A 72,089-nucleotide genomic window follows, 5' to 3' on the forward strand; every position below is an offset into this window, starting at 1 on the left:
AACAAACGGATCTGAATTGGAATAAGGATAACTGTATTAATATAGTTAATTTATCGGACATGATAACTTTGTTGGAGAAGGGTCTTAATTTTTGTCACACTGATAGAGGAGATATTAATAAACTGAAAATAGATTTGTTTAAGTTTGTCAGAAAACTAAAGTTAAAAAAACACTTTTCTGTATATTATTCTGGAGATCAGACTCAAAAACACCCAGCACAGAATTTAAGCTTAAAAGATTTTTCAATAAAGGATATTCAAGATACCGAAACTTTATTATCTATTTCCAAACATGAAGAATTTCCAATTATTTTCTCACAAGTGCTTCATGATTTAAATATTACACATGATGCTACCATTACTAGTGGTCTGAAAAATAAATCGAGATGGGTTCCTAAGCACATTGGTAACAATAAACTCGATATTTTCTTAGACCTAGTATGTAGAGATCTGGACAAGGCTAAACCACACTTTACCTGACCTAACCTTAGCCAAGGAGAGAGGAAGGCCCTTGAAGAACTTCGATACAAAAATGAAATCATTATTAGACCTGCGGACAAAGGGGGAATCGTGGTAATAATGAACACACGTGATTATGAAGCAGAAATCATTTCGCAACTGCAGGATACATGTTGTTATGAGATACTAACGTATAATCCCATTCCCGGCCTGACCAATAGTTTACAGAAAAAATTGAAACAATGGCACGAACGAAAATTATTGGATAAAGATGAATATTGGTACTTCCTAGTGGCCACACCGAGATACCCATGCATTTACACTGTACCAAAAATACATAAGCAATTACCATTCCCTCCAGGGAGGCCGATCATCTTGGGAATCTCGGGCCCACAGAAAAAATATCTGAATACGTAGATGTTTTCCTTCAACCTATGGTCAATAATTTACCATCATTCATTAAAAACACCACACATATTTTGAGGTCTCTTTATACACGTGCATTGGACATGAGATGGGTTTAAAGGCAGTTGAGACCTTTCTCAACAAGAAATCAGTCACCCTTTGGGAGCACACGAGAATGATACTTGACATGATTGAACTTTGAACTTGGTTCACTCTACAATTTCGGAATATTATTTCATGTTATTCAATTACATTTGGATACGACTTTTGTTATGTTATTGAAGGACACAAATACTTATGTTATCTATTATTTGTATTCTCTTATTGTCATTACATATAATAAATGTACATCTAGAATACCTACCTAGAAGTACTTTGGAAAGTGTCCTTATAACAACTACACATAAAATCATTACAATTGGGTGATTTTGCAAGGATGAGTGCCTCTTATAGTCAATGGCATTTTGCCCCGGGGGTGGTGGTCCCTGGGGTGCAGGGGGCCACAGGCACACAGCATAATATTACCTCAATGCCCCGGGGAAGTGGTTGTCCCTGGGGCAGCGGGAGGGGGCCAAGGGCACCCCCGCATTTTACATGAAAGCCCTGGGGAAGTGGCGGGCCATAGGTTCCCCTACATTAAAAAAATAGACCTGGTAAGGTGGAGGTCTCTGGGACATTGGGAACCCACGGTACTTGTCCCATCAGGGGGCATTAAACTAATGAAGTGCGGTAGACTGCGCTTCGTCTTTTTTTTATTTTACGAGAGAGTCATGGATCCACTGCATCTCCGCTCATTAATTTACGAAAAATAAGGTCCCACAACCAGAGTTAGCGGGTCAGGGTGTTCATACCCTGTCCCCTTTTCTATATGTTTGACTTTTATTTTGGGACGTGGCTGAGGCCAAGTCCGAAGATGGCTGACAACACATCAACAGCTTCTCTTGTTGAAGTGTTATCAACTAGTCGGATCTCTGCACGAAATCGGCAGGGGTTGTAAATCCTTCACGTCCCTAGAAATAGAAAATTTGTTTTCCCATTAATTTCTCAAAAACTGCTGAACAGAATTACGCCCCCAAAAAAAAAAAACACACTCTTTCTGGTCCAGGACCTACCTTCCTGCCAAATTTAATGTAATTCCGTCTAGTAGGTTTTGTGCTATCGCTGTTCAAAATTCCCATGGAAAAATGAATGGGGAAAATGTGCTTTGGCCCCCCCCCCTTTTTTCGGTGCCCCCCATGACAGGGCTTGCAATTTGTTTTTGGAAAGTTTTGTGAAGATTCGTCAAGCTAAACCACAGAGATAGGCAAGTAAAAAAAATGCTTTTTAAACAGAGACTAGGTCCTAACTATAACCATCTACTAGCAACCATAGAAATTCACCTGTTATAGAGTTATCTAAGGAAACTATAACTCGTGTTTCCACCATGCACAGCTTTTTTGCCAAAACTGTTGCTGCAAATGTTACATTGATATTATCATTAATGTTTTCAAAGATGTCAAAAGTGCTATCATTTTTGGGTTATTAACAGTGCATGGAGAGGGCCAAAGGCCATGCATGGTGGGGATGGACACAGGGCCTCGCGTGTGAACAATTCCTGCGGCCAACTCCCCTAACCACCCAACCTTGAGAAACAGAAAGAGAGAGAGAGAAAGGGAGAGATTGAGACAAATATAGAGAGCAATATAGGCTCTGATGAGTGATACACTTAGAATGCGACATTTCTTGACAAATTGAAAAATGTTTTTGACAATTAAAAATTGTGAGATCACCTTTCCGTTTGAACCTTCAATTTTTCAAGTTTAAAAGAAATTAAAGAAGGAAAGTGACCACAGATAAAATTTGAGTCAAACCCTCAACTTTCAGTATGATTGTTTGTGATCCTATCCTTTAGGCTATGGGTGACTTCTTATTGTGATGCTTCCATGCATACTTATGACAGTAAACCCACATGTGATTGGAAAGAAATGTTAATGTTCCTACACTAGGAAGGCTTAAAAGTAAAACACTGGTAAATTAACAAGCAATAATAGGACTAGAACCTTCAGCCTACTTAGTGACAGCACAAGACTTTGAGCATTAGGCCAGAAGGGACACCCGTACCAAACATCTTTCTAGTCTAAATCTTTGAAGTAATTGTATGGTGAGACCATTGCAATGACAATCTCTCTCTTTCGTCCCTCTCTTTATGGTATGGAAGAGAGCAAAAGAGTGACAGGACCATGGGGGTAGCCGCAAGGTCCCAGTCGTCTTAGCTGTACCCTACATGCTGGGGTAGTGGGCATTGCTCCCACTAGCAGGGAGCTGCTGTAAATATCATATTCGTGTGTAGGGAAAAACACCCCCCAGACCATCTATGGCCCTCCTCCAATGATTCAATTAGCCCCGGGGAGATGCTAGTACCCAGGGCAGCTGAGGGGGACTGAGTGCCACTGTGCAGTGTATTTGTCATTAGTCCTAGGGAGGTGGCGGTTCCTGGGGCTGCAGGGAGAGTGCAGGCAGCCTCCCTACAGTGTATTTGTTATTAACCCCGGGATGGGTGTGGTCCTCGAAGCTGTGGGCAGGCTGGGTAGCCCCCTGCATTTGATGAGAAATAGTGCCCTAGGGAGGTGGTGGTCCCCAGGACTGCAGGGAGTAGGGCAGCCCCGCAGTAAATTTGTTATTAGCCCCAGGGAGGTGTCAGCCATTGAGGCTGTAGGAGGGCTGGCTGGCCCACCACATTTGATGAGAAATTGTGACCTAGGGTTGTGGTGGTCTCCCAGGCTGCAGCGGGGTCAGGCAGCTCCCCCATTCAATATCAAATATAGCCCTAGGAAGGTGGTGGTCCCCAGGGCTGTAGGGGGGCAAGGCAGCCCCCAAAAAACAAAATGTTAATGCCCCCGGATCTGGTGCCCCAGGAAGGTGCTGGTTCCCAGGGCTGCAGGGGGGGCAGGCAGCCCCCCATATTTAGAATGCCAATGCCCCCGGGTCCTGGCCCAAGGGCTTCTTAAAAACCTGCACTTGTTTTTATTTTTAATTTTTCCTGCAAATTTGTGATGTCATTGCAAATTCTCATCAAAAATGTTTTTAAAAAGTGATTTGTAGCCCAGGCGGGGTCCCTTTGGGACCCCAGCACCAGAGTTAAGGGGTCAGGGTGACTCTTATCTGGCCCCTTGTCTTATTTTTTTAACTTTTTTGAGGGACTCGGCTGAAGTCGATTCCCAAGATGGCTGCCAATTCCTCCTGGTTTGAAGTATAGGAGGCCAATCAGAGCTCTGCACTTCTGTCCACAAGTTCTAATTATTTGCAAAGTAATTGGGGAGGATCCCCGGCCCTAGATATACACATTTATTTTCCCTTTAATATCTCAAGAACTACTGAATGCTACCTTTCTGTCAAATTTGTTGTAATTCCATCCAACATTTGTGGCTGTAGTCGTGTTCAAATCTCCTATAGGAATTTACATGCTCGTCAAATGGTGCCAAAGATATAGGCAAGTCAAAAAACGTTTTTTCAATGCAAACATGGTTCTAACTATAACTACCTAGTGGCAATCACCACTAGGTAAGAGATACATAGGTGTGTATATATATATATATATATATATATATATATATATATATATATATATATACATGAATCCAGGTGGATCGCGGCATCTAAAACACCAACCAGCCCAATCCCACTGGGCAGAATGTACAATAAAGGGGAGGGACATGATGCAGCCCCCCTCCCAGAGCATTTATCAGGCCCGAAGAACCCCATCCCTTGTGATGGAATACTACAGAGAATGGAGGGGACATGCTGCACCCCTTCCCTTGCCTCTGCTATGCCCCAGGACACCTATGCCCTGGAGAAACCTCTATAAAAGAGGGCAAGTACCCCTTTCACTTACTGATATCTGCCCCAGGGACCCCCACCCCTAGGACATGATACTACACAGTGTCCCGGGGAGCCCACCCCTGGGACACTATGGTTCTCTGTCAGTAAAAGTGTAAGCATACCCTATCTGCACTCTCCTGAGCATGGATCTCCACTTTGGTCCTGCCTTGTGGGAGGAGTTAAACAATGTTGCTTCACTTGGAGAGGACCAAAGAAAATGTGTCAGCTCCGCCCAGCACCCTACGTAGTGGTTTGTAGGGGCCCTGGGTGTGCACTAGGGCACCCACCCGAGGCCCAATAGGATCCCTTGGGGCCATAAGGACTTGGGAAGGGGGAACTACTCACCTTAATTTAAAAAAAGGCTGTGGGAGATGGGGCCTTAGGGCTCCTAGTGGGTCAGAGAGGGTGGCACCTTGCTCCCCACCCTTATTTAAATAATACAGCCCTGAGGAATGGGGCCTCTGGGGCCTGAAAAGGCTTGAGGAGAGTGTTCTTTGTCCCAACTCCCCTTAATTAAAAAAACAACATTTGGGTGTCCCAGCTGTGAACCGGGACATCCACAATAGTTTTTAAAAATGTATTATTCACTTCTCCTAGGAAGGAGTACCCCATAATCTCCTAGAGCTTTTAATATACAATATTTGTATGCTTGTGGTACCCCTAGTAGAGGCAGGGGCACCGTCAAGCATTTATTTAATGTTCTGGGTATGTAGGAAGTGAAGCAGCAGCATTAAAAAAACAGTAAATCTCCAGATTCATAAATCCATGACCCATGAACAACTTACCGTATTTTTTCTTAAAGCTCTCCTAGCTGGAGCTATATTCTCTTCAGCTGGAGCGCAAGGCCCTCTTGTGGTTATTTATATGATTGTGTGTAGGGGTTTGAAAAATGTTAATATAAAGACTAAGCAACATCTTTTTTTTTGTTTTTTTTTTTAAGTCTGAATCTTTCTTTGAACATTTTTCAGCCCACAAAATAAAAGGCCTGATTAAGACTTTGGCGGAGAGCATTACTACATCCCAAATGTGACGGATGTTCTGCCTGCCTTATTACGAGCTCCATAGGATTTAATCGACTCGTAATTCGGTGGGTGGGATATCCGTCACATTTGAGACTGAGTGAACCCCTCGGCCAAAGTCGTAATCAGGCCCAAAATCATAAAAATAATGTTAAAAAAGAAAGACTTGCAGAAATGTTGATTTCTTTTTTTTATAACTCTAATAAACATTTGCATTTTGTGAATTACTGACATACATTTGATTTAAAAAATGTTGGAGAAAGATGATAGATTGGAGATATATATATGCATATATATATCTATATATATACATATATATATATATATATATATATAAAACACTCCACTTGTGGCGTTCCCTTTCGGCACCTGAACGTCAACGGTGCTATTCCTCATACGCACGCCATCGCGTATTATGTTACACACTTCTCTTCCATGGATATAGGAAAAAGGCAGCACTCCACATCCACAACGAATTCAATCAAGTTTATTCACCTACAGGGACGCGTTTCGGCGTTACCGCCTTCATCGACCTGTGGAGTGCTGCCTTTTTCCTATATCCATGGAAGAGAAGTGTGTAATATATATATATATATATATATATATATATATATATATATATATATATATATGTATATATACATATATATCCAAAGTCCAAATTCTGCTATTCATCCTGAGACTGCCATACGAAGCTGGTGCACCATTCTGGGCGCGGGACCCATAAATATTTTTCAAAAAGAATTGCAATTATTAACCGGCACTTCAAACAGCTACGATGTTCAATTAAGGCTTATATCATCTTTCTCAAAGTTGACTTGCACTGGCAACGCGTTTCAACCATAATGGTCTTCTTCATTGGCCCAAGTCATTACAGAGACCCCCCTCCCAGGAAACATACACCATTTACCATCATAGACATAGACAAAATCCTAAATGAACCCTATAATTAAATGTAAATGACCCCCAAATACATATATGTAAATGTACACATTTTAAACACACACATAAATAATTCCATTTTAAATTGGGCCATTTACATCCAAAAAGGAAAAAATTATTGTTATTAAAAATAAAAAATTATTACTTCCTAATCTCAAAACAGCATGCTTAGCAGTTTTACTATTCCACCAAACAAATGATCCACATCATAATGGAATATGATCGAAGGAGTACTGGACAGTGCTAAAAAGCAAATCAGATTAACAGATCCCAAATGGCTCAATCATAATTCACACTACTATCCATACAATGTCAAAATTACCCAATGTGCACAAAAGGTTCCTCATCCTGGTTTAAACGCCACAAGTGCTTACTAGATAATAGGATTATGTACTCCGTTTCCATCCTTCTGATCCTTCTTTGAACATTTTTCAGCCCACAAAATAAAAGGCCTGATTACGACTTTGTCGGAGGGGATTACTCTGTCTCAAATGTGACAGATAGTCGCCTGATGTATTACGAGTCCCATGGGATATAATGGACTCGTAATTTGGTGGGCGGGATATCCATCACATTTGGGACAAAGTGATCCCCTCTGCCAAAATCGTAATCAGGCCCAAAATCATATAAATAATGTTAAAAAAGAAAGACTTGCAGAAATTTTGATTTCTTTTTTGTTGAAACTCTAATAAACATTTGCATTTTGTGAATTACTGACATACATTTAATTTAAAAAATGTTGGAGAAAGATGATTGATCTGCGATATATATATATATAATATATATATATATATATATATATATTCATATATATACACACACACACATATATATATATATATATATATATACACACACACATATATATAGAGTAAACACACACACACACACACACACACATATATATATATATATATACACAATTCCGGTAAATGCCAAGGTCGTATCAAAGCGGTCTGGTTTGGGTCCCGGAAACCCAATATATTCATCACCAACACTCTCCCAAGAAAAGAGATTCCGGACACCGTAGTAAAGCAGCCATCATAAAATATTTAATGATGCGTTTCGGCCGTAGCCTTGTTCACAATGGCATACAATTTTTTTCAAAGCAACTAAATAGCCCAATGTAGTAGAAACAAACAACAGACCAAATCTGAGATGACATTGTGGAGTTACACCAACTTGGCGGCCATATTAGAAGAGTCAAACGTATTACTACCTGTCCCACAATAGCGATGTATCCCATCAGAAAGATTTTTATATACTTTCTTCATTATATTATTATTTTGTTTTATTTTATCTTGTTTTGTTATAAATAATAATTACCATTAATATCATCACAATTATAATCGCTATTCATAAATATGCCTATTTTTTTATTTTGGTGTTGTGACTCTTTGACAAAGTCAGTAAATATGCTTGCGAGACCAACTGCATGCTGCACATGCCAGAAGGCCATGTGTGGCTGCTCACAATGGGTTGGATGTGAGGCCTGTGACCCTGCGGCCAAACTCATGGTGCATACGGCATGTATGTATGTATAGCTTTACAATATTGTGGCAGTGGATATTCTCGCTATGATATGTTTACATTTTGTGGTATAGTAACTCACTAGTAATCAATCTGGGATATGAATTTGTGCCATCAACCAAAAGTCCAACTTATTTTCCCTTCTCACCCTGAACTGGGTTGACAAGGCAAATTGTCATTTTACTCCACACTTGTAGAGGGCAGGAATTGAAGATGTAATGGGTTATAGTTAGAAATGTGCTTTTTCCAAAGGACCTAAAAACTACCAGAAGGCATACAGCTTGTTTTCTTTTCACCACAGAAGAATGCATAAGGCTAAAAGTATAACTGAGGTAATGCAGAACAAATGTGTACCTTGTATGCATTGCTTTTCAATTTGTGGCTGATATTGAGTGATTTTCATTCTTGCCTACTTTTTCATGTAACCCTGTTGGACACGGCCCCATTCTGCAGGGTCATCCCCAAACCTTTTGTCTTTTTTGCCGTCCCCCTTCTCTTTTTCTGACCCTGTTTTTGTTGCTTTTAGGACTCAGGGCACTTTACCACTGATAAACAGTGGTGCAGTGCATGCATTCTCTCCTCTAAACAGGGTATAATTGGTTTACACCTGTCTGGCATATTTAAGTTACTTGTAAGTCCCTAGTAAAGTCCCTAGTAAAGTGCAGTATATGTGCCAGGGCCTGTCAAATAAATTCTACCGGTGGGCCTGCAGCACTGATTGTCTCAGGCTTGCCAATGAAGTGTGTGTGCAGTTTCACACTGCCATTTTGACCTGAGAAGTGTACCCATTTGCCAGGCACAAACCATCTTTTTGTTACATTTAAGCCACCCCTAAGGTAGGCCCTAGTTAGCCCCAAGGACAGTGTGCAGTTTAGTTAAAAAGTTGGTCATACACTTTTAAGTTTAACATGTCCAGATAGTGAAAAACTCTTAAATGTGTAACGGATAACATTGGGATTACTTAAGACATATTTCAAGGATAATTTCAAATTTGGAAATGATAGAAATATGGTGTTTGGTGCCCCTGGACTCACAATTTAAAATCACAACTTGTGGTGAATCAGATTTTAAATTATAAGTCTGAAAATGTCACTTTTAGAAAGTTGGCATTTTCTTACTTTAACCTTTCTGTTTCTCTGAATACACATCTGGGGTAGATGACAGCTGAACTTTGTGCATTCACACTAGACAGGCACACACAAATGTAGCTTGGGTGTGGCATATTCATAGTGATGGCCCATCACCAGGCTGATGTGTCTTCCTGAGCTAGATGGGAGGGAGGAGCTGACACTTACCCCTGAATAGGGCTGTGCCTTTCCTCACACAAAGTGCTGCATAACCCCCTGTAGTGTGTCTAGAACCAAGGAGGTCAGGACAGGGACCTTGTGGACTTCAAAGGAAGGCCTGGAATTTTCTCTCACTTTCCAGAACCAAGGCATAAAAAGTAAAAATAGTGGACCCTGATCACCATCAGATCCAGATTAGATCTCTACTGGAAGCAAGGACTCTGCCAGAAAGAAGGTCTTCTATGCTGCCAGGAGGTACAGTGACTCTGCAACTGCATTGCTGTGGTGACACACTGCTTGCTGTGCTGTAGAAGGGACTGTCACTTTGCTACTTGCTTTTCTGTGTTGGTCTGCTAGCTGCAGCTTCCTGCCATCAGTGAGAAGGATTGGAATTGCTCTCTACATCCTTGAAACCAAGAATCTCCAAGAGCTTGTTGGCGTGTCCCCTGTTCTTCTGCAGCCCCAGGGACATCAAAGACTGTCTGCAACTCACCTGCTACAGCACCTGGACTCTGCCATCTGTGAGTCTACTCAGCCCTTGTGAGTGGGCCTAAGATGCTCTGCTTCTGTAGTTTTCATCAGAACTGCACTGCAACACAAAGCCCCTCAAAGCCTTGCCACATGCCTGCTAGTTTCACCAAAATCAATGCTGGGCGATGCAAAGCCTTGCTGTGCAGGTGCCAACCCAGCAGAACTACCGCACAGTGATGCCAAGCCCTGCAAAGCCTTGCTGCACAACTCCCTGGGATTGACGCAAAGTGGCACCAAGCCCCACACGCCTCACTGCACAGCTCCCTGGGATGATGCAAAGTGAGGCCAAGCCCTTCAAAGCCTCACTAGTGAGCTTCTCGGAACCGACCCCAGAAGACGCAAAGCCGCGCAAAGCAATGCCTCAAAGACTGCGCACCAGGATTTAAGGTACAGTTTTCAGTGGGCCCAAGGCGGTCCCTGTAGCTGGTCTGCGCTCCATTGAGTTCGGCCTGAATTTATGACTCTGTCCTGGTCCAGTGTAACCAGGTAACCACTGTTGCACTATTTTCACCTAAATCTTTAAAATTGCATATCTCAGCAAATCAGAGAACCGGTGCAAACAACTGGAGAAAAGATGAGCACCAGCAAGAACCACGCAGTCCGAGCCACCTTCAAAACAGCCCTCAACAACTAGGACTACCAGATCAAAGCTGCAAAGAATAAGGCCCGGACCCGCCGGGTCGAGTACTACACCAACCAAACCAAGGAACTCTTCACCAGTGTCAGAGAGTTTACCTGCACACCAGCCATTGAAAATTCCACCCCCCTCACAAGATCTCTGCGATGCCCTTGCTGACCATTTCCACAACAAAATAGAAACCATCTACAGTAACTTGGATCCTCAAAGAAAGACCTCCCCAGCATCCCATCAACCTCCACCGCCAACCATTGGCATGAGGACGACTCAGCACACTGAACATGATCACACTTATGAGCTCCATCCTCTTGTGAACTCCAATCAACCCCTGCCCCCATAGGATCTTCACCCTCAGAATAAACTAGATTGGCTGCCAGCTCACCACCATCCTCAATGCCTTGTTAACCACAGCCACTTTTCCAGAAGCCTGGAAACACGCAGAGATCAGACTCCTCCTCAAGAAGCCCTCCGCAGACCCCAGTGAGCTCCAGAACAACTGCCCATTCTCTCAGCTCTCATCCCCTGCCAAAGTCCTGGAGAAGGCCATCAACCTCCAACTCACCAAACACCTGGAGAGAAACAACCTGCTAAACTCCTCCCAAAAAGGTTTCAGAGCTAATCACAGCACCAGTGTAGCTCCGATCGCCAAAACAGATGACATCCACACCCTGTACCATAGAGGAGAAGCAGCCACCCTGTTCCTGCTCGAACTCTCTGCCCCCTTCAACACCGTCTCCCCCCACATACCGATCAACCAACTATGCCAGTTTGCACATTTAGCTGGGTGGCATCATTCCTAGCGGGATACTCCCAAAGAGTCCACCTCCGCCCTTCATCTCACAGGTCAAGCTCACCATCTTCACCCCAGTCCCCCAAGGTTCCTCCCTAAACCTGACGCTCTTCAATGTCTACATGACACCACTAGCAGACATTGTGAGATCACACAGCATCAGTATTATCCCCTATGGTGATGACATGCAGCTCATCCTCTCATTCTCAGCAGAACCCACCAAGACCAGCATCCACAACTGTGTGAAGAACGTATTGGCCTGGATGGAGGACCACTGCCTGAAGCTCAACATGGACAAAGCTGAGGTTCTGATCTTCGGCAGACACTCAACCCTCTGGTATGACTCATGTTGGCCTGCAGAGCATGGACTCACACCAAAAGATCACGCACGCAACCTCGGCATCATTCTCGACAGCGAACTCTCCATAAAACGCCAGGTCAATGCCGTTTCCTCAGCCTGCTTCTACAAACTCCACATCTTCACAAGATCCCATTGGCCTGAGGAAGACAGTGACGCAGGCCCTCATCACCAGACAACTGGATTATGGCAATGCACTCTACGCAGACAACACCACCAAAGTCATGCAATGACTCCAGATGATCCAGAAAGCAGCTGCAAGACTGATCCTCAACCTGCCCAAGAGAACCCACATTACCCAGCACCTGAAGGATCCCCATTGGTTCCCGATCCAGAAAAGATGTCACTTCAAGCCCTGACCCATGCCTAAAAAACCCTTCATAACCAAGGACCTGCCTGAACCACCACGTTCACCTCCACCAACCATCCAGGAACCTCTGCTCAACACACATCGCCCTCACAAAGATGCCATGCATACGCTGCTGCCGTGCCGAAGGACTCTCCTTCTCCCACCTTGCCACCAAAGCCTGGAATGCCATCCCCCTCCACCTCTGAACAGCATCCTCACTGACCCACTTCATAAAGGGACTGAGAATCTGGCTTTTCGAAGAAACACCTGCAGCAAGCGCCTGGATACCCACTTGGGTGACAACCGTGCTATACAAATCATACTTCATTGATTGATTGATAAATATTATCAATTTTTCTAACCTGTTGAGTTTTTTGTGGTGTCTTTCACTTTGTTGCTGTGATTTAAGTGTTGCACAAATACTTTGCGCATTCACCCTTAAGTAAAGCCTGACTGCTCTGAGCCAAGCTACCGGGGGTGAGCACAGGTTAATTTAGGGTTTTAGTATCTCGCTTACCCTGACTAAGACTGTGGTCCCTACTTGGACAGGGTGCATACCTCTGCCAGCCAGAGACCCAATTTCTAATACACTCTAATTTTATTGTGTTTACATGTCAGTTAAATGTAGCAGTAGTTAAAATACACATGCCATTTGTGATTTTGGGGCAATTAATATGCCGCTGTGCAAACCCATATATTCACCTTAGCAATTGAAGCCTTTTCTGCTCTTGTTTGTGTAGGAAGAGTGAACGGGAGACTACGTGAATGTTTGTTGTAATCATGATGACACGGGTCAGCTAAAAAATGTCTATTAAACACCACCAGCCTCCGTGGTCACGTGAGTTCATGTTATATTGGGCAGCACAAGTAAAAAGTTCATCTGTATTATTCATTACATATTTTATTGCAGTAACAGGTCATTAGACCACGTTTTATGGAGCAATAAGGCAATTTGAAATCAGGAAACTGTACTGACTCAAGCCAGTACGGGCGGATTCCAGACTCCTGCCTCTTATCTAATCAGCAGAGGGAGTTTCTGCACTCTTCACCTCTGTAACACACATCACAACCTAATTAGGATGGGGCAGATTTAAGTGAGTAGACTGTTTTTAATTAATGTACATTCCATCCAAATCATTGGTCAGAGCATTTTCCGGTGGAAGCTTGATGAAGTTGATATAAAGCAACTTAATTATTCATCAGAGGAATATGTTGTGACCACTGTCAAATTGAACAAAGAAAACAATTAAGCCCATATATGTGTATATTTAATGACTTATTCATAAATGATGTGTAAAGATTCTACACTAAATAATTGTTCCATTCATTCACTCACTCATGCATATCAATTGCTCATGTGTGTATCAATTCATGGCCTTGATATGACCCTTGAAAAGTTCCTCAAAGCTATGTAACACTCCTCTACACTTTTTTTGCTCATCGCTTCTGCATGTGTCATACACTTTGAAATTATCTGTAAAAATGTGCACTTTTGAATGGGTGAGTGAAGTATTTAAAGAACGCAGCATTCACCATCAGGCATTGGGGAGCCAGAGCTTATCAGTCAAACAGTGGGTAAAACTAAAGGCATAATTAACAGAAAAAAATGAATTTTTGTAGCTGTTCAGAATGTGCACTGGCTCCTTATCTGGCAAATAGCTCAGGGTATTTTATTTCACACCAGAAGCACTTGGTTTGAAAAGGCGCAATCACCACACTGGCAATGACTACATTTAGGCATCTGGAATGAATTGACATAGTGAATAAGAATGAGGAGAATGTGTCTAGGAATGTAGTCAATCAATTTGCCTCATAAGATATTCAGTACAACACTTTAGAGGGCTATGCAAGCCTACTACAAGCACTTGAACTGGATTTTTCATGCCACTAGGGGAAAGTGAAGTACCCTTTAGAAGCCCCTGTCAAATTCTCCAAAATTGTGAACCAAGGCTAATGGCTATGTCTGGACTACTTGTAGATTTTGAATGAAGTACACCAGTAGGGCATGGTTCCTGAGATTTGGGCAGTCAAGTCTGGACCAAACTCTAGCCTTTGCCACCACCATTCTCAGTTGAGGATGATTTCTGAGGAGTTCCATTTGATGTTAACAAGAAGGTACAATCAAACTGATCTGACCCTTGAGATTAATGTCCTAATCCAGAAAGAAACACAGACCCTTCACTTTTGTAACTGGGAGAGGAGAGTATCACAGAGCAAAGCAGACTATGAACATTGTGACGGTGCTGAGCAAGGGGACCCCTTCCCTGCCATTGCTAATTCCATCGGCAGTGGAGTGGTCCCCTATGGCCCCCTGCACCTGTTCTCCACCAACCTTTTCATGCCGTGTTACTGCCATGAAAAGGCTGGCAGAGAATGAGGTCGTAATCAGCAGGGCAGTGATCTCTGCCACCATCAGACCGTTGGGATCCAAGATCCTAGTGGAGCTGGTGGTCGGACCGCCAGGGCTGTTATGTGGTGGTCAGACCGCTGCACAGGCAGCGGTCCAGACTGCCACGCGAGTGTGGCAGTCGTAAAACCGCCACACTCGTGATGAGGACATATGTATCATCAGCAGTCAACTCTATGTCCAATTCATAGGTTCAAATGATATCAGCAATGAGCATATGTAACTGCTGTTTAAATATAAATTGTTTACTAAGTCTTCTGTGAAGATCAATATTAGCTCTTCATTGATTCTACAATCAAATAGTTCAAATATCTCTTTTAAATATACCGAAAATAGTAAGAATAACAATTCATTATCCTATCCATCCACCGTCGATGTAGCATAAGTGTATCAATTTATCAAAATATTTACATGATTTTTTTACATGTTTGTAAATTCTACTTCTTAACCCTTAAATATTACACTAGTACAGCAGCACTTAGAGGACACTTTACACCTCTGAGAACTATCAGGTGCTTCAGAATAAGTTACATATTTTTATTAGATTTAGACTGTCATTCTAAGTTATGTGCAAATGACACATCAGTATTTATGCGCCCTAAATACAAGATAGAAAGGGAATCTTTAATCCCAAACTGCAGGAATAGCAATGCATTTCCACATTCTTACAGTGGGAAAATATCAGTGTTTCCTTACCCGATTCCTGCAATAATTTCTAATTTTGAACGGCTTTGCACCCGTATATTGCACCGGCTTTTTGCCAATTAAATTACTGCAGGGGAGTGCCATATGCCCTGTAGTTTTACCACATTTGGCCAGTAACTTCATATATTATCTGAAATGGGATTACCTACACAGGAAGAAAGAAAATCGTGGAGTGTTGTTTGATGTCAGGTGTAAATATCAGACATAAAACCTCCTGCACAAAAATACAACATGAAGCCCATGTTTTCCGAATCTTCCACCCAATTAAAACATTGTGACAAAAATGAGGACTAATGGCCAGAAATGGTACTAGTGACGTTTTTAGATTTCCACTTGCAGTGAGTATAATTCATTTTTATAAAGCTATATTGGTAAATCGAGATTTTGTATTCCTAACTCCACATCTGAATTCCTTGAAGAAACAATATTGAAGGTCTATAGCTTTGGAGAGAGGAATAGTAAATGTAAATCTAGCAATACATACTTGTATACATATATTTATATATATACTTAACCTTCACAATTATGTGTGGTTATTTTTGCAAGTCGACTTTTCTGTTCTTGATTATGTGGTTTACATCTTTCACCTTCAATGTGTCTAACCTGAAAGTAAACCATTGCTATTAATGAGAGTAAAGCTTACAGAATTAAAGGGCAGATTTCAGAAAAGTGGCGCTGCACCTAGTGCAGTGCCACTTTCCTTGCGCCCCTTAGTGACCCCCCTACCGCCACCATGCGTGTGCCGTATTTAAAATACGGCACACCATGGTGCAGGGTAGGGGGCAATAGCATAATTTTTTTACACTATTGATGTACTCTGCCTGAGATGCTCCACAATTTTGGCGCTAATCCTGCAAAGTACATAGAGGTCTATTATAAATAATGGTATGCCCCCCTTTAACTCCTGCTCTGAGAGATTTCCTTGCACTATTTTTTCACCCCCCACTAAGGGAGGAATCCCCCCCCCTGCATACATTATGCCTGACGCAGGCATAATGTGGCACAAGGGTATACAAAGTGGCATAATGCATGCATTGCGCCACTTTGTAAATATAGTGCAGGGAAAATGCCACTTTGGGCTGCCTTACTGTCACAAAATGACAATATGGTGGCGCTAAGGTGGCGTTAAGAGCTCTTAAATCTACCCCTAAGTATATTCTGTTCCGAGAAAAGCTGCGTATCTGAAATATACAAAAGTCAAAAATATTACTTGAAGGGCTGAGCTTATTATCATTTTTAACCCCAAAAGAGGGAGGTTTTGGAGCAACAGCTTGATGGTGTTGTAGTTTACATGTAAATGTTTTTAAGGTAATTATTACTCATTGTATGCTCATTAGCATATATTTATGGGATTGTATTGTTGTCGCCTTAGTAATGCTAAATGACAAAGACTAAAGTTTGCTGAACTCTAAGGTGAGCAATATAGGATTGTCATTTTGGATGTTACTGAAAAACTTCCCAAGTTATGCTTTAGCCATAATGTTTGAAACAAGGAAAGTCAGACTGGATGAGTAATAGCTGGAGTAGTGTATGACTTACGAGGCAGAAGGTTACAGGTCAAGCGATTCTGTTTTCAAGTGCGGAATTGTTGTTCTATTGGAGGGTTTAAATTCTGCAGGCTCCGAAGTGCAGATATTGCTGACGTATTGGAATATGTTTGTGTGAAATGTCTCCTATATGCTCCGAGCCAGTTTTGTAGTGTGGTGTGAGTCTTCAGGCTGCACTTTTGTGGATGTGAAGATGCTCTGGTTGAGCATGGCATCATTATTTCTCACCACCATGGTTGCACTACTTTTTTTAACTTTGCACCTACACATTCACTTTGAAATAAATATATAAAATGTCAAAAATACATTACTATTGTAAAACATATCCCAAGTGTTATAAAACAATATATACACTATATTTTCTTTAAGCAAAAAATACATTTAACTCTAAAAACTTGAATCAATAATCTAACATTATCATTATATTAATTGTATAACACTAAAATAAACTTTTAATACATATAAAAATAAATATACACTTCAACACATCAAAATATTAAGAAACTAAATATAATTACTTCAAACAATGTAATATAAACATTAAACAACAATTAAGTAAATTATAAGCATACATCTCACACAAAAAACCCCCACTAAAAATAGAAAAATTTACTTAATACTTAACAAAAACATTAGTTGGCTTCCATCATAAAAGGCAAAATCTCTAATAAATTCAAACTAAATGAACAGTGACCAATGAAAAACAAATGAAAATTACAATTTTGTAGTACACATTAATTAAAACAAACATCTATAATATTTCCGAAAAGCATGCAAAAATGCATTTTGTTATAATTGGTCATAAAATATGTACAGAAATATAAAAATATTTGTAAACAATACAATTTAAATACAATTTCATACGATACAAATTATAACAAGCATTTTTTAAACTTGCATCATATTTGAAAAATCAAATAATAAAAACATTATATTTACAAGTAAAAACATATCATATTCATATTCATACACCAAACAAATTAATACAAACATATTTTAAAAAATCTCTCCATTGTTTTCCTCATGTATCCCACATCCTGCTTCTATAACATACTAAAAAAAAAAATTGTAAAAATTATTCTAAATAATACTTAAATACATATTTACGTTTGCAAATTAAATAAAACAAATTATAAAACAATTACTAACAAAAATATTTGCATGCAACACCATATAGAGATTGCAAAAACATTAATAAATTACCTTTAAAAAGATAATATTTGCAATAATTAGGAAACTACTTTTTGTTCACAATGATATTTAAAACAACATTTAAAACAATATTTTTACTTTTGATATTCCTGTGGATTATATTTTTAAAATATTTTTAACATTACAATATTCTTGACACAATCTTTTTGTCCCAACATCCATATGTTGCCAGGTACCACAATAAATTTGAAAGTCACAGGCCAAAAGGGTAATGGTACTTTTCTGTCACATCTGCTCAGCTCATCACTGATAATGGGAAGCACACTTAAGTCATACATGTGCTTAAAACATAAATCTTCATATTTCGCATGCACAGGATGTTCACTATACTAGCTGCCGTCATCATTACATCTTGAACGTTGATTTTGTTCTATGTTGAAGGAATATCATAGTATCAAAGACTGCTCTGATGACTGAATAAGTAATCACCTCTTTAAGTCTATTTCCACCAGCACACTCACCCACATTCCACATGCTCACCACCACTGTGCTTTCTTCTTGTGTTGTCCCCATACATCCACAAACCTTATCTTACACACTGTTTTTGTACTTGCACCTACCACTTGTAGTGTCTTGCAAACTTTATGACAGAACCCTTTTGGCTCCAAATGGACTCTGTAGAAGTGTGACGTAGTTGTGAGAGGGGAATACAATCAAAACTTGGCACAGAATGTTGAGTTTGCAGTTACACACAGAAGAATAAAGAAGTGTAATATTCAGCTCAGTGTGGGTTGTCATCAATGGGAAGGGGGTACCATGGCTGGGGAGGACAATACAACAGGTGACAAGTTATGAGATAAGTAATCCCAAGAATGATCGTGCTCTCCAAGAGAGTTTGCATGCTCCAAACAAACTGCTCATGCGTGCCACATGTGTTGCTGTCAAAGTACGGAATCAATGCTTTATATGTGTAAAGTCAAAGGACAACTCCAGCCGCTGTGAAGCAGTTGAAGACAACTAAAGCACTGTAAGGAAAGTACACGTCATTGGCCAAGAACCTGCTAGACAGGCCATACATAAAGGTACAGCGCTGCAATGCAAGATAAAACTGTACGTTATACGAGCATTAACGCTGAAGGCGGATTAACCAGGTTTACAAAGTGATAGCGATCAAATTTTACTAATGTATCAGTGGCATAGAAGTTAGCACATGGCGACTTAATACGTTTTCATTTAAAAACCTAACTGAGAAATTAACATGAAATGTAAAAATGAATATTGAAGGACATCCTGACCTCCATTTCTTTGGACATCGCGTTTTGCCATGGAACGATGCTGTGCATTTATATTTTAGTGAACTACTGACATGAATTAATGTTAAAGATATTATTTTTAGAGACCCAGTAGAGATGAAGTATATTATGAGTATTAAACGAGCATGAATTAATCATACTCATATTGATTGAAATTAATTTATTAACGTGAGTTACAAGTGTGGTGAAAAATAAATATACGTTTAAACTGTTTCTGATGTCATGCATGATGATTGCAATTAAATTATTTGCTTACATGTGTGATTTAAATTGTATATAAATAGCTTTTATGTGTAGTAATTTCATTAAAATATATATTTAGGCTTTCTTAGCTAGACTAGGCCCGAAGATTCATTTTTGCAGTAGTAGTGGAAGAAATTCCAATTCAGTATGTTCCCTTTGACTTAAATTATTACTGAGGATGCTGATGTATTAGGGAATGTCCTATTGAACTGAAGACAGACAACTAATTTTAACTAATAACAATTGTAACAGTATTTGTTCTAGCTGTCGAACAAGACAGGAAGAATTATTGAATTCACATGAGAACTGTTAGAATCATCTTGTAAAACCATGGGGAAGGAACCCAATGTTTCAAAACACTCGAAGAGTTATTTTTGGGCGGAACTGTATGAATTCATCAAGATTGCTTCTCACCTTCCCTTAGAAAATCCAGTATAGTGGAAAACTGGATGGGCGTCTACGATTCTCATTGGATATTTATCAGCTGCGCAAGATGGGCCCATACGTTCAACCAATCATAACTTCATCGACATTTCTTTTGAGGGAGAGACTTTCAAAACCTAGGGCCTCATTATGAGGCTTGCGGTCTTCAGAACCCCAGCCCCACGGTGGCGGCCAGGACCGCTGCTGCTGTTGCGGTCCGACTGCCTCATTAAGATCCTGGCGATCAGACTGCCAGGGTTCCGCCAGCACTGCCAGCACAGCCAGGATCTGTGATCCTGGCGGCTTGGCAGTTGCAGAGATAATAATCCACCAGGGCAGTGCTGCATGCAGTGCTGCCCTGCATATTATGACCTTGTTCTCCCCCAGCCTTTAGATAGCAGTATCACCAGAGCCACAGGGGGGGCCCTGCACTGCACACGCACTTCGCATGGGCAGTGCAGGGGTCCCCCTGCCAAGCACCGTTGCAATGTTGACTGTCTGCTGTGCAGACAGTGATCTTTGTCAGGGTGCTGGTGCACCCTGCAGGCTACAGCATTGCTGCTGGCTCGATTATGTGCCTCGGTTTCTGCCCGCTGTCCTAGCAGGAAACACCTAATAGGTCCAGTGGAGTGGTCGCCACTACAACAGCAGCCACCCTGTTGGGAGTTTGGCAGACGGGCTTTCCTATCTGCCAATCTCATAATGACGCCTTAGCATTCTCCCTGGTGATTGTGCTGTCACCTCCTGCTCCTCTCCCAGTCTGCTGCCATTTCAAGCCTTACGTTATGAGTTTCTGTTCAGTCTTATATGCCCCGTTACTTATGCTGTTCAGTACTAATATGCCCAGCGCTTTCTGAACTGCTTTCCTGCCCCATGTGCAGCTTGTGTTCTGCACTGCCCCTGACGTTACTGTCTATTGATGCTGAGAAGCTGTGAGCACTGTGAACTGACAAATATTTCCTGGCTGCTGTCCATGAGGAGAGGTATTTAATTTGCATTGTGGTTCTTTCTGTTTCCTTATCAGCTTAGATTATTACACCACTTTCTTTTTTTTTTATTGTGAGTTTCTCTATTTACATGATTTTCCAAATTATTTTTGTCTTTTCTTTTGTTTTGTCCACATGTGTTAGTCCGTCCCCACACATGCAAGTCCAAATTCATATTAGGGATGAGGATGGTCCAGCCTGAAACCGATTGTTATTAATTAAGTTTGATGATTTACTGATGTCATCCGCTTTGAAATCTGTTTTTGATGTGCACAATTATTGTTCTGTTAATTTGTGTGATTCTCTTGAAGTGTTTAATAGCACTGATGTTTAGTAGGCTTAATCTCTTAAGACGTTTTCGTCAGCTGATGGTTTTCATTTATGTTTATAACTTAGTTTTGCGTACCATTTATGTTACATTGGTTTTGTGGTTGTAATAAAGTTTGTAGCTTGATTCAGTTTGGAGTTTGATTCTGTGGTCAAATTTGTCATGGTGTATAAAATTGCTTATGTTTCTTATGTGGTTGATTTATGTTGAATGAATCTGATTACAACATTGCTCACTGAGTCCAAAGATCCTATCGACCTCTAGTATAGGTGGGACGAGTTGTGGCATCTCAAAGCATAAAGAGCCAAAAGCGACTTTCGGAACAGTGACATTTTACAAATGGTAGAAAAGAAAGATGCCACAATTCCAAGTAATGTTAGTGACGATCTTGAGGCCAACATGTCCAAGGACCTTAGAGAAGGTTTGCCTGAACATGATTACCAAACAGCATCAGAGAGCACACTACCCTCAAAACCAGGAAGTTCCACACTAGTGGAAGCACCACCACCCTTCAATACTGCCCAGAAAAGCAAAATATTGGTGAAGATGATCTACTTGGATAGAGTCATTGATGCACTTGAAGAGACTGATAACAGAAGGATGATCGAGTATCTCAAAATTCTTGCTAGTGATAGAGTGAAAGAATTCATAAGGAAAATGCTGAGAACTGACGAAGAAATCAAATACCATCAGATTAAAGAAATGTTGAATCTTAAATTCAATCCAGTACCAAACATTGATTACAAATGATACATTTTCAGTGAAGAACACCAAAAGTTGGCGAAACCATCAATGAATTTGTGGAGAATCCCGATATACTGATCAAACACTGTAAGTTCAATAAATTTACTGAAGAAGTTATGCATCTTAGAGTTATTGATGGATGCTTGTCAGATTAGTTCAGATGATGAATACTGAGAAACTCTTAGTTTGGAGTGAGTGTTAAGGCTGCCAGAGCTGAAGATTGTGCTGAAAGACAAGTTGCTGACATGGAGGCCAGAGCTGCCCAGAGTGAATCAGTCATAAGTGTGAAAAGTAAGCCAAAGCAAAAGGCTGAAGGACACAAAGTGATATCTACACGCAAAAATAAATTATGTTTTTGATGTGGATTTTCACTTTCACATAAAGGCTGTGGGAAAGAGTACCACTTTTTAATGGTTAGTAAAGTGAAGGAAAAAGTACGTCTGTTACGGCATGAAGACAAAATGGCTGCAAGAATGTTCCAGAACACTCAGCACACGCACACAAGGCCAAGCAGCGACATCAGTTGAGACCAATCAACACTGAAGGCGGTCAATTGTCATCTAAATCACTGTCAAACAGATCTTCCCCCTCTATATCAAATGAAGGTGAGTTAAGTGGTTGTGTACTGTCAATATTTACCTTAGAGAAATGTCTGCATGTTGGACTGGCCGCATGTGAAAAGAAATGTCAGTCAAAGAAAAGTCCACATGCCAAAGCATGAAAATCATACAAACACTGTCCAAAGTTACATTGAAAATAGATGGTTGTTCGATACCTTTCATTATCAACAGTGGAGCATTGATAAACATAATGCCTGAAGAGAAATACAATGAACTATCTCCATTACCTCAGTTTATGCCTTCGAAAGCTGAAGTGTATACATGGGCTGCATCAATGCCCTTAAAACGTCATGGTACATTTGCAAGGGCAATAAAACACAAGAAAATGAAGGTGCAGGACATTATTGTGCATTGTACTGGTCCAACGCAATGGGTTTCATCCATAGCGGTAGTGCCCAAAAGGGACAGTAAAGTAGCTGTGCACATACAAGTCAATTGAATGAGAAAGACATCCAGGTCCACACATTGTTGACATGCTAATGCAAAGAAATGGTGCAACGGTCTTCTTTTGCCTTGATTTAAATTAAGGTTATTATTAGTTGGAACTCAAAGAAAAAGGCACGTACATTACTACCTTTGATACAAATGTTGGTATGTTTTGAAAAAAATCCTCAGGGCCCAATTACGTTGTTTCTGCTGGTCTGACTGGTGGAAACAGTGCCATTGCATTGGCCTCAGCTCGAGCCAATGCAGTGGCACAACGGAACCCTTGGAATGCACACTGTCTGCAGCACAGTGTTCATTCCGAGAATGATGGCTGGGGGGCCCCGGTGGCCCCCTGCACCAGCTATCCACCATCCGTTTCATGGCGGGGGCAGCACCATGAAAAGACTGGTGGAAAGAGGACTTGTGATCAGCATGGCAGGGCTGAACTCAGCCATGAGCTATGATTGTGACATGCTGAAATTAATAGACATAATTATACCTCTGACATGGAACTGACACACTCAACCGCTCATCAATAATGATGATGACACTCTGGGCCCATATTCTAATTTTTCTTCTCCCAGTGGGCCTTTTTAGGATGCTTGGGAAATAAAGGGAGTTAAAAACTCAACTAAGCTATTTATTCTCACTCTAAATCCAGGAGGCTGTAGATAAATGTCAAAGGTGTATTACAAACTAAGAGCCATTTGATGTAAATGCATCTCAAATACAGGCTTGTTGGACTTTTTCCATTTTGCAGGGCCGTCTCCAATCTTTTTGCCTCCTTCCTCCTAAGTTTATTGACCTGTTTTTGTTGGCTTTAGGACTCTGAGTACTTTACTGCTAACCAGTGCTAAAGTGCGTATGCTCTCTGTGTAAATTGTACTGTTGATTGATTTATCCATGATTGGCATATTTGATTTACCAATAAGTCCCTAGTACAGTGCACTAGAGGTGCCCAGAGCCTGTAAATCAAATGCTACTAGTGGGCCTGCAGCACTGGTCATACCACCCAAATAAGTAGCCCTGTAAACATGGCTCAGACCTGCCACTTCTCTCTAGACAGTGACACAAAGGGAATTGGGGTGTAGCCTGCATATCCTGATGAGCCATATGTGCTGGGAGGGAGGTGGTGAGTGGTCACTTACACCTGAAAGGCTGTGCCAGCCCTCACACAACACAGTCTATGACCCCCTGATGTGTGTCTGGGCCCTGGCCTGGAAAGGCAGGATCTTACAAACAAGAGAGACTTTTCTTTTATGTAGGCCTACTTCAAAGACAGAAAGGAGTATAAGAAGAGTACCCAAAACCCCTGAAGAAGAGACCACTTCTGGAATCAAGAGGAACCTCTGCCAAGGAGCAGAACTGGGAAGTGCTGCCGTGACTGTAACTGTGCTTTGTGGAGCTATCCTGCAGTTGCTGCTTCTGCCTGTGAAAGGGGACAAAACTTCACTTTGTTGCGCATTCCTGCTTGTGAAAAATATCCAAGGGCTTGACCTGAGCTTGCCTCCTGTTGTTGAAGTCTCAAGGCCAACAAAGACTTCCCCTGCTAGCACCTGGACTCTTTGCTGAGACTCCTGCCCTACCAATTGGTGCCCCATCTATTCAGTTCCCTGGCCCTTGAAAGGTGAAGCTGGCAAACAAAGACTGAAAATCCTTATACAGACCGCCATGCAGAGAAATTTTCGACGCACACTCGCCTGTGCAGCTTTATTTTGATGCTACCTAGGTACTTTTGTGAAATAACAGCTTTCTCACTGTTTTCTAATGAGTAAGGCCCTCATTACAACCTCGCAGTCAGTGAAAAAGTGGCGGTAATACCACCAACAGGCTGGCGGTAAGTTCCGCCAAATTATGACTATGGTGGAAAGAGCTCAGATAGACAGCTACTTTACCACACCGACGGCCAGGGCGGAAACAACAGGCACCACAGCGGTAGCTGCCTACAGCAAGGCGGAAGACAATGTTCTGCCCACCGTATAATGACAATCCAATCTACCACCTTTTCCGAGGCGGTACCAATGACATCAAAAGCCTGCCAGAAACACTGCACAGAAGGGAAAGGACTCACCTTTGGAGACACAGGGAACAACCTCGCCGCCATGGAGCCCGAGCTGCAGATTTTTCCAATGATCTTTTACGTCCTGCTCCACCACAAACACCAAAGACGGTGAAGACGACCACGGTGAGTACAGATGCCTAGCACACAGGGGAAGGGAGAGACACACACGCAACTGACACACACCAGCACCCTCAGCACCATACATACAATCAGATACAGTAAGAAAACATGTATACCCCGTACCACTCAGGAATAATGCAAGGACAACATAAATAGATGAAAGTGAGTGTAATAATAGAAATACAGTAAAAAATACGAACATCCAATCTAAAATTATAGACATATATACAAATCAAGGGACACTGCCCACTCCTCAATGTGCGTGGGCCACAGGGCCACATGACAAAGTCCAAGGCCCCATTTGTCTCGTGCAACAACATGCATAGAACACTCCAAGGGCATCAGTTCAAAAATAGGCAGGCACCTCAGGGGGAGAGGGAACGGTGGGGCACCTCAGCCAGCAGTTGGAACAACACCACTCGTCCTGGAGGGGGCAACATGCCCATTGCTGTGTCCTGGGGATTGCAAGGCCACAGTCGCTTGAGTGGGTGACTTGCCCACATGCTCTGGAGGGGGCAACATGCCCTGTGCTTGGTCCTCAGGAGTGCAAGGCCACAGTCTCTTGAGTGGGTGACTTGCCCACATGCTCTGGAGGGGGCAACATGCCCTGTGCTTGGTCCTCTGGAGTGCAACGCCACAGTCTCTCAAGTGGGTGACTTGCCCACTGGTTCTGGAGGGTGCATCGTGCCCTGTGATCTTCATCCTGGGGAGGAGAGGGTGAGTGGGTGCCATACCCACTGGTTCTGGAGTGGGCATTGTGCCCTGTGAGCAGATCTTGGGGAGTGCAAGGTCACAGTCTCTCAGTTGGGTGTCATACCTACAGAAAGTGCAGGGTGCAGGCCGCACAACAGTCCATGGACGTAGGACTACAGACTGTCTGCTGGCGGTGATGGCTGTTCAGAGGTCGTGGTGCCTCTGCTGGTGGTGGTGGTGGGGGGAAGCACCTGCCCATCCCCTGCTGCCTCGGACGGCTGACTACTGGTGCTGCTGGTGGTGGTGGTGGGTGGAAGCACCTGCCCATCCCCTGCAGCCTCGGACGGCTTCTCACTGGTGCTGCTGCTGGCGGTAATGGTGGGGGGAAGCTCCAGTCCATCCCCTGCACCATCGGACGGCTGCCCACTGCTGGTGGTGGCGGTGCTGGTGGTGGTGTTGGTGGTGGGGGGAAGCTCCAGCCCATTCCCCGCACTCTCGGATGGCTTCCCACCGCTGGTGGTGGCGGTGCTGCTGCTGCTGGTGGTGGTGGTGGGGGAAGCTCCAGCCCATCCCTTGCAGCATCGGATGGCTACACAACCATGGTTGGTGGTGGGGGCTCCGACTGAGTCCCTGCAGAAGGCACCTTGTCCTTCCTGCCTGCTGGTGCAGGCCCCTTGCCGTTCCTGGATGCAGCTGGGAATGGCTCCTTGCCCTTCTGGGCAGCAGATGGTGCAGGCCCCTTGCCTTTCCTGGCAGCAGCTGGGATGGCTTCTTGCTCTTCAGGGCAGTAGCTGGTGCAGCCCCTTTCCCTTCCTGGCAGCACTTGGGGCAGACACCTTTCTGTGAGGGCACTTGGTGCCCTGGATCCTTTCCCACCACGAGTTGCTGTGGACACCACTGGGCCCGTGGACTGGGTGGCTGAGGTGCTTGCTGGGTTTTAGCCACCCTGGCCAGATGTGAAGGATAGGGGGAGGGGTAGAGAAGAGGTCAATGGTGGAGAGGAATAACTTCTTAGGGACATAGGGTGGGAAGAGTCAGAAGGTTTGGGAGTGGAGGAAGAGGGAGTGGTTGTAGGAGGTCTGCTGTGTTTGGGTGCAGGTGCATGGGCTGGATGCTGTTGTGAGGAGGATGGCTGTTGCATGTCTGAGTGCTTGCGTTTGTGTACCTTGGGAGGGGGGTTACAGACACAGTGGGAGAGGACATGGGGGACATGTGCATGGCTGTTGGAGTGGTTTCTTCCAGTGAGGTGTGTGTTCTGATAGGTGTGCTGTGATGGCGGTAGTGGATGAGGATGTTGTGCATGCAGGTGTGAGTGTAGATGCAACTGGGAGGGAGGTGGAGGACGAGGAGAAGGGGGACACAGTGGAGGCAGTGGATGTTGGTATGTCTCCATCTGGATGGTGTTTGTGTGAGTGCCTGTGGGATGAAGTGTGGTGCTGGTGTTTGCCTGAACCACTCTTGTGTGTTGTCTTGTGTGCAAGCTGGTCTGCCTGTATGCTTGGGATAGGTTGGGGTTGAGGGGATTGGGATTGGGTAGAGTAATTTGGAGGGGGAGAGTGGAAACAGGGACATCAGAGAGGAGGCCAGAGCTTGGATTGATCTCTGTTGGGCCGCCAATCCAGTGTGAATGTCCTCCAGAAATGCACTGGTGTGTTGCATTTTGGCTAGAAGCCCCTGCATGGCATTCACAATGGTTGACTGCCCAACAAAGATAGATCTCAGGAGGTCAATAGCCTCCTCACTCAGGGCAGCAGGGCTCACTGGGGCAGGTCCTGAGTTGCCTGGGGTGAAGGAGATGCCCACCCTCCTGGGTGAGCGGGCACGGGCAACTCCCTGAGGGGCTGCTGGGAGGGCGGTGCTGGTACGGCGGATGGCAGCTGTACCTGTAGCTGGGATGGTCACAGAAGTGTTCGCCACCATCAGGGAGCTTCCATTGGAGGAGGTATCTGAGTCTGAAGTGTCCCCTCCAGTCTCCTCCGTGGTGCTCCCCTCGCCCTCCATCCCACGGGTGCCCTCAGTGTCAGTGGCCTCTGCCTCCAGGGTCCTGTGGGATGCAGCTCTCTCCATCGCTGGTGCCTCGGCTCCTCCGCCAGATGATGCTAATGCACACAAGGACAGGATGACAAATCAATAAAGGGGGGAGAGAGACAAAGGATACACTGGGCCAAAGCTGCGCCAACACCACCGTTGGTGTACACAGCACCCTCACACACAGGGAACAGGCCTACACACTATGCATTGCACCACCAGTGCTATTGCTAGCCACCAAGGTATGAGGAGTTCCACAGCACCAACTGCAGCACACCTGGAACCCACTCTTCCCTGACCAGTAGTGGATGCTTGCAAGCTAGGTAGGCATGATTATCCCTTCAGAACCGTAGCCACAAGAGGACCTACGCTGCTATGTCAGACCTGGTCTATGGGCACCACTAACACAGATCCACCACCCCGATACAACCCCACCAGCTGTAAGTTGTAATGTTAGCCACTGTACTCACCCCCTTGTGGCTGCTGTGATGCCCTCAGGCGCCCATCCAGCTCTGGATAGGCCACCGCCAAGTATGCGGGCCATCAGGGGGGGTCAGGGTCTGATGGGCACCCCTTCCTTGATGGGAGGCCATCCCCAGCTGGACCTCTGCAGTCTTCAGTCCCCAGCATTTCAGGTCCTCCCACCGTTTGCGACAGTGGGTGCTCCGCCTGCCATAGACCCTCAGGGTCCGCACGTCCTTGACGATAGCATGCCATATAACCTTCTTTTGATGGGCGCTGACCTGCAGAGGCAATACAGACAGGAAAACACCATTAGACAATTAGTCCAGCCAGTTACACATATGGGCCACCATACACGTATATAGCACTATTGGTACACACATAGCCCAGCACACAGAGCTGTCCCACACATCTCCATGCATCCTTCCTACATGCATCGTGCCCAAGGTGTACTCACCTGCTGGTCTGGAGGCCCATACGGCAGTCCGTACTGGGGCAGGACCCAATCCACCAGTCTCTCCAACTCCTCTGAAGTGAAGGCTGGGGCCCCTTCCCCGGTCACACAGACCATGGTAGGTTCCAGATACAGGTCACAGCACCACATGCAGTGTAGGTCCTCTCCTATGGAAGGTTCGGTAGCAAGTAAGGAATCAGATAGAAAATGGCAGTGCATACCGTCACCACCGGCGTACATCAACATTGGCCACTGTAACCCATAGGATCCAATATTATCCAATGAGGAATTGCACGGTGGTTCACGACCACCTCCAACCACGACGCACAACATCAATGGAATTACCTCACTTCCACTTGTCCCTCCACACAGGACAGGCGGATGCCATTTCATGGTGGGGACAGCCCTATGGAATCATGCTGCATCACTAGAGAAATAGTCACATACTGGACAAATCACACTGACTCATTACATGTTGACAGACTCCTAACTACTGTTGTGGCTCCAATGTTCAGTTTGTGACAGCCTCATCACTCTTGTGTCCCTTAGATACCTACCACTGCGGATGAATAAGAGACGGAGACATATCCCCGTGTGGGGTTGATTCCCCCTGCCCCTTCCCCTCCAGCCCGTCTGTACTGGGGTATTGGTGTTGTCCCACCCGCGGTGCCGGGTCTGGCCGCGATTGTAGATTGTAGTATGTAAATCTGACACAGTTGCCCCTTAGGATGTCCTGGCAGCACACCTAGTTAATTATAGTTTTGTTACGGTTTGGTATTTTTTATTCTGAACATAGCATGGAAAATGTACATCATTCATTGGCATTGAAACTATCAACCTGTGGATGATTCTCACTAGTGCACATATGTCAGTTTCTTATGCCTAGCTTTATTATATGGGTTGTCATACGTAATGCATTATGTGTCAATATCCATGTATAAGCATTGATCTGTTGCAGCTAAATGATTGTTATACTGTCTAGCTTTGCTATTGGAAATGACTTCTAATATTCAGAAAAATAAAGAAATATGGAGAAACAAAATGGAGACATACCCCCGTGTACAGACCCCTGGTGGACTTGGCTACACTGGAGGACAGGCACATTATACTCACCTATCAACTGGACAGGGCCACAATCACAGAGCAGGGTGCCCAGTTGGAACCTGACCTGATATCTGCTATCCGTCAACCCTCTGGAATCCCTCCTCTTGTGCAAGTGCTATCTGTACACCATTTCCTGGCTATTGGTTCTTTCCAAGTGACAGTGGGCTTGGCAGCAGGAATGTCACAGCCAATGTTCTCAAACCTGCAGGCAAGAGTGTTGTCTGCCCAGATACAACACATATGTAGCTGAATTGTTTTCACCCAGGTTGAGAATTTGGCCACTGTGAAGGCCGAGATTTATGCAATGGGACATATCCCCAACATAATTGGGGATATTGATGGTACACATATTGCATTTGTCCCGTCCCCGCCAGAATGAACAGGTGTTCAGTAATCGTAAGAGCTTCCACTCCATGAATGTTCAGATGGTGTGCTTGGTGGACCAGTAGATCTCCCAGGTCAATGCTAAGTATCCTGGGTCGGTGCATGATGCCTTTATCCTGAGGAATAGCAGCATCCCAAATGTGATGGCCCAACTACAGAGGCACAGGTTGCGGCTAATAGGTGAGCCCTGGTTCCCACACAATATATGTTGGTGTATGCCTATGTATTGGCCATATAGGATAGTGTGTGACTAAATGTTGTCCCTCAGTATTTGCAGGTGACTCTGGTTACCCAAACCTATCATGGCTGCTGACCCCACCCTGGGATGAATGCCAGGACAAGGGCAGAAGAACATCATAATGAGGCACATGGGTGAACCAGAAGGAATTTTGAGAGAACCTTTCGCTTCCTGTAGGCCAGGTTCCGGTGCCTCCATCTAACAGGTGGATCCCTGTGCTACTCAGCCAAGAAGGTCTGCCAGATAGTCGTGGCATGCTGCAAGTTGTACAACCTGGTCTTCAGACACCATGTCACTTTTCTGCAGGAGGAGGAGACTGGAGATGCCCCTGTGGCAGTAGACCCTGTGGACAGTGAGAATGAGGAGGCAGAGGATGAGGATGAGGACAACCGAACATCTGTGATCTGTCAATACTTCCAGTGACACCAAGGTAAGACAGGGTGACTTTACATTTCAATTACTTTGGTTGTAATCTGTGTGGCAATGGCATGCTGATATTCCCCACTTCTATGCCCATTTACTGTTCCCTCTGGCAATTAATTTTGCAGCTATTGGTGATTTGACAAATACTCCTGGTGTGATCACTACAGCCATCTACAAGTCATCAATCTATGCTTATTCTATGTACAGTTAATTTGAAATGTTTATACCTGTTTCAAAAACAACTTTTTTGAAATACATGACATACTCCAAATAGATTTTTGTTGAAGGGCGTTTATCGAAGTGCTGACGTATAGGGGGAAAGTGCAATGGGATGGGGTGATGATGGAGGAAAGTCCAGGGTATGGTTCCAGTCTGTTTGTAGCACATGTGCATAGTCCAAGGGGCCATAGGAAGGGGAGCAATGGCAGTTCAAGGTGGACAAGGTGACTGAGTGGGACACAAGGGAGACAATCAGGAGAGTCTAATTTCCTGGCACGGGGTCTTGGCATGTGTCTCTGGCTTCTGTCTGGACTGCAGGGAATGTTTGCAGGGTGGTTCACTTTCTGAAGGGGTGCTGGTGGCCTGTGAATCCTGTGGTGGGGCCTCCTTAGCCACTAGCTGCAGCGGAGGTGGAAGGCTGTTCAGATGTTTGGCTAGTGGTAGGGGCCCACTGGTGTCAGACTGCCTGCCTCATAATGTTGGCCATGTCTGCCAGCACCCCTGCTATGGAGATCAGGGTGTTGTTGATGGCCTGCAAGTCCTCCCTGATCTCCTGGTACTGTCCCTCCTGCAGCCGCCCGTTCTCCTACACTTTGTCCAGGATCTGGCCCATTGTGTCCTGGGAACATTGGTAGGCTCCCAGGATCTCAGCAAGTGCCTCCTGGAGAGTTGGTTCCCTGGGCCTGTCCTCCCCCTGGCGCACAGCAGTCCTCCCAGTGTCCCTGTTGGCCTGTGCCTCTGTCGCCTGAACCGTGTGCCCACTGTCACTGACCCTAGGTCCCTGATTGTCCTTTGTGCAAGGTGTGGCCTGGGGTCCTTGTAGAGGTGGACACGCTGCTGATTGACGTGTCCTGGGGACAGAGGTGTGGGTACACTGGGTCGGTGCTGTGGTGTTGGTTCCTGATGGGGGAGGCTCTGTGGTGGTGTGTGACTGGGCTTGGGTAACCAGCTGTCCAGTGGTCCCTAATGGTCCAGGTAGATCGTCCAGATCCTGAATTCCAGAGTTACTGTCATCACTGTGGGCCTCTTTTGTTGGGGGACTGGATAGTGCTGGCACCTCCTCTCCAGTGACATTGGCTGGAGTACCTGTGGGGATGTAAATGATGGTTTATTGTTTATGTGTATGACATATTGTGCATCCTTGGCTTCCCCTCCATGGTTGGATTTGCGCTGCCAGCTTTCACTTTTGTATGCTATTGTAATGGGGTTATGTTAGTTTCCCTATTCTGTGCATGCTTTAGTGATGAGTGTGCATGCAGGGCTGTGAGGGGTGTCCATGCATTGGTACAGCATGCAGGGCTTGGCATTGGGATAAGTGAGATGTGATGGTGGAGTGTGTGGGATGCAGTGGAGTCATGGGAGTAAGGGTGAGGGTATGTGATGGCATGCAGGTAGGGGTGTGATAATAGTAGAGAGTTGACTTACCAGAGTCCAGTCCTCCTCTGACTCTGGCCTGGCCCTCAGGAGGCAGTATTGCCAAGACTTCCTCCTCCCATGCTGTGAGTTGTTGGGGAGAAGCTTGGGGTCCAAGACCAGTCCTCTGGATAGCGAGCTGGTGTCTTGCAGCTATGGAACGTACCTCCCCCTGCAGGTCGTTCTACCTCTTCCCGATGTAATCCCTAGTTCTGGGGTGCTGTCCCACGGCGTTGACCCTGTCCACAATTCTCCGCCATAGCCCCATCTTCCTTGCAAAGGATATCTGCTGCACTAGTGCTCCAAATATCTGTGGCTCTACCCTGACAAGTTCCTCCACCATGACCCTTATCTCCTCCTCTGTGAAATGGGGATGTCTTTGTGGTGTCTTTGTGATGCCATGGGTGTTATGTGAGCTGTGTTGGTGAGGGTGTGTTGGGTAATGTGTTGGGGTGTGTGATGTGGAATGCGGGAGGGGTGTATAGGTGTGTATAGGTGTGAGTAGTATGTGGCTCTAGTTGTGTCAGTGTCAGTGTCAGTGGTCTTAGTGTCTCTCTGTTGGCAATGATTTGTAAACAGAAAGGGTTGTGGGTAATGTGAGTGTGTGTTTTATAGTGGTGTGGGTGTGGTGTGTTTATGGGTGTCAGGTGTGTGTTGTTTGAATTGTCCAATGTGGTGTTGTTTTGTATGTGGGTGTCCATTGTGAGTGGGGCGATATGTACCACCAATGGTTTACCACCGTTGAATGTCCGCCGTGGTGATTCGTGGATCATAAAGTGATGGGCATTGTTCTGATGGCGTAACGGTGTGGGTTTTGATACCGCCAGTTTATCACTGGCCTTTGGTCTGGCGGATTTGTGTATGTGGCAGAATTCTGTCGGATTGGTGTATATGTGTCATAATATGGTGAACGGATATCTTCCGCCACTGCAGGAAGTTGGCAGCCGTCAGCGTTGCGGTAAGCGGCATTTACCACCAATGTCATAATGAGGGCCTGTGTGTTTGGAAATGGCACTTTTAAAAATGTTGCATTTTCTAGCTTAAATCATTCTGTGACTCTGCCAGTTTGTGGATTCCCTGTCTGGGTCAGTTGGCAGTTGAGGTATTTGCACCTCTCCTCTACAAAGTGACCTAAACGGAGCTTGGGTGTAGCCTGCATATCTTCATGGATTATCTGGGCTGGAGGGGAAGGGAGGAGTGGTCATTCATACCTGAAAGGGCTGTGCCTGCCCTCAGACAAGAAGCCTCCAATCCCCTGGTGTGTGTCTGGGGCCTTGCCATGCATCGTTCCTGGGCTTCAAGTCAACCCGACTCTGCGCGGATCCCAGGTGCCCCATCCGGAAATTGACGCATTGCTCTCTTGCAAGCGGGAGGAACGATGCATCACAGACCGGACCGGAGAAGGAAACAATGCCCGGCCTCACTTTCGAGTAAGGTATCAATGCAACGCTACCCTTTTCCGACACACGCTCACCCGTTCAGCTTTATTTCTGATGCTAACTAGGTACTTTGCATAACAACAACATTCTCACTGTTTTCTAAGGATAAAGGCTCATATTTATACTTTTTTTGCACCGCACTTGTGTCATTTTTTTTACGCAAAAGCGGCGCAAACGTACAAAATATTTTTGTATTTTCTAAGTTTGCGCCACTTTTGCATAAAAAAAAATGACATAAATGCAGTGCAAAAAAAGTATAAATATGGGTATGACTTATTCTTTTTAAAATGTATTACTTGACTTGTATATGTTGGGTTTTTTGTCGTTTTGGTCTTGTTGATTTTAGATAAATATTCCCTATTTTTCTAAACTGGTGTGGTGTCCATTTTGCAGTGTTTTCACTGAATTACTGTGTGTGTTGGTACTAATACTTCACACATTGCTTCTGAAGTTAAGCCTGCCTGCTTGTACCAAGCTACCAAGGGGGTGAGTGGGGGTTAATTGAGTTTGATTCTCCTTTACCCTGACTAGAGTGAGGGTCCTTGCTTGGACAGGGGGTAACGTGACTGCCAACCAAAGACCCCATTTCTTACAAGTTACACTTACACAACTTCACATTCATTCTTATTTTTAAGAGAGGGGAGGTGAAGTAATTTGCCAGAATCACAGGATGTTGAGGTGACCGAGACTGGAATTTGGTTCCTCAGTTCCAAAGTTGGTGTCCTCCCATCTGCCTACAATGGCCATATTGCGCATCCTTATTATTGGGCAAGATATGTTGGCTTTGCTTATGCTTGTTACATCTGCAACTTGGTTGAAGGATGGAATCTTTGATGCATTAATCAGTATTTTCCCAAGCAACATATGTTATTGTAAAAAACCTTTTTAATGTGTTAAAAAATATGCAAATCTGGGTGTAATATTACACTAGTTGCAAGTAATGCGTGTGATTGGTTTGGGCTACTTCATTTTCAATGATGTGCGTGTGCCTGTATTAGATGATACATTATTAGCAACAATCCAATGCTAAACTCTATAATAATGGTTATAAATAGAATTATAGGCCCAGATTTATGAAAAATGACGCACAAATGCGCTAGTGCAGCTGGCGTAAATAATTTGAACACAAGCTAACATCATTCCCTAGCGCCATCAGTGCGCCATAATGAAAAAATTATGCACAAGTGCTAAGGAATGGTTAGCGTCTGAAAGAATGACGCTAACCATTGCGACATTCCGAAAGAAAAAAAGATGCTAATGCTGCAAAAGTGGCACTAGACCGTTTAGCAGCACTTTTTTTACACAAACGGGTTAGTGCCATATTTAACAGCATTAGCGTAAAAATAATGCGTGAGAAAGAAAAAAACATTTGGGAAGACAAGATGGAGAATGCAGGACAGGAGAGGTCCCAGTGAGATCCCAATCAGACAAGCAGCAGCCAGGAGAGTCCAGCAAAGTCCCAGAAGAAGGCAGAGAGGAAGCAGAAGTGTTGCTTTAGTGAGGAGGAGCTTGACTTCTTGGTCTGAGAGGTGACGGAGCTCAAACACCAGCTCTTTGTCACCTTCAAATTGCCGATAGCTAGGAGAGAGGCCATATGACTCGCAATAGTAGACAAAGTTAACAGCGTGGCAGAGGTGAGGATGACTGTAACCAATTACAAGAAGAGCTGGCATGATTGCAAGCGCAGAACTAAGGAAAAACTAGCCTGGAACTGAAAGGGAGCACTGCAGATTAGAGGTGGAAGTCCTGGTCCACAGGAGGACCTGGATGAGCTGGAGGGGATGATTGCAGCAGTAATCCTGGAGGAGTTGGTCACAGAAATCGCAGGACAGAACAGCACAGGCTACAAAGAACTACCACAAGTGCAGGGTAAGTTGCAGGGGGGACTATCAGGAATCTCATAAATGGCAGAAGGGGGAGGCGCATAGGACACAATCAATGCATGATAAAGGGTTGCATCGGGACACATAGGCCCTGAATCAAAATGCCGCATTGCCACCCAAGCCACTTTGTAGTGATGCCCTGGTTGCACAATACATTCCAACATTTACACAACTTGAACATAAGCCACTTAATATGGCCTTAAACCACCATATACATATGCAGCACATTGCCTGGAAGGGATGTACATTTAGTGTGGCTGTGCCACACCAACACCCATTGCATATTGTCATTGCCCCAGATCCAACATGTTAATTAGAGACTGGGACTGAAGTCAATGCAACCCCAAGGGTGGTGTCAGGATGGCGCAACAAGGCAAAATACTTTCCTTCCTCCTTGTGTTATTGCCCTTCTCATGTGTGTCGCATCTTGCACCACACATTGAAATGCCACCTTCCTATAATTGCTTGTGCATGTGCAGGAAGGGACACCTCCCTACACATAAATAATATATACACTCAACGCATGCACCCTTTCATCATGGTGCAACGATGCCTGCGTCGGTGCAGGGAGAACAAATCTGTGCAGGGGGAATCACAGGGGTGTACCCTATTCGAGTAAACATGGTGCATCCCTGCATTTCAAAACTGGTGCAGCACTGTGCAACATATATTGCTGCTGCACTGAGCTGTGCCACTTGAGAAAAATTCAGCCCCTAAGTGTGCAACCTGTGGAATGCAAACTGCACGGTTTGGACCAACACCAACTCCATACACCTCTATGTGCCATTTGGGAATGGGCACAAAAGTGAACTCATACAACACATGGGGAATGTCTGTGACCATCATTTGTGCAGCTGTACAAGTAGCTGCAATGTCACCTTGTAACAAGGTTAACTGAGTTGTGTGAATGGTTGGGGTACTGCTTAATGGGACATTCAACATGCGTAAGAACTGGCAAAAATGTCATCAAAGTTCCACTACTGGCACAATGTCACTAGGCGGTAATGTAACTGTATCATTATACAAATAGTTGCCCGTGTGGTTCAAAGCTGCACATTCCCCTTGTGCCACATCAGCAAAGTCTCAAAATGCATGCATCGATACACATTCTACATTTTAGCCCAACATATGCATGTGGCAGATATGCTGTATGCAAGAAAATGACCCAAATATGGGGAGGGACAAACAAAAGGGGCAGACACTCCCTACTGGTTGAACTGTCTATTCCAATTAGCACATGTGTGGGGCCTGCTAGAGGCAGATGAGAATGTAACACAAGCATTGTAAGCAATGGACCTACCTGTGCTTTGCTGCACTAGTGCGATCATTCATGGTGCCAATGCATTATAGCACCAAAAGAGTGACATGACACTACAGTGGGAATGTCCACCATGGTAAATAGGAAGGCAAACTACGTGCCACTGTGGTGTCTGTGGCAGGGGCAAGGAGCCTGCAAGGAAGTTGGTGGTGTGATATCAAAACCCAGAATACCTTGTAAGGTTGACCCATGTGTGATGCACAGTGCTGCACATAATTTACAACTACAACCTGGGGTCTGTAACATGTCACTGAGCCTCTAGTAGCAAGTAAAAGATGTGCCATGTCAACAGCCACCACAGTCAAACATTGACATATCACTATGTCATTGCAGAGGATGATGACTCACCTCCTGCTGTCCTGCTTGTCCTGGATTTTACACGACATGAATGACCAGCTGCTGACCATTAATGAAGAGACTCTCCAGGATGTCCTAGGTTCCCTCAAGACACCACCTCCAGTCGCAGGGAGGACATGCATCATTGCGGGGTCTCCACATAAACCACTCAGCTACCAACACACAGGACTAGCCAGTCCTGACACAGTCCTGGACTCTGAGGACCCAGACATCACCTTCCTGAGGACAGTGGTAGGAGTCCAGTGGGAGCTGGCCAAGCAGATGCGCGTGGGGATGGAGACCATGGCAGGCGGCCTAGAGGGAGTGCAGAGGTGCCTCAGTCCAAATAAGGACAACTCAGCTGCCATCAGAGGCACCCACTCTGCGCTACATGGACTCCAGCAGTCCCTGGCTGACATAGCTCCTGTCATGAGGCAGAGGCTTCAACAATTGCCATCCCAAAGTTGCAGAAGCATGATAGACAACAGGCTGGGGGCTATACAGAATAATCCTGCAGTCCATACAATGGGAATTGGCCTTCCTCACGGAAAACAAGGCTGCCTACGACCGTGATTTTGCTGAAGTGTTGAAAAATCAGCATTTTCTCCTTGCTACAGTGATGCCTTATGTGTTCCCACAAATGGCAGCTGCAGGAACCTTTGACTCCACATCCCTATCCCCTGATGTGTGTGCCCCCCTCAACCTCAACAATAGTACCATCCATGGCACAGGAGGCACCACACACATCAGAGGATGAAGATGTGGAAGGAACAAAATTCACAAGGAAAACCACCCAGTAGCACCAGTCTGTGCCAGTATCTCCTTAATTCTGTGCTTAAGATCATGCCAGTGTTGTGACAGCTGGCACTGTTCCCTCTTCACTCAACCACTTCTGACTGCTATGTACTGTAATTGTCTCAAATCATACCTGTTGGCAATTTGGAAACCTTCTCACTAATGCACACTATTCCTAACCATGTCTCATGACATCTCCCTCACCCCTAAACTCTGATTGTACAACAAATGGCTCAGGATCTCTCATGTGGCCTGTGAACTGGACATTGTATTGCACAGAAAAATACTCTTTCACTTGTAAATAAATCACCTTGTTCACATGTAACATTTAAACGTTAACTGTGATCCATCAACTCAGCTATATACATTGTGTGAAGCTATGTCAATGAGAACAGAACCTGATTACATGTGTGCATTACTGTCAGACACAAAGCCACACACTAGGATCTTAACAAGAAAAAGGTGAATGAGGGTGTTGTGGGCTACAACCAACTTGAACAGATGTCCATGGAAGTTGACATATGGCACTATGGCATGTATGGGTCAGAACCAAGTGTATGGTAATTTACCCAGATGAGAGCACCAGTATAACTAATATGTGTGGTTCAAAAGAAGCAAGTTTTATCAGTGATGAGCAGCTGTCAGTGTGCAGGATACAGGCCCTAAAATGGATGTCATATGTGCCACACTTTCCAACAATAATTGTGCCAGACCCCAGCAATGGCAGTTGAAGTTCCATACTTACCTGCCCAAAGTTCTGTATACATACACAATGTGAATGGCTGGAACTATGGATGACAAATGTTTTGAGTAGCTGATGCCATTTAGCAGCCATTGTGACAGCTCCTTGGTCACAGGGAATATACATGGTCATCCATGGAAATAAAGACAGAAAGCATACCCTAAGGCATTCCTCCTACTTGGCCAGTGCACACACTCTCAACATCGTGAGATAATTGTCTAATACTAACAGGATTTATTAAAACGGATTAATAACATCATATCAAAACTTAACCTATACACTACCCTACATTAAACTAACCTAAACTAACTTATCTTAACATACACCTACACCTATCTTTCCAATTCTAAACGTATCTTACACAAGTAATGCCACATTCTAAATATTGTCCCCCCACCCCTTAACAGACAAGACATGAGTAGGACAACATAAACTAAGGCTACAAATGCATTAACCTAACCTAGTTTCTAAACAAATATATTTTTTGTTTAGATTTTTTTTTCATTTTATTAACATAGAAACCCCAACACAGCCCACCCCCAAAATAAAAAAATGTACTATCAACCACCACCCAACTATACTTACACTAACGTACACCTAAACTACACTATTTTACTATCCTAACACTACCCACCTAAAATCCACTTAAAAAGTTAATATTAGTAAAATGGAGAGGGAGGAACTGGGATGCCTCAGCACAAATAGTTTACAACTTCTTCAGTTCCTTCTTGCAGTACTTAAGTAATTTGTAATTCCTGGCATTTTCTCTTTCCAACTTATCCAGCTTTTCCATCATGGCTGCCATGTCCTGTCTCATGTCGGCCTCAAAGGTTGAGGTTGTGGCTGGAGCAGGTGGCTGTTGGGATGCCTGGCTGTGGATTAGTGCGGTAGAAGCAGAGGCCCCCCAACCCCAGATTTCTTCCCTGATGTGGCTTGCACAGTTGTGGGCTGTAGCACAGGTCCCCCATTAGAAAATGCACGCCAAGCCCCATTTGATTTCTTCCTCCGCTATTTCTTCTAAATCCTTTGGTAACCAGGCTGCACCGCCATTATGTGCCTGTACCTGTCAGCTGTCTTCTTAAAAGCATGTTCCTCGGCTAGGGTCATATTGGCAGCTGAAACATGAGGAGAACATGGCACTAAATACAGCATTGGGTGGAGGTTGAATAGACATGAAATGTACACCACATCCTCTGATGACACATGCTGTCCAACACACATTCCCCAACATTGACAAACTCCAAATCTATACTAACTTCCTACCAGCCATCCGCAGTATCATGTACATGTTGCTGGGGTAACGGCTATCCATTGTTGACCATCAGGGCCCAGAGGTGAGGGGACTACTGTGCCCTTGCTCAACAATTGTTTCATCATACTAGTGAGGATCAAGTGGCCTTACAAGACTAGAATCTCTGTGCCATTGTCAATAAGTGCCAAATTGTATGCAATCCACCGGTTTGACACCCCTGGTGCTACTTCAAGCCTTGGACAGGCATCATGGATGCAAGGTGGGGGTTCATCTGATAGAGGGACAGGAAACTTCCAGCTGGCAACTCTAAGGTTTGGCAAAGCATCAGTCATGTGCCCTTGGGTTAAGACCTGCTCGGAATATGCATTATAAGGGGGCACATCATTACTCACAATAGGCTTAGTGCCCATATAGCTTTGGCCAAAGCATAGACATAGACAAACATCTATGTTGTCTACAATTTTGGTACCTATTGCCCCCTACCTTTGCTATGTTTGCAAATTGGGTACTGCAGCACACACATGATCGTTGTATGGGTGCCCTAAGGGGCACAGTAAGATTGGCACCGCACTGCGTGCAGCTACAGTATTCCTAATTATGGAACAACATGTGCACATGCATGTCAGAAATCTCCTATGTACCATGTACACACTCAGCATTCACATTCTATGCACACGTTATGTGACTATGTTGGTAATTCTGCACCCATCTAGCATGCTACATACCATGGACATGTCCGACAAGCACCTGGAGCAGAGTTTTATTCTCATTGTGTACTCAACTGACTGTTGGCCAGCAAAATAAGGCTCCTTGCACGACTGCTGCCTCACTTAAAATCTGAAAAGTAGTGAGGCACCAGTGGTGCAAGTGTCTCCTACCTGAGCCCCCCTAAAGACCTCAAAACATGTACATCATCTGTACCATTTCCTGAGTAACTGTAAACTAAGTCTGGCACACAGTGCTGTCAAAAGTGCTGTGACACAAATTCTGATTGATGTCAATGTATATGTGGGCATGCTTTCCTTTTCCTAACACCCACTATTTCATAGCAGCATACGTTGGCCTTTGTGCAACAATCAACTCATACTCCATTCTCAACATAGCATCAAACATGATGTCCATATCCTAACTCATATGACATCATCTCATTGGTCACACAATACATTTCATTACTGCATTGCACACATCAAACCCTCTCACACAAAACCCTGGAATGACACACGTGAACACAGGGTGACACTTACTGGCTGCATTGGGGTCTTTAAATTGGGACACTTCTCCAGTGGTGTAGGATGGAGGCCCACCTACAATACATGACAGGAAAACATAGCTTAGTGATTGTTGGACATTTCCGTGCATTGACAACAGTTTCACATTCAACTTGTTAAGCTGAGTAAGCAAGTCAACTTTGTGGTAGGTCAGAACAACTGCCAACATTAATAATTTGTCTCTGAGATAAAGGGCCAGATAATGGAGACCCTGGCGCTACTAAAGCATCACTTTCTCTGACACTTCTGTGGTGCATTTCACTGCACCATATGTACATGGATTTGTTCTGCAGATGTTTTGTTGTGTTCCACCTCCTTGTCGATATGGGGCAGCATGACACAGTATTCTGCATCAGAGGGGCATGCAATGGTTGTCGCAGTGGCCGTCTCATTGTAATACCCGTTGCCTTTGACCCTGCCCCAGATGTTGAAGACATCTTACCATTATCAGTGAAAAAAGACTAACAACTGTTTTGAGGTGGTGTTAGCATAGCAAAGTGTGAGGAATGCATTGATGTATCCTTGGTTCTTGTCACTATTATGTGTGTGCCATTTCGAGGCACACACACTAGAGCTAAAATGCTATGGCCATTTTCTTATGTTCATGTAGTTGTCCCTACCTGCACATTCACTCAATAACATTACAGATGTCTTGTCAATACTTTGTGGGCAGCCATTGTCACCATAGTAGACTGTTCATGTCCAGGAAGGGATATCAACCCGCTCATACACACTCCCCTCAACACAAACACACTTGCACTGTGGTCTAAGTATGCATGCGTTGGTGCAGGCTTCTGAGTAATGTGCTAGTGCTGTCGCAGATGTAGGCCTGCCCCATACTGTCTGTAAAATAGGGCAGGCTTGTGGTACAAATTCAGCACATGTGTGTCAGATAATAGAAACATTATGGGGAGTATGTGAAACACAGTGTATACAAAGAGAAATGTGGAAGAAGTCTGGACCCAGTGCCTAGCTAAGCTCCCTTAAATGTTGTTGGCTAAAGACACAAAGGGGAAGATTTAAGGAAAGTGGTGCTGCACCTAGTGCCCCACAACTGTCTTTGTGCCCCTTATCACCCTTTTCCTCCACCATGTGTGCGCGGTACGAAATATACGGCACACCATGCCACAGGGTAGGGGTCAATCACGTCATTTCATATAGGCGTAAATGATGTACTCAGCAGTAGTGGCACCAAAGAATTTGTACTACTCCTTCAGAGTACATAGGGGACCATCATATATAAAGGTATGCCCCCTTTTAATGCCTGCCATGAGCAGTCATTCAAAGTGAGGGAAAAACGGTGCTAGGATATATCACATTATTCTCTGCCCTGTTTATTTTGTCCCCTTACAGGGGTAGACCCTCCTCCTATACATGTTGCCTGGCACAGCCGTCATGTTGTGCAAGGCTTAACAAAGTGGTGCTATGCATGCATTGCACTACTTTGTTAATATGGCATAGGGAAAATGGTGATTCAGCCCTGCCTTAGCGTCATTTATGAATTCACAATGGTAGCACTAAGGTGGCGGTAGGGGCTCCTAAATCTGGCCCACAACTTGTCCTGACCCTTGACAAAACATGCTGCACTCAACCTTATGTCCGCCTGTCATGCACATGCAAATAAGAATGTTGCAATCCAAATGGGGTACTTACCAACCGGTTCACCAATCTCAATCCCCAGGTGGCCCAGTAGATCCTGCTCCCATGCTATATGGTCAGTCCAATTGTGTGTTCACCTGGTAGTCGGTGCAGACTACTCCGAATATTCTGTTTAGGTGGTGGAGCACCTTGTCCCACCAGAGCTTCCTTGCCTCTGTGGGTTATCCCTGTATTATGCAGCTACCCAAAGCTAGCATCATTGGAAGGTAATGGTGCACCAGCCAAATGAATCCTCCCATTTCATTTGCTACCATCTTGGTTGCCTTTCCTTTCCCAGACATTATGCAGTATGAACAAAATACAACTTAATTAACTACCCCACTTAACCTCAAATACCCCAACAAACTATTCTACATCTAGACAAACACTCCACAATAAAATGACAAATACAGGACAGAAACACTACAAAAGACTGAGGAAAAAAACAGAAGCACACAACAGCAACAGGACACAGGTCAAAACTCTCCAACAACACCAATCCTCTACCAGCACCAGCTCCACACACCCTCACACAGTCACAGACAAAAGACTGATGGTCACGTGTTGATTTTTTCCCATTGAGGCTGACAGGACCTCAAGACTTGTGATTGACGCGCAGGGGCCAGGTGTCATTTTTTGCTTAGCAAAGTAAGAAGTATTGCATCAAAACATTTGATGCGTGAAGGTCATGCGTGGTATTCCTTCCCATGAAGCCTGACAAGGCCTGTTGACTTCCGATTGACACGTTTGCTTCAAAAATTTTGACGCATAACAGGAATGCATGGATTTTGTTGGAAAGGCTGACAGTGCACCCTGATTCACATACCATGTTACCTGTGTGTGCATGTTCGTTCATATCTTAACAGTAACATCGGTATGTGTTACCATACCATGTGCATGCAATGACTGATACAGTTTGCACATGTGCATGTGTGCTAGGCTTGGTAAGCATACAAGTTACTACATGTGTACTAGGAGTGTACAAATGTGATCTAAAATACATTTGTGGGTCTACTACATTGTAATGTCTGATTTCCAAATGTACATTTAAGGTTAGTATGTGCCGTGTGTGTGGAAAGACAGGTGTAGTCTCATATGTGTAAAAGTTACCACAGTGGTGTGTTCATGGGATATGAAACCTCACATATCTACCTTCATGTATGGACACATGTTGGACTTTGTTAAATTTCTATATAGTCATATCAGTCCCACCTTTGTTTCTGTATTTTGGAACATATCTGATAGTCATTTAAGTCTGTCAATGACCATGTGACGCAAATACATTTTCATTAGTGGAAAGTTGACTTTTGTGCAGACTCCAACACACAATGCCAAGCCTGTGCCATTAAGTGGTACATGTGTGCAGAGATTTCAGACATATATGTGCATGCCGCAAACTAGGTACTTACAATCGGCCTCAACATGTTTGTTATGACTGTCACAAACAATGGCATGCAACTGTGCAGCAGTGTTGCAGACAGGCAATGATGGCAGCCTAGTGATGACTAGTACTGTGTGACTTTTTTTGTCCACACAGACCCATGGTGGCATGTTTTGGCACAGGTTTACGGTGCTCCACTCTGCTCAGTCCACTGTGCACATGACTGTGTCAAGAGTCACTATATCCTCAGCATTGGTGTTAGGGGGTGTTGGGTAGGGATCTAGCCACCTCATGATAGCTCTTCAGCAGAGCAATGTGCAGTCCCCTGCACACTGACACATGCACATTTGTATCAAATGGCCTGGGATTTTCATTTTCCTTTGGGGGTACTTGATGTCAGGCTTTCCCTACCCTATCATGGGGACTGGATACTTGTATGTGTAGGACATGTCTCATCATTTGGCATGGAGTGACAGACATGGTAATAATTCTTAGTAATTTCCATTTGCAGCTTGGTTAGGGCATGTATCTCTAGTGTAACTTATAATTTTTGGATGACCCAGAGGACAGAATATGACATCTGTTACTGCCTTTTGTCAGATTAGTATGCGATGGGAAACTATTACGTTCTGGTTGTAGCAAACATGAGTGGGTTATGTACTGACCTAGGCATCCTCTCTGAACATATGTTGAGTGATCACATGGTGACATTGTTGTGTTGTACAGTCAGTATTGGTCTATGTGTGTATCTTCTCTATCATTTATGGCATATCTTGATTGGAACAGATTAGGTCCTACATTGCTGGCATTCTTTAGGCTGCTTACACTTTGTACACATCGTCTACTGCAACATTGTCCAGTCATACATGGACAGGATGCAACGTGTGACTTGTGTAATTTGAAGATGTACTCATCTTCTACTACTGGCCACATGATAGGTTCCATCCCATTTCCAGGCTTTGCAAGATTACATGACTTCCACACACATGACAGTACACCTGACACAGCACTTAAATAGTCTTCAGGTGATCTCCCCTTGTTGTATCTCCAAGTATCTGTTGGATTCTCTCAGCTGTCCTTCTACATCCTTTGGTGTACATGGGTATGTACTAAATTCTGCATTCCACAACCTATGTCACTGTCTCCATGAGTGTATCTTGCTGGTGTGTGAGATCATATTAGCACTGTATTATTTATTTGCCACATGCAACATATCTGTCTTCTTCTTCAGCCATACATTTTAGTATGGGTCTGTGACATGTTTGGACATTGCTAGACATACTTGCACATCCCACACCTGAGTGGCATGTTGGAGACCTAGACATTTTAGGGAAGTTTGTCACTGTTGGTAACTTTCTCTTGGTCAGGCATGTGAGTGTCAATGAGAGGCGTGTTTTCAAATGTGGTGTGTGATGGTATCATAGAGACTATACTAGGTAACATTGCTGGCACATGTCAACCATTGTAGGAAATTGCAAACGCTTTCCTACCTAGGACATACACCCGCACATCAGTCTTCACATGTATATTCTGAATAGCTGCAGGCATGTGTCAAGACAGCAGATTTGTGTGACAAGTGTGTTCGAATGTACATAGGCAGTGGGACAGACTCTGCCTAAATTCCACCAGACATTAATTTGGTGGTGCATTCTCCCATTTTATAGCTAAATCCTGGCTATGGGCCATATGTACGGAGAGTGGATCAGCTCCCATTGCTGCTTCACTTGTCTAGCAACCCTTAGCGCACTCCACAGCCTACAAGGTTGTGCTATGTTGAGGTACAGCACACCATGTGGCAGGGATGGGCCCAATGGCGGTGCCGCAACGTTATGCCATTGATATACAGTACAGGCTTAGGCCCAACCTTTAGTTCCTAACCCTGAATAGTCATTAAGGTCCATTGATACCAATGCTCTCCCCCCCTTGTCACATGTGCTCAGAGATGACATAGCAGCTATCCGCCTGAAATATGACTCAGTTCACTTCCTATTGTTCTAATGCACCATTTAGAAACAGCCCCTACTGTATGTACACTCCCCTTGCATACATCTTGCTAGGAGTGAGGATGATGTGGAGAAAGGCTTAGGAATTTTCACAATGCCCATTTAACACAACTTATTTTTGGTGGTGTGTGGATCTAGGCCTTTGAGAGCCACATGGCCATGAGTTATGTGACACTGATGTGTGAATTGGAGGCGCTAGACCCTCTTACATCACAACCTATGTTCCAACCATCTTTGTAACTGTTGTGTTTCTTTCCTGTTCTCTGAGGTATGAGAAACATTCCAATGGTATATCTAGTGGAGAATGAGTTGACCACGGGCATTCTGGTGCAATTTGATTTATTGGTGATATTTACAAAGTGATATTATCTGTACAGTGTCTAAATGTAGAAGTTCTGTACACTTTGTTGTCTCCAGGGAACTCCAGCAGCACTGTTTTGTAGTTCCCACTCGAACTGTGCTGCACCATTGCCATCCTCCTCCTCATTGAGGACAACTACCAGTTCATCAACATTGGTCCATATACATATGTTATGCAAAATAGCACATACAAGTATCATCTTGCATACCAGGGGTGATGCATACAACAGGCTTTCTCCTGTCAGACCCAGGCACCTGAACCTTGACTTCAGGAGCCCAAATGTCCTCTCCACCACATTTCGTGTCCTTACGTGACCTTTATTGTATGCACGCTCTTCCACTGTTGTCGGGTTGCCAAAAGGAGTCATCACCCATGGCTGAATGCTGTAACCTTGGTCGGCTGCAAAGGAATGAGAGAACATGTGTTTGTAATGCATATTTGTGCTTTCATATGTTCTATGGCAGATGATAGTTTTAGGTGGAGTGGTGACTCCAACTTGCTTCTCGTATTGTGTGTTCCTGTGTTGTGGTATGGTTGCATTGGTTTGTGTTGATGGACATTACTATCATGGATTGTGGCTCAGCGACCTGGTGATTGTCAAAATAAATCCAAACTAACAGTTAAATCATGCCAAACATGTGTTGTGTTGTCCATATTTGAGGCTGTGTCCTATTGTTAGTGGAACCTACCACCTCCTTGCACCACAATGGTGTCATTTTATTTGACACGATGGTAGCCCTACAAAGCCAAATTCAGGCCTCCATGTTACCGTGTGGCACTACGCATACTGCAACACTTAGTGGCCCTTTCTTGCAGATGATAGCTGTGCAACGGTGTGATTCACACAATTGGAGGAGTGGCAAAATAGGTGCAGTGGAATCTCCAAGGTTCCTATACATGATTTATCACAGATACTTTCAACCCATGCACATTGCAGGCGAAGGAGGGGGCACACCATATTTTCGCATGGGTCCCTATGTACGGTGCGTGAAAGGTCAGCTAAGTTCTCAATACTCCTACAGAGTCCTACTATCCCATCCATTATCTTTACAGTATTGCACTTACTCTGCGCCATGGTGGGCCGTTTCCTGAATACGGTGCACACATGGTGGCATTAGGGGGCACTAAGGGGAGCATGTGAAGTAGCACTGGAGTAGGTGCTGCACCACTTCTTAATTATCTGCCCCATGGTCTTTCATGGCTGGTGATGTTGTATTTCTATGTGTGCGGCACAATGCAGCAGACAGGTGAAGGTGCACACTACAGGTACGTCAGGTATGTGTAGGTGATATATGGATCGTAATGGCAACATTTGATATTGGTGCTACCAGAGGCTTTAACACCATGACAAATGTGGGACTGTGCCTATGTGTGACTTTCGTTCCATTGACATGGCCTATGTCATTCACATAGCTGAGCTATTTCATTGTTTGGTGTAGTGTGTGTGGGATCTGTATTTAGTTGTCAACCAGTGGACACTTGTAGTGGTTTAGGCGCAGCTTCTGTGTGCGAAGGGGACATGGGTCCTTCACATACCAGTCAAGTCCAGTTTACGTACCAGTCCAGTTGTGGCTGCATTATGTACATATGAGTGTATGTGTGTGATGTGCAATGAATTGAATGCGATGTAGTGTGGCATGTGCCATGTGTGTGGTTGTCTATACATCTGTGTTCCCCTGCCCATGTCTGTTTAGTGTGGTGTATGTCTTGTTTGTGCTACAAGATTGGTGGGTTGTCTGTATACTGGTTGGTATGGTGGCCTACCTACGAGTAGCCCATTCCCATATTACCCATCCTAGGACCGCTCGTTGATGGTAGAATGTCAGAATATGAAGGTATCATGGACGCTGCTGTAATATTTGGCTAGGATGTTTGTGAAGAGCCCACGGTGGTCCACAATTGCCTGCACATTTATGGAATGGGTGTGTTTGCGGTTCCTGTAGAGGTGTTCCATTGCTGCAGGTGGCACAAGTTGGACATGGGTGCAGTCCACTGCACCCAGCACATGTGGGAACCCAGCAATTATGTAGAAACCTTGCTTGGTCTCCTGCTGCAGTTGCAGGGTGTTGGGGAAGCAGATGTGGTGGTGTGTGATGTGGATGATTGCATCCATACCCTTTGGCAGGAAGGCCGAGAAGGATGGCTGGGAGATGCCAGTCACTTGAACACGCATTGTCAGGAAGGATCCTGATGCCAGCATATGGAGGACAGCGAGGAGTTTGGTCATGGGTGAAATATTTGTTGTAGTTTCCACTCTTGCAGTGATGTCTGGTGCTATGTGGTGCAGTAGGCATACAATTGACTCTAGCTTCAGGCGGTATTTTCTGATGACATCTTGTTCTCTGAGCCCAAGGGTGGTTGTGCGTAGTCAAAATATCCTCTCCCTTCTGTGCTGCCTTTGTGGCTGCTGTGGTGGTGTTTGGGGTTGCGGTGGTGGTGCTGAAGGGACCTGTTGTCGTTGATGTCATCTGCAGCGTGTGCCAAGCTGGAGCATTAACAGTTCCATGTTGTCCTATACTCTTCTGTGTGTTTTTCCTAAATAGTGGTGTGTGGGCCTCATTTTAATGCTATAAAATTTGATGCAAATCGGGCTTTGCTTCATTTTTTGAGACCGACTCCTTTCTGCGCGTCGTTTTAGCACTGGGGTGTAAATATGGTGCTTGAGGGGTAGCGTAATTTTTTGGAAGGAAATACCTACCTTGCATGACATTGTTGTAAAACGATGCAAGATGAGTTGGCACTCCCAAAAAATGACACTAACTCAAATATTTTGATGCTGGTCGGGTCTAGCATCAAAATATAAATGTGGCAGTATGCTAATGCCGCTGTTGTGTAAAAAATATGAGGCAAAGGTGGCACAAACATTTCATAAATATGGGCCATAGAGTTTTACTCTCTATGCGTCACATTTCCAAGCTTCTTATGTACAAAATGCAGCAGTTTAAAAACCCATAATTCGAATAGAAGTGTGAAATATAGAAATTAATGTACAGCTCTTTGTGAAACATGAGTTTCTTCATCATTAGCACAGTCCCAAACCACTATGCACATAGTTACCCCTTTCTGTTGTTCAACCAACATTATATTCAATAAAACTATTAAAAACAAACAAAATAAATTGCAAATAGGGCCTATAAGCCCCATCCAGGAGAGAACAATTTCAACAATTTCTCCCTTCTACAGACATAACCAAAACAGAAGGTTTTTTCTCCAACCTTTTAACTACTTCATTAAGTAGACAACCAACAGTGCAATCCAGTATTTCACTTACAATTTTAAATAGGCATTTCCCTGTTTTAATTTTGTTTATCTTTCAAGGTAATTTCCTCACAGTAAACACGGCCCACTGATGGCAATACAAGTTCACATTGCACATCTAACTGTTGTGTTTCTGATATATGGGGTAGTGAGGGGCGTGTGTGTGATCCAGCATGAAAGAGGGTGTCTGTGTGTGGCCTGTGCATGAGCTAATATGCATCTGTGCTGTACACCTGTGTGGGAGAGAAAATGAGATGATGTGTCTGTGAGAGAATTCATGTGTGCGGTATGTTCCCACTACTTCGGGTGTGTTTGAAAGAGATGTGTGTTGTGTGATTGGGAAAACCACTGTCTCCACCCGTTTAGAGGAGCAGAGAGACTGGTTTATCTAACTTGAGGTGGGGGCATGGCTCAATGCCAGGGTGGGATTCCCGTAATCACTTGCGTCACCTTATCTAAAATCCCGGGGATATTAGGGACTACCTCCCTAATCAGGAAAAACCTCCTTTCCACTCCCACAGGGACAGAAAGACTTTACTGCACTTTTGGGGTAGGGGTATAACTCGATGCCGGGGTATGCAGCCCCAGGCTTTTGTTTGTTTTAGAACCATATAGAAATCGCTGGTGTCTTGTGGGATTTCTGCCTCTGGTGTCAAATTGGGGACAAACCCCATCTTTGAACCCTGGGAAGGGGCCAGAAAGACTGATTTTCCCATCCTGGGTTGGAGGTATGGCTCAGTTCCAAGATGGGAAGCCTGCACCCCATTTCTTTACCCAAATATCAATACCCTGGTGTCAAGTGGACTTTCTGTCCTCCAGAGGGGCATATCAGGAGCAACCTCCTGAATCAGGACAAACCTGCTACCTGCCCACAGGGTGTCTGAAAGACTCTATTGCCTCTATTATTCTGGGGTAGGGTTTATGGCTCAATGACAGAGTAGGTGAACTCATCCTTTAGGCTTAAGTCGAATTCACTGGTGTGAAATGGGCTTTCTGCCTCCAACGGGGGCAAATTGATGGAAAAATCCCTCTGTGCACCCTGGGGATGGAAAAAACACTGTTTTGCCCCTCTTGGGGTGGGGGTAATAACAGAATATGATAGCCACATCCTTTTCTTGTATTCTAATGTAAAATCCCCGAGGTCTAAGGGCTTTCTGATCCCTGGAGTTGCAGATTGGGAGAAACTCAGCAATCCACCCACCAGGTGGAGCTTAAAGGCTGTTGTGCCCATTTTTATAGGTGGGGGCATGACCCTGCACGTGATCTGCCAAAAAAACCCTTCACTTTATTTGATAGGTTAGTTCTCTTGTTTAGTGGGCTTTCTGCCTCTCTGGGGAAGGGGCAGCTCGTGGGTTTTCTCCCCATCTATCCCCGAGGAGGCAGAAAAACGAATGCAGCGGGAGGGCTGGGAGGAGCACAGGGCATTGCCCAAGTAGCTGCTCCAACTGCGCAAAATGCTTGTTGTCTAGATGGAATACCAGGTAACCACATCTTACTGTGTTAGCCCTGTGCTTGGCAGGGAAAGGAAGGTAGCAGCTCTGACCATCGGGCGATGAGGGGAAGAGGGGTCGTGGGTTGAATACAGATGGGCAGCAGAGCAGCCCACAATAGCAGCTGTTTCAGTTTCCAGGGCTTGAATGTGACCTCCTCGTCCATAGCTCCTGAGCTTGGAGCACTGGTGATGTTGAGGTTACATCCATAGAATCAGAGAGGTTAAACATACTGCCCCAACATAGAGATCTAATACAAAAAAACAAGACCTGGGTGAAACTCATAGTACAACTGCGTAATTTTTTACAATTACTGAAACTTCATGTTATGGCTTTTAAGCAATATTTTCAAACTAACGCATTTCTCCACTTCACATAATTAGTTGTCATTCAAATAAAAATGTAATTCAAATGTTCTATTCACCATAAGTAAATTCCCCAAAACGCATGGGAACAACAGAACACAAGTAGCTGTTGTTCACAGAGCATTTGTTTAAAAGCATACATGCACCAAATGTGAAAGTCCGACACCTTTACAGTGAAATGAAGCGTGAAAAGGTGAAAAGACAGTATTGCATTTTGCATAATTAATCATAATTTCACATAATTTTGCCAAGCTTTTGTGTAATCAGGTGAATTTCGCACACCTCTAATAAGCAAAGGGGGGCCATGTATAATATGGTCATGTGTTCCCATCTCAGGGTTCTGGTGACATTTACAAACCACTGATCCATTGGCCGCATGGCTTCTGTTGTCACCAGTTACCAGCCAATGGGGAAAACTCCAAGACCCTGAAAACCCTGAAAAACGTAAAGAACTTTATCACTGAAGAGGCAGTATTCTATCTAGTTGCAGTCCTGAAGTTGTGAGATTTATTGTTAATCAATGGCAATTCATATTATATAATACATGCAAAAATTCCCTGGCCCAACCCAACTTTAAGCCAACTAATGGTGTGCACAGTCTTTGGCAGGTGATGGCTCAAGGTCTAGTTTCCAGCCTGGCCCTACAGCCAACACTTTCCTGTTAAACAATCCTGCTATGCATGGCAACCAAAGGACTTGGCCTCACTGCCCTGGGACCAATCATCCACGGGCAGTCAATCCCCTCCACACTGCACACAGCTTTCGGCAGGTACAGTGGGAGCTGCCCACATTGCCTGCACTCTGGCCATTCCCTGATCCCAACTTTCCATAGGTGTTGAGGAGGTGTATCATGCCCCACTTGAGGCGTTTCCTCTCCTCTCCTGAGTCATGGACCCTCCTCACACTCAACAATTGTCATCAATAGCATATTATATTAGATGAACTCTCTCTCGCTCTCTCGCTCTCTCTCTCTCTCTCTCTCTATATATATATATATATATATATATATATATATTTACATTTACACACATTACACCCCATATAGAAACCTTTACTTATTAAACCTATTAAACCATAACACATGTCCATCCCATAATGGACTGCAAATTAACTGTCAACTGAAATTAAAAACAATTTTCCATAGGTGATTGTTCACATGATATTACCAGTTATCACTGGTGATCTAACATAAAACATAACCAATACCCAAATTCTTGTATACATTGCTGGCAATGAAAAGGGCCACGTAATAATACATTTTCGATTCCAAGTACTAGCATTTCCGTAATCGTTGTATTCTTTTACATTCTAATGTAGTATTCAAAGCATGTATCAAAATTTTAGGAGTTTTTTTTTTTACAACAAACACAGTTATGAAGATTTCCAAGGTAATCTTCGACCAATATAGTTTATAACAATTACAGAACTAAACTGCCATTGCACTATACATCCATAAATTCAGGAAACACAGCTAGCTTAAAAAGCCTCAATGCACTTATCTAACTCTTTCTATAGCTATCTAGTAGAAATGGTTTTACATGTGAATACTGGAAGAGCAACAAGAAAATTGGTACTTCTTATCAAGAATACACTAAACACACAACATTTCAGAACAGTAATCACCAATGTTGATGACCAGATCAATAAGAAAGAATTTATGAAAAGTTATATATCTTTTAAAGGGCTGACTCCATACAAAATCTATTTCAGACTATTTATAAGCTTCTGTATTTAGTAGTTTTCTAATTGACTGAGAGCAGCTGTTAACTGTTAACTGAATAACGCTGATTTGCACCATATCTCGGAAAAAACACAGATTTATTGTATGTAGATGTTAGTGTATCAAATCTTACGGCAGACTCTTAGGAGTTAGGTTTGTGCTTCTAATGCTGATCCACCCTGATACCCATACCAGTTAGTGTTTTTCGGCAGCATGATCCTTTGATTAGTTTGTTTATGCTGAAATATGTCCTCCGTAAGGGGGTGGATCTATGTGGCTTGCATAACTAAAAACACATTTTTAAATACATCAGCTGGAGAACTGGATAAGTGTGGATGTTGAAGGGGTGAGGACAGACCAGCAGTTTGGATGTCTTGAAGGAATGGACTCTCGGTAATCTTATCAGCCCTCAATTTCAAAAAAATGAACGTGACACAATTCCTTTTGGATGATAAATTCAATATAATTATTAGAGATGTTTAATGTTTGATATTCGAACAATTTGATGATTACTTTATTTTTGTCCAAAACTGTCACTACATACATGTACTAAAAAATTCACTCAAAATTCTTAATTCGATCTCATAAAAGCAGATCATAAAATATACAACATTAAAAAGCAGTATAATCGTTTTAAAAAACATATATCCATAGATGAAAGTCATAAACACAATAGGGTAAAAATCAATACTAATAAAATATGATAGCATGAAAGTCAGAATACAAGAAGGGAAAGGGAGACCAATAGCACCTTATTGGTGTTAAAAACAATACAGACGTCATCATCAAAAACCTCATAAAGTTTAACAAGTGTAATACATCTTTGAGAGGGGGGGCTACTGTATTGAGTACAATAGGGCTCTCTAGGTATTATAGAAAACATTTAGCTCTGCCAAGACTATATACAAAGCAAAATACACTATAAGAAATGACATTAAAACATCATTGATTAATGCAGGTGAAGTGACTTTTCAAAAAGGAGTCAACTGCATTGCATGTATCATGACAGCTGTTGCAGAAAAATCAAAACCCTTCTACACTTGCTAAACTTGTTTTTGCATAGCAGAGGCAGTAAAAAGCATCTAGTAAGGGGAAGACAATACTTGAATAAAAAGACAAAATGCAAAAGAGTCTGAAGGACAGCTCATCAAATGGACAAATACGTATATCTGAGGGAGCAAATTGTCCTGGCAAAAAGCATAAAAGCCATCTAATGGACCCAAGTCTAAATCGGATCAACAACATTCTTCACCATCTGCCCTGGTCAAGGTACAAATAAGAAGACACCCCAGAGTCATCTGCAAAAGGCAATATTCTCTAATGTCTGGTTTTACTACTTCCATGCCCTCATCCGGGCCTGTCTTTGGGAGAGAGAGCAGTCCCTAACCCAGCCTTTGTCCTTCTTTGTAATGATCTCCGGTGTATTTTATATATAAGAGCAGCCTAGGGCAAGGGTTGTATCCCTGATATTTTTAATGACAGAATATTAGGCCCATGTGAGCAGGAGAGACAATCTAAAATAATTGCTCGATTCAAATTAGCCTCCATAGTCGTCCAAATTGAGCACCATCAAAGCAGTGGGACAAGATTTATTGAGTAGTCCAAATATTCCAGACCTAACTCCTGGAGAGATACAAAGCATGAGATAGACTAGGGAAACACAGCACATGCCTGCAAACACTTTTTTCCTTCGTTTGTACTCTACTTACATTTCTATAACCCCAGACCCCAGTGCCTAGGTCCGGATAGGGAGGCACATTCTCCTGTAAATTTCCAGAATAGGTGTGATTGATTTTTACTTATAGAAGCAGATAGTGAGAAAATGGTACTGGCTGCAAACAGGAAGCGGCCTAACTTAATCCCGCCACATGGGGTCCCAGTACAGACATCATCAAAGATAAGCCCAAGGTAAGGGAACTGCCCACTCTATCTTTTTCCTTAAATATGTATGAGACGTGTTTTAGTGCTTTTCGGGCCACACAACATGATAAACGTTTTCGTCAGGTTAGTTTCCAGATCAAGCTTCTTCATGAATGCATAAAGCTGGAGATTAACATCTTTAACATAACGACTGGCCTGGCAAGAACCACATCATCATCTGCATAGAGGAGTGCAGGCATGTTTTTTTTTATTAACCCATTCCACATCGACCACCACATTCACCAGATCAACGTCTGGGACACTTATATACAACAAAAATAATATTGGAGTTAGCTTGGCATCCTACTCGTTTAACTGGAAATGAGAACGTGCACTCACCATGATCCCCAAACTTTACAGACACTGATAGGTCACAATGGAGGTGTCTTAGAAAGGCAACCAGGTCCACCTCAGAGCCCAATGAAATTAGAATGTCCCACAGTTTGGACCTATTTATAAGATTGAAAGCACTCGTTAGGTCCATAAAGGCCAACCGTATGGAGCTACCTTTGGCAAATTTGTATTTGGACACAAGACAATGTAAATTTAAGCAGTGATCTATAGTGCCAAGCCCTTTCCTAAAACCATATTGGCCTGGAGAAAGGATATTTCTCTATATCATCAAGAGTAGGTGATCCTTCCTTAAATACCTTAAATATATCCATGGGGACCCACCGGGCATGGGAGTCTCTTTAGTGGGGCTATTATGAATGGATTTAGAAACCTCGTCAGAGAAATGTATATTCAAATGCAATTGGCAACCTAACAACCCTCACTCTGGTCACACAAAAAAAGGGAGCACACTGCCTCACACTCCAGCATAAAATAGCCCTAATGCATCATGGTAAATGCAGTCATTTGATTTAAAGATAGAGACATTTTTCACAAAGTCTTTCACCTTAAGTAGGCAGCAAGTGCCGTATCTCTGGGCACGTGTTTCTGGCTTCCGGCCATCATCAGCAGAGAGAAAATATATCTGAAGGGGTTGCTTGAAATGCCGGCGAACATCTTCACAGGTTTTTGTACCACTCAGTAGGCGAACAGGTGCCTCACCAGAGCTCGTCAGCTCATAGGCTCACGGGAGCAGTCAATTAGATACACAAAAAAAGGGAGCACACTGCCTCACACCCCAGCATAAAATAGCCCCAATGCATCATGGTAAATGCAGTCATTTGATTTAAAGATAGAGAAATTTTTCAAAAAGTCTTTCACCTTAAGTAGGTGCAGCAAGTGCTGTATCTCTAGACACGTGTTTTTGGCTTTCGGCTGTCATCAGCAGAGAGAAAATATTTCTGAAGGGGTTGCTTGAAGTGCAGCCGAACATCTTCACAGGTTTTTGTACCACTCAGTAGGCGAACAGGTGCCTCACCAGAGCTCATCAGCTCGTAGGCTCACGGGAGCAGTCAATTAGACACACAAAAAAGGGAGCACACTGCTTCACACTCCAGCAAAAATAGCCCCAATGCATCATGGTAAATGCAGTAATTTGATTTAAAGGTAGAGACATTTTTCAAAAAGTCTTTCACCTTCAGTAGGTGCAGCAAGTGCCGTATCTCTGGATACATGTTTCTGGCTTTCGGCTGTCATCAGCAGGGAGAAAATATATCTGAAGGGGTTGCTTGAAACGTCGGCGAACGTTTTCACAGGTTTTTGTACCACCCAGTAGGCCAACAGGTGCCTCACCAGAGCTCGTAGGCTCACGGGAGCAGTCAATTAGACACACAAAAAAGGGAGCACACTGCCTCACACTCCAGCATAAAATAGCCCCAATGCATCATGGTAAATACAGTCATTTGATTTAAAGGTAGAGACATTTTTCAAAAAGTCTTTCACCTTAAGTAGGTGCAGCAAGTGCCGCATCTCTGGACAAGTGTTTCTGGCTTTCGGCCGTCATCAGCAAGGAGAAAATATATCTGAAGGGGTTGCTTGAAATGCCGCCGATCCTCTTCACAGGGTTTTGTACCACTCAGTAGGCGAACAGGTGCCTCACCAGAGCTCGTAGGCTCACAGGAGCAGTCAATTAGACACACAAAAAAAGGGAGCACACTGCCTCACACTCCAGCATAAAATAGCCCAATGCATCATGGTAAATGCAGTCATTTGATTTAAAGGTAGAGACATTTTTCAAAAAGTCTTTCACCTTAAGTAGGTGTAGCAAGTGCCGTATCTCTGGACACATGTTTCTGGCTTTCGGCCGTCATCAGCAGGGAGAAAATATATCTGAAGGGTTTGCTTTTAACGCCGCTGAACGTCTTCACATGTTTTTGTACCACTCAGTAGGGGAACAGGTGCCTCACCAGAGCTCGTCAGCTCGTAGGCTCACAAGAGCCGTCAATTAGACACACAAAAAAAGGGAGCACACTGCCTCACACTCCAGCATAAAATAGCCCCAATACATCATGGTAAATGCAGTCATATGATTTGAAGATAGAGACATTTTTCAAAAAGTCTTTCACCTTAAGTAGGTGCAGCAAGTGCTGTATCTCTGGACACGTGTTTCTGGCTTTCGGCTGTCATCAGCAGAGAGAAAATATATCTGAAGGAGTTGCTTGAAATGCCGCTGAACGTCTTCACAGGTTTTTGTACCACTCAGTAGGGGAACAGGTGCCTCACCAGAGCTCGTCATCTTGTAGGCTCACAAGAGCCGTCAATTAGACACACAAAAAAAGGGAGCACACTGCCTCACACTCCAGCATAAAATAGCCCCAATGCATCATGGTAAATGCAGTAATTTGATTTGAAGATAGAGACATTTTTCAAAAAGTCTTTCACCTTAAGTAGGTGTAGCAAGAGCCGTATCTCTGGACACGTGTTTCTGGCTTTCGGCCGTCATCAGCAGAGAGAAAATATATTTGAAGGGGTTGCTTGAAATGCCGCTGAACGTCTTCACAGGTTTTTGTACCACTCAGTAGAGGAACAGGTGCCTCACCAGAGCTCGTCATCTTGTAGGCTCATAGGAGCCATCAATTAGACACACAAAAAAAGGGAGCACACTGCCTCACACTCCAGCATAAAATAGCCCCAATGCATCATGGTAAATGCAGTCATTTGATTTAAAGACAGAGACATTTTTCAAAAAGTCTTTCACCTTAAATTGGTGCAGCAAGTACCGTATCTCTGGACACCTGTTTCTGGCTTTCAGCCGTCGTCAGCAGAAAGAAAATATTTCTCACTCTGGTGTTGAAGTGCTGGATCAATAAATTACACTAAAGTGTTCTATTCAGTTTCAGGGCCGATCTGAGTGCACACTTTCTCAGCGAAGACCCTGGGGGCAAGGCCAACACTTACTGCCTTCCAGAAGGCCTTGGAATCTTTAGTCTGGCAGCCAGCTTCGAGTGTTCTACACATGGCTGAAATTTAGGCTTTCCTACACACACTAATTCAACCTGGTTCCTCGGGGTTTGCTTTAATTCGTTATGTAGTTTAGTATTAGAAATTCTACAGGCTTTGTCAAACCATGACTTCCTGTGGGCCTAGTCATCATTTTTTTATGCGGGAAGTTAATTCTATAAAGCTGCTTAGGATAGCAGTAGGCCCAGATACCTCTGAATAGCAACAATTAACCAAATCCACAAACCCATTGGTGACCTAGTCCATTATTAGTTTTATGTCTGTGGAGTGCCAAACAAGCTTACACCCTGCATCGTCTATTTTTGCTGGCATTCACTAAATTCTCTCTACCTCTACATAGTAATGAGGAGGAGATTGTGCGACCATCCTAGAAGGTGCTTTATAGGATGCGACTCATTAGTGGATAAAAAAACGAAAGGTCGCAAACCAATCAGTGTATAACAAACAGTGAATGCTTTGTGGCCTGCGTTCTGCACATTTAACCCATGGCTTCTAATCTATATACAGAACATTGCCAACACCTAAACATCATCGAAAACAACACTTTTGGCTTTTCGGAAAACACTGGGTGCATCACCCCCTCATTTTTTAAAGAATCACAGACATCAAAATAAAACTTGTATCATCTTCTACAGCAGCCCACATTATTGTCTCGAAACCTTTCTCCGTATGCTGATGAAATGGTCCCGCCCTAACTGAATGTTTATCTTAGTGTGGGAGACATCACAGATTTGTCAAGGGACGAGGGAGGGAAGATGCTTTCCTGCATATTGTTAGGCTTGTTCTACTACTCAGAAGTTTACAACAGTAGTGCTCGGCAGCTAGATATGGGCACTTGGAGGAAGGTCCATGATCATGTGTTTAGATGAAGTATCGAACATTGTCCCCCTCCCGCCAAGAATAGCTTTTGCAACGTGTTACCCGGGTTTGTTTCCAGACCTGAAAGGCTTTTTTCTTAGAGGAAAATTCGTCGAGGAGTGTTTCCAAGAGAATGAAAGGAGATGAAGAAGAGATGGCATTTATCTGCCCTCATGAAGCAACACCCTCTCGAGGGATTCTGCTCTGAGTTTTCATCTTTGATAAAAACGCCACACGCTGGCACGTAACTAGTGGTCAAAGAGGGCACTTAGGCAGTCGATCCAGCACAATGTTTAGTTAAATACTTTTGGTTTTTTTATGAGGTATGCGAGCTAGTAATGGCCCGTCAGCATCTAGAGAAGCTGGTGGTATGGCTGCCCGTGTTCCAATCAGATAACACTTTTGAAAACCTGCTTTTCACTTCCACAGTTAGCAGTCTCATTGATTTGAACCTGTCAGCATCCTTTGCTCTGGGTAGTGAAGGTATACGGCCCTCTGCAAAGCCAGATGCTCCGTCTTTCTATTGGTGACTTTAGGCTGTAGGAGCTCTATTTGGGAGAAATTATGGTTCACATTTTTTTAGTGATCAGAAGCATTTGTTCCAGTTTGAAAGCAAAACGCCCACTCTGAAAGCCTTTGTTTCCGCATGCCCAGCAAGATCAGAGGATTTTTTGGCATGGTGGCATTCCTTTTGTCTATGTGTCTATGGATACAACCACTGAACTCAGTCGCCTTTGGTTCCCACAAGAATCATCTCCCAACATGATCTAGTGCTTAAATTGTCCCCTTGATAACATTATTGATTCATACAAGATTGGGTATCATATGTTCACAGATGACTTCCAACTCAATCTCAAGCTCGAAGATTCACCTTAAAAACTTCTCAGTGTGTCCGATTGAATAGATTAAGGCCCTCATTATGACTTTGACGGTCTTTTCAGAAGACTGGCGTGGTGACGGCCGCCAACAGACCACTGCGGAGGCGGCAATCCGCCCACAAGATCATGACTCACAAACACAAAACTGTCAGAAAGGAGCCAAAACAACAATCCCGCCAGACCTAACGAAGGCGAAAAACAGTTGGTCCCACTACTCTCCCGGCCACGCCTGCAACACACCGCCCTCCAAATAATGACCCACGAATCACCACAGCGGTCACTCAACTGCGGTTAACCATTGGCGGTGCAGACCACTGCGTCGACTTGGCCACTCCTCACAAGCAGAAGCCAACATTGGCCAGATTGAAAAACCCACACCTGACACATAAACACACACCATACACACACACCAACAGCACTAATAAACACGCCCCCACACAACCCACAAGTCTTTGCAAAAGCGAAAACCTAGCTACTCATTGCTAGGGAAAACTTTTACCGAACTGCACACACAAAACGCAACCACCAGTACACCCATCACGCATCACACACCACACACCATACCTCAACACCTAACACACAACAACACTGGACACAATCACTACTCCACAGCATCCCACATACACACACCCTTCATCTCAACAAAACATTTCACCCTTTGCACAACACACACACTACACACACACCACACAATAGGCATGTCCCCACAAAAGAAGCCCAGTTTCACCGATGAGGAGTTGCTGGTGATGGTAGATGAAATCGTAAGGGTTGGGCCACAGTTATTCGGTGCACAGGTCCAGCAGATATCCATTGCCAGGACAATGGAGCTATGGCAGAGGATTGTGGACAAGGTAAACTCTGTGGGAACCTATCCACGCACAATAAGAAAGAGGTGGAATGACCTACAGGGGAAGGCGCGTGCAATTGCTTTGAGGCACCACATTGCCATCATGAAGACTGGTGGTAGATCCCCACCTCCTTCCCCACAGTTGACAACATAGGAAGAGAAAGTCTTGGCTATCCTCCATCCAGAGGGCCTCACTGGAATGACTGGAAGGCTGGACACTGGTAAGTCACCATTACTACTCCACCGCCACAGACACCTGCATGCATGTCACCCCATCACCCTGACTCCCTTCACTCCACTCCATCCCAAACAAAGAACCACCCCCATAACCACCTTCAACTGTGTACCCCTGCATGCCCTACCCAACGAAAAGCACAACCCTCCAAACTCAGCATCCACACACAAAAGTAATGCATGGGCAGCATGTAGCAATGTCAATCCCACAATCCATCACCACGCACAAACCAAAGGTGGAAGCACAACACCCATCCCATTGGGAAAGCCAAAAATGCTGAATATGTAACTGACAATGACTGTAACAAATCTCACACATGTCCACAGGTACCCCAGTCAATATCAGCCGCCAGCATGTGCCACGTCAACCCGATCCTCCACCAGAAGAAGGCTCTAGTGATTACAGCAAATCTGGATGTCTGGATCTGGATGATCTCCCTGGCCCATCTGGGACGACTGGTCAGTCAAACACTACAGGCAACACCCAGTCCACCACATGACACCCCACATCGGACTCCAATACCACAGCAGCCACCCAACATCCCCAAACCTCTGTCCCCAGGACACGTCAATCAACAGTGTGCCCACCTGTACAGGGACCCGAATTGACACCACACAGGCAAGGCGATGAAGGTCCTGGTGTCAGTGGGAGTGGGCACACAGTTCAGGGGACACAGGCACAGGGGGGCAGGGCCAGTGAGAGGAAAGCTGTGCACCAAGGGGTGGGCCACATCAGGGAACCGACTGCCCAGGAGACACTCTCACACGTCCTGGAAGCGTACCCGCAATCCCAGGACAGGATGGGCCAGGTACGTACGATATTGCAGTAAAACCAGAGGCTGCAGAGGGGATAGCGCCAGGAGGTCATGCAGCAGTTGCAGGCCTTAAATGCCAACATAGCCTCCATTGCAGGGGTGCTGAGTGACATGGCTACCATCATGGGTGAGTACACAACACATCAGCGGGCCCTTTCTAATAACCAAGGTACTGACCAACCCTCCACATTTGCTGCAGCTAGGGGACAGGAGGGCCTGCCACAGGGCACACAGGCCACCAGCACTCCTCCCTCTGCAGCAGAACCACCACCCCGCAAACGGTCTCTGCGACCCAGACAGGCACCAGAGACTGTAGCCAAGACCCAAACTACTGCCAGGAAGTGAGCCCGTCCTAAATGTCTCCCTTGTGTGCCACTGAGACATCTTCTTTGCTGTAGACTGCCATTGTTCCTTTTCCTATGGGCCCATGGATACTGGACCTGTGCTACAAACAAACTGGGCCACTACACTGAAGACCTCATCTACCATCACCCCACTCTATTGCACTATCCCTTCCTTTTTGTCAATTCAATAAATACACTCAAACACAACTGAAGGTTCTGTGCTTTAATTACAGCAATATGCAATGTCTTGACCTTTTATATCCTGTGAAGATGTAATGTAAAGTGCGAATCCATCCAATGGACAGTCAGTTTTGGGTACACATAACCAGTGTGAGAGCATGCCACAAGTCACCATCCACCAAACTATGTGAAAGCAGTCTGTAGGCATCATATGAGTTCACAGTAGTGACCACACCAACATCTGCAAAAAGGGAATCCATTAGTGACATTCAAATGTGAAGCAAAGGAAATAGAGGAACATGAGCCCTTGTAACATAACAGCCAACATTCAGCTGGTCACTTCAACTCAGAAATTTGCATAGCAATTGACTTCAAACACCATAATTGAGGAGAAACAACTAATTTTAGACCCTCACACAAAATACCAGAGTATTAGCTATGCCATGTTGTCAGTATGCCAATCCCTCTTCTGGACCACCTAGTCTGAGCCACACTGTCTGGGAAATTGAAGTCACAGAGTACCTGTGTAAGCACATTGTAACTCACAAAACTTTCCCAGCAACAAATGCTAAGTACTGTATGGAATGAGGACACAGTTTACAGTGGGCATGCGTTTGAAAATGCTAAACTACTGATACATTGCATGGGCTGAATAAGCTTGATCACTATCACGAAAACACTGGCACCACTGACCACAGATGGGACAGTGTCAGGTCACATAATACACACATTTGTGCTTGGCATGACACAGCATAATGGAGGTATGAACAGAAGTACAGTCTTACCTGAGTGTCATTGGAAGTACTGCTGTATCAGATGTGTTCTGTTGTCCACATCTTCCTCCTCCCCATCCTCATCACTGTCTTCAGTGTCCCCTGCTGCCACAGGTGGATTGTCTCCCCCCTCTTCCTGCTGGAATGGCACATGGTGTCTGAGGACCAAACTGTGCAGCATGCAGCAGGCCACCATTATCTGGCAGACCTTCCCAGGGGCGTAGAGTAGGGATCCACCAGAAATATGGAGGCACCTGAACCTGGCTTTCAGTGGCCCAAAAGTCCTTTCGATTACTCTTCTAGTCCAACCATGTGCCTCATTGTAACAATTCTCTGGCCCTGTCCTCGGATTCCTCACTGGTGTCAACAGCCAGGATAGGTTTGGGTTGCCAGAGTCACCTGAAAGTAGTGAGAGACACATATTACTCATGTACAATAGTACAGAGGACAGCTCCAGGTGGCATACATTAACATACATTGTGTGAAACTTCAAGCTCACCTATGAGCCACACTCTCTCTCTCTGTAGTTGCACCATCATCTGTGGGATGCTGCTGTTCCTCAATACATAGGCATCATACACAGATCCTGGGAAAATGGCAGTAACATGGGAAATGTACTGATCAGCAAGGCACACCATCTGGGCATTTATTGAATGGTAATTCTTCCTAATTCTGTACACCTGCTCATATGTCCCGGGAGGGAACATGGCAATATGGGTCAGGTCAATGGCCCCAATCACATGTGGAATGTATCCCAGTGTATAGAATGCAGCCTTCACGGTGGGCAAATCATCACTGTGGGTGGATGAGATATAGCTGCTCATGTGTTTGAGCAAGACAGCCAAAACTCTACTTAGCACATTAGAAAACATTGGCTGTGACATTCCTGCGGCCAAGCCAACAGTCACCTGGAAAGAACCACTGACCAGGAAGTGGAGGATTGACAGCACCTGTACTGCAGGGGGTATTGCTGTAGGACTGCAAAAAGCAGGAATGAGATTTGGCTCCAATTGTTGACGCAATTCAGTGATTGTGGCCCTGACCATACGATAGGTGAGTAGGATATGGTGTTCCTCCAGTGTAGCCAAGTCGACTAGGCGTCCGTACACGGGTGCATGCCTCCTCCTCATCTGCAGTGGTTGTTATCTAAATAAACCAAAGATCAGAAGTGTGTGACAACAGGAAGGTTGGACATAAAACATCACAGTATTCAGAGCAGTCTCATCAAAGTCATGTAACCAATTAATGTAATATGCACTGGTGTCCTCTACATGCAAACGGACTTCTTCAAAAATACATACTATTAATTTTCCATAGTGTCTCAAAGATGTAGTCGGAGTCGTGGGCTGTGATTTGTAGCATCCCATTTTAAACGTTCTGTCAACTACTCATCTACAAGCAGTGCACTGGTATGACATCTGATTTGAGTGCCAGAGTCTACAACCAAACCAAAGTATGTAGTGGATTGGGCTGGTGACTACCACTGGTGCCCATGACACACATTACATTGACCGCCATGAGTACCAGCATCAGGAAATGGCACCCGCCTGCCCTGCATGGAGGGACAGGTGGAAATGACCTCACTCCACCGGCGTTTGGGGTCATGACAGAGGGCAGTCTGCACCGCCGTGCAACTCCTCATTTGTTAACATGGAAGTCCATGGAGCACCGAGGCCAATGATGATCACCACCGGCGGTGACAGTGTTCACCGGACGTGACCACCATTTGCTGTATCCCACTTCACTTGATTCCTGACTCTCACCATATCAGCACCTCCACTGTGTGTGCTGCTGTGTCCTGTGTCTGGAACTCACAATGGCCTTTGCTACAGGGGATAGGGCCACAGGATTCACATCTGAAGAACTAAAGAAGCTTGTGAATGGGGTCCTACCCTTGTATGGACAGTTGTGTCGGCCTCCAGATCAACAGGGAACACCTTTTGGGTACTTTGGATGTGACATGGCTGTATGTAGATGTATGTGTGAGCAGGCAGTGTGTCATTTGTCGAGTGTATTCTTTTCTGCATGCAGTGTGTATGCAGAGGTACGAGTAATGTGTTAGGTTAATGTGGGATCTATGGCGTATGTAAGCCACTGCTGTAACAGAATGTAGTGTGGAGTTCATGGTGTCCTTCTGTCTGTGTTCCCTATGCAGGTCAGTGTCCATCAGAAGAAAGGGTTACGGCGTGCCATCGCCAAGGATGTGCAGACCCCAGGGGTACATATCCGGCAGAGGACCCACTGCAAAAAGAGGTGGGAAACCCTGCGACGCTGAGCCCAGAAGACCACAGAGGTCCAGCTGAGGACATCCTCCTAATGAGGGAGGGGTGCCCGTCGGAGCCTGACCCACCCTTATGGCCCGCATACTGGCAGTGGCCAATCCGGAGTTGGATGGGCACTTGAAGGCAGCACAGCAGTCACAAGGGGGTGAGTACACAATATGTGGAATTATTTCCTGATGCCTGCCTTGGTGTTTGAGTGCAAGGTTCTAATCAGTGTGTGGCCGAATATGCCCATGTAGCCAATCTTGTAGAGTCCTGCTTAGCTATGGTGAGTGGTATGTACATTTGGTATTGGGAAGTAGCTGGTATGCTATCTTCATTTGAGACCTACATCCTGACAAACCGGTGTTGTTGTGATGCTCTGATGTCCACCTCCTAGGTGGTGTGACCTGGCAATTGCACGTTGTGCAGTGACTTTGTCGAAATTGTGTAGTGCTGCCTTTGTCAACAGGCAGACATGGCTTAATGAGTCCCAGTAGGTGTGGAGATAGTAGTGTCTGAGTTCATTTCTGCTGTTGTTCCTAGATAATGGTTTGGTATTGTGGTTGTTAATGCATAGTGTTAGTTCAGGTGAGTCATTGTGATGTGTGTGCCATAAGTGCTGGTATTGCTATAATTGACCCTGTGTTTCCTTTCTTTCTCCCCACCCTCTCTCCTTTTCTCCTCCTGTCCTTGAGTGCATTAGCAACATCTGGCGAAGGAGCAGGGGCACTGGTGAGTGGGGGAGCTACAGCCCACAGGACCCAGGAGGCAGTGTCAACCGATGCAAAGGGGACCAGTGGGTTGGAGGGCAAGGGCAGCACCACATAGGAAACAGGAGCTATGACAACAGACTCTGATTCCTTCTCTGATGGAAGCTCCCTGGTGGTGGCGGACCCATCTGGGACCACCCCAGCTACATCATCTTCCGCCACCCAGTACTAGCACCGCCCTCCCAGTAGCCCCCCACGCAGCTGCTGTGCCTGCTCACCCAGGAGAGTGGGCGTCTTCTTCACCACAGGCACTTAAGCCCCTGCCCCAGTCAGCCTTGCTGCCCTCATTGAGGAAGCTATTGACCTCCTGAGATCCATCCCTGTAGGGTAGTCAACCATAGTGAATGTCATCCAGGGGCTAGCATCCCAGATGCAGCAATGTAATGCCTATCTGGAGGGCATTCACGGTGGCTTGGCTGCCCTATAGAGATTTTTTCAGGCTCTGGCCTCCTCTTTGATGGCAGCCAGTGTCCCTAGTTCTTCCATACCCCCTCCAACTACCTGTTCCCAGTCTCAGAGCCCTCTCCCCCCACATATCCAAAGCGCACAATCAGACCAGCATACACCCAAAACAACAGACAGGACTCGCAAAGACAAGCACAAGCACCACAGATCACACCATGAGCACCCACAGCCAAAACCTGGGTGCACACACAACAACAGCAACAGCCTCCACTGTCTCCCCCTCCTCCTCCCTCACAGTCACATCAGCATCCACACCTGCAAGCACTGCATCCTCAGTCCCAGATCTGCCACCTGTACAGCCTTGCCCACAGTCACCACTACAGCAGACATGCAAACTAGCACACCATTCACCACATGCGCAATCACCACCACCATCACAACCACATGCAGCACACCCACCTCACTTGCAGACACCACCACAACATACATGCACACAACCTGTTTGCCCTCTCCTACCCTGTCTGCCCCCCAAAACACTTAAACGCTCCCACTCAGGCACTCAACAGCCATCCACCTCACATAAACCCACTGTACATGCATCTGCAACCCAGTCTAGCACACCTACTCCTCCTATAACCACTCCCTCTACCTCCACTCCCAAACCTCCTACCACACTCTGCACTGTACCTAAAAAACCTTTTCTTGCCTGTCTGGACCTCTTCCCTCCTCCTGACCCACCCTGTGTTGTCCGGAAAAGGAAGGTCCCGCTCACCCAGCCCAGTACCTCCAGCTCCCAGTCCTCTCATGGCCCCCTTGGTGTAACAGATGTCCCCTGCTAAAAAACCTCCCACTACGGGCACAGAACAGCCATTCTAATCCCCCTGCTCTAAGCATACTCCTCAGCCCCTAAACAGAGGAGCAAAGGCCCACCCCCTCCCAACCCAAATCCAAGGACCCCTCCTTCCAAGAGTAGCCCCCCACCCTCCCTGCCCTCTGAGGTGCCTGCCTTCGACATCGATGTTCCTGCCCAGTGGAGTCAGGAGTCAAGTTGGGCCTCTCACGTTGCCCTGTGTAGTGGCATGGACAATTTTGGGATGGCCAGTGGCCCTTTATGTATATAGTTCCCTTTGTTTCATGTGGTCACTATTCCCACCGGAATACAGTGGTTCGACCAAAGGTATTTGTCCTGGCTTTTTTTTACTTCTGGCTTCTATTGTTGTTGTACTTTTCAGTGGATTGTTCTTCATGTGTGGTATGTGTGGTATGTGTGAATGGTGTGTGTTGTGCATGTGGGTGTATCACTCTCGCCTCCCTCCCTTGTGTGCTAGGTGGCTGTACTTACCGTCGTTGTCTTCGTCAGTGTTGCTGCTCCTGGACTCCCACTGCGTGGAACAGCATTGGCAGGACTTCCAGTTCGTGTTCCATGGTGGCTGGGGACTCCTCTGTGTCCCTGGAGGTGAGTGTCTCCTTTTATATGGGTGGTTTCCACCAGGCTTTTTCCCGCCATGGAAATCCTGGCGGTCTGCTATGTTGTTATATTGTGAGCAGTGAATGGTGTTCCGCCAGCCTGAAGATGGCAACCTCCTTGGTTGGTGGCCGGACCACTCTGGTGGTTCAGGCAGTCCATAGGCTGTATATGGGAGGGAGCACTGCTGTGGGCATAATATGTCGGCCTTCACCGCCAGACTGGCAGCGGTACTACTGCCATCGCCGGCAAGGTGGTCAGCTGACTGCCAAGTTCATAATGAGGAACTAAGTATTTCTGCCTGCTGACTGATAATACTGAAATTCTACTTATGAGCCATACAAATCTTTCTGTCTCGAAATACATGTAATTAGGATGTGTACCTATAATTTACCTTCCAGATAAATGGTGTTTTGTAAATCACTATTCCACCATGTATGCCTCCTAAAAGGGGTATTGCCAGTGCTTGACTCCTCTCAAAAATATTTCCAAATCACAGTCAAGCTCAGAGTTTTGTAACAGACCCCCCAGCACATCTACCTCAAAACAACATACAATCCAAAATTACACAGCTCACCATAATGGCAGAGATCTCTTTTGCATAAAATGCTGTTGTTGGTGTTGACAAAGCACTTTTGACATGGTGGCATGCTGTGTGGGCCACCATGTTTGTTCAACCTGCTCAACATTCAGTTTTGTTTTTCAGAAACAACCCTCCAAAATAGGGGCTTGCTGAGAATATAGAAATTACAATGGCAGTTGTGTCCCGGAGAAGGTTGCATTTCGCTCCATTAATGTGCTGTCAAATACAGTGGTGGTCCCAAGTTTCCAAAGCACATTATGAGTATTAATCTGTTGGGGGTTCACCTAAGAATATGTCTGAGGGTTTGCCAAAAACATAGGGGTGTGTTTCTGGCCCCTCTAGGGGCCAGTACTGATATGCTAAGATGCACATTTAAGGGACTAGAAGCATCCCTGCAAACCATTGGTGGTCCCCATCAGATGTTTTTGAATCACCTAAAAAGAGTCAACTGTCAGCAATATCCAATGTTCTGCTAAGCTTCTCCAATTGAATTCATCAATATTCTGTAATAAATAATGCACACCGTCAGAAGGTGACAGCATAGATCTTCAGCAAGACAGATGCATTCCAATTATGTAGCAAACCTGGACTTTATTCATCGTAGCAAGATCAGTCTTTAGGCTCTGTGTCAAAGGTACATCACACTGCCGAAGCGATGCGTCTGATATGTGACGAGGCCGTGGTTTGAGGTCCAGTGGCATCATTGTTGAAGATACCATTGACGAGGGCTTGTGATGTGAAGTCAGGAATGTGTCCTGCAGTTGGGGAGTTGCATTGGTTCCGAGTAGCTGTGAGGCTGCAATGCAGAGACCATCATTAAGGCTTTAATGAACTAGAGATGTGAGGGCTTGCACCAATGATGCGTTGTGAAGCAGCAGCTCTAAATTTGATTTGGGCTACGGCAGTGGTGCCAGTCTTTGCAATGTGTCCAATCCACGCAGCAGCAGAGAGACAAAGGTTCTGCTTAGAGTTGCGCAGCTGAGGAAATTCCAGTGGAGCTACAGAGGTTGGCAAAGCACCTTCAGCCCACTTCTAAGGGTTCACCTCTGTCTTGTCTATGCTGAGCTTCAGCTAGTTGTCTTTCATACAGTTGGCGACATCTGTCATGTATCTGTGGAAGTTGGTCTTGGTGTAAGTGGCATCTTCGGAGAGAATGAGTTGTGTGTCGCCATCATTTGATATGATGTTGAGTCTTTAGGTTTTGGCGATGCTGGACAGAGGTGTCATATGAGTGTTAAAGAAGGTGGCGCTGAGTGAGGATCCTTGGGGTACTCTTTAGATAATTTCCTTGGATTCAGAAGTGAAGGGGGGAAAGCAGACTTTTTGTGTTCTTCCAGTAAGGAAATAAGTGATCTATCTGAGGGTGGCTCATTGGGTACCTGTGTTGTGCAGCCTTGTGATAAGTATTGGTGGGAGACTGTACTGAAGTCTGCTAAGAGTTCTAAGAGGAACAGAGTCACAGTCTCTCCTCAATCAAGTAGGGCTTTGATGTCATTGGTAGCTGCGATGAGGGCTGTCTCAGTGCTGTGGATGCTGCAGAATCCAGATTGGTTGGGAGACGAGTAGGAGGTTCCATTCTACATATGAGGAGAGTTGTCAGTTGATGACTTTTTCTAATACTTTGGCTGGGAACGAGAGCAGGGTGATCGGTCTGTAGTTATTGATTTCGCTGAGGTCTGCCAAAAGTTTCTCTAGTAGGTTGTTGGCTTCAGAATATTTCCAGGCCTCAGGGAAGGTGGCCGTGGAAATTGAGGTGTTGAACAAGGTGGTGAGTTTGTGGCTGATTCTGGCTTTGTCTAGGTTAAAGATGTAGTGAGGGCATGGGTTGGTTGGGACTGCTGAGTGGACCGAGTTAATGATGAAGGCTGTGTCCTGTAGGCTGAGCTGGCTCCATTCGGCTTGTCAGATGTTTAAAGAGGTATTTGGGTCATTGTGTTGCTCGAAGAAGTTGGTAGCCTTGGGCTGGGGTTTGAAGTTTCTGTAGATGTTGGAGATCATGTGGTAGAAGAAGCCTACAAGGTTGTCACATAGTTCCTATGAGGGGAGCAAGTGCAAGGTTGTTTGCACCTTCTGTCCCTGAGGCTCAACTCAGGAGGCTAGCCAACTAGCCCTTGGATTCTGGGTTCAAGAGATGTAGGTCCAGTCTTTCTCACACAGGCATAAGGTAACAGACAGTAGTCAGCACAGCAAAGCAGCAGCACAGCCAGGCACTAGTCTAGCAGAGTGCAGCCCAGCAGAGTGGCAGTCTTTCAGAGGCACAGCAGTCCTTCTTCTTGGCAGCGTATCCACAGGTCCAGAAGTATACTAGAGGGATGGTGTCTGAGGTCCAGTATTTATACCAAATTGTGCCTTTGAAGTGGGGGAGAAGCTTCTAGAGTTTAGCTCTTGAGGTCCTCAGGCATCCTGCTTTCCCTGTCCTGGCCCCTGACCATCTACAAGGGGTATGCAGTACTTTGTGAGGGGGCAGGACACAGCCTAATCAAGTGTAAGGCCCAT

Source organism: Pleurodeles waltl, chromosome 6 (genome assembly GCF_031143425.1).
Source record: "Pleurodeles waltl isolate 20211129_DDA chromosome 6, aPleWal1.hap1.20221129, whole genome shotgun sequence".
Classification (NCBI taxonomy): domain Eukaryota; kingdom Metazoa; phylum Chordata; class Amphibia; order Caudata; family Salamandridae; genus Pleurodeles; species Pleurodeles waltl.